Source organism: Hyperoodon ampullatus (assembly GCF_949752795.1).
Source record: "Hyperoodon ampullatus genome assembly, chromosome: 3".
Taxonomy (NCBI): domain Eukaryota; kingdom Metazoa; phylum Chordata; class Mammalia; order Artiodactyla; family Ziphiidae; genus Hyperoodon; species Hyperoodon ampullatus.
This window is the reverse complement of record NC_136916.1, coordinates 105,596,485-105,668,352: the sequence shown is the minus strand read 5'-3', so window position 1 is coordinate 105,668,352 and position 71,868 is coordinate 105,596,485. Positions and strand designations below refer to the sequence as shown.

The 71,868-nt window shown below is 45.6% G+C and overlaps 1 protein-coding gene across 1 annotated transcript; it reads left to right on the top strand.

Moving 5' to 3' along the window:
• Nucleotides 1-16,112: 16,112 nt before the first annotated feature.
• On the top strand, nt 16,113-71,277 carry SLC7A8 (solute carrier family 7 member 8; the record flags this gene model as incomplete). The annotated part of the gene is made up of 11 exons (XM_079700022.1): nt 16,113-16,278; nt 36,944-37,148; nt 38,220-38,371; nt 58,226-58,351; nt 59,834-59,987; nt 60,600-60,723; nt 63,092-63,195; nt 67,007-67,103; nt 68,804-68,953; nt 70,452-70,629; nt 71,135-71,277. The coding sequence occupies exons 1-11, from the start codon at nt 16,128-16,130 to the stop codon at nt 71,275-71,277; spliced, it is 1,584 nt and encodes a 527-aa protein (XP_079556148.1). The 5' UTR covers nt 16,113-16,127.
• Between the last annotated feature and the right edge of the window lie 591 nt (nt 71,278-71,868).

Below are 71,868 nucleotides of genomic sequence, written 5' to 3'. Positions count from 1 at the left end.
AACGGGAGAGGCCACAACAGTGAGAGGCCCACGTACCACACACACAAAAAAGTGATAGCTCTTGTGTATATCTTTCCACAGATCATTTATATATTTACAAATATATGCATATATAGATTCCATTTTCCTCCACACACAAATTATAGCATACTTTATATTCTGTTCTATACTTTTCTAAAAAACATTTAATTTTATAATTTCAGGGGCTTCCCTGGTGGCACAGTGGTTAAGAATCCACCTGCCAGTGCCGGGGACGTGGGCCACATCACTGGTCAGGGAAGATCCCACATGCCGCGGAGCAAGTGCGCCACAACTACTAAAGCCAGCACACCTAGAGCCGTGCTCCACAACAAGAGAAGCCAGTGCAATGAGAAGCCCGCACGCCACAAAGAAGAGTAGCCCCCGCTCGTCGCAACCAGAGAAAGCCCGCGTGCAGCCAAAAATTAAATATATATATATATATATATATAATTTCAGACTTACAAAAAAGTGAAAATATAGAAGAATTCCTGTTTACTTTAATCCAGGTTCCCCAAATGTTAACATTTTACCACATTTGCTTTGTTATTCTATTATTTTTTCTGTTCCGTTTGAGAATCCGTTGCAGACATAAGGCCCCATTACTCCTAAATATTTCACTGTGAATTTCCCATAAACAAGGACATTCTCTCCCATAAAGTCAGTACCATTATCAAAATCAAAGAATTAACATTGATATGGTACTATTATCTAATCTAGAAACCTTATTCAAATTTCACCAATTCTTCCACAAATGTCCTTTATAGAAAGAGAAGAAATGTTTTTTTCTATCCAGGCTCACATGTTGCATTTAGTTTTAAAAAAAATGAAAACACAAGTTTATAAATTGGAAAATGAAAACTCATCACCCTTGACCCTATTCCGCAAAAACAAACATGGTTGACAGCCTTTATGTAAATCCTTCCAGAATTTCTTTCAATGCATATACCAACACACAATACACATATGTTATACACATTTAAATAAAAATGTGATATTATACACATAAGATCAATCTACGATTTGTTTTCAGTTAATATTTTTATTTTTATACATCATTCTTTTATTGTTTTTATTGGAGTATAAGTGCTTTACAATGTTGTGTTAGTTTCTTCTGTACAATGAAGTGAATCAGCTATATGTATACCTATATCCCCTCCCTCTTGGACCTCCCTCCCACCCCCTATCCCACCCACCTAGGTCGTCACAGAACATGGAGCTGAGCTTCCTGTGCTTTATAGCATGTTCCCGATAGCTATCTACTTTACGCATGGTAGTGTATATATGTCAATCCTAATCTCCCATTTCATCCCACCCTCCCCCTCCTCCCGTGTCCACACATCCATTCTCTACATCTGTGTCTCTAGTCCTACCCTGCAAATAGGTTCATCTGTACCATTTTTCTAGATTCCACATATATGCATTAATATACAATATTTGTTTTTTCTTTCTGGCTTACTTCACTTTGTATGACAGACTCTAGGTCCAGCCACATCTCTACAAATGACCCAGTTTCTACATCATTCTTTTTAAAGTTTGCATGCTTTGATTAGTAATAATTTAATTAATCTCATATTGATGGACATACAGTGTTTCCAATTTTTAATTATTGTTAAAACATGATGTAATAAACATCTTTATATTCATTTATCTTTAAGCACCCATGCAATTATTTCTGTAAGTAATTTTCTAGACATACAAGCGTTCATTGAGTATATATTTTATAAATATACCTTGAATCCATCATCTTTCTATTTTCATCACTCTTGCTTTGTTTCTCTTTATTCCTTATTTTGATTACTCTAATCACCTCCTAACTGCTCTCTGCCTATAGATTTGCCCAATCCATTCCATCCTACCAAGCTGCCAGATCCAATCACTGTTCTGCTTAAAACTGCCCAACACTTTCAAGACAATTTACTGAGTATGGCACTAAAGCTCTTCATGATCTGCATTTTTTTTTTTTTTTTTTGCATCTCTCAATGTTTGATCAAGAGCACGGTGCACTTCAGTCACACTGAATTTATTTATTTGTTTGTTTGTTTGTTTGTATTTTTGGCTGTGTTGGGTCTTCGTTGCTGCACGCGGGCTTTCTCTAGTTGCGGCGAGCAGGGGCTACTCTTCGTTGAGGTGCTCAGGCTTCTCATTGCAGTGGCTTCTCTTGTTGAGGAGCATGGGCTCTAGGCGTGCGGGCTTCAGTAGTTGTGGCACGTGGGCTCAGTAGTTGTGGCTCGCAGGCTGTAGAGCACAGGCTCAGTAGTTGTGGTGCACGGGCTTAGCTGCTCTGTGGCATGTGGGATCTTCCCAGACCAGGGCTCGAACCCGTGTCCCCTGCATTGGTAGGTGGATTCTTAACCACTGCGCCACCAGGGAAGTCTTAGTCACACTGCATTTAAGTCACATTCTCCTACTGGTGTGCCTTTTGGGCAAGCTGTTTCCTTTGCTTGGCATATTCTCCAGGCTAACTTCTACTCGTCCTTCCAGACTCAGCTCAGAAATCACTTTCTCCAGATGCCTATTCTGGCCTGCCCACTGAAGGGTGCTCCCAGAGCAGCCTTTGCATGTCACTATCATGACCCTCATCCCATTGTGTTCACTTCCCTCTTTAACCAGACTGGGTCTATATTTTTACTTTGGGCTTACCAGTCCTTCCACAGTGTCTGATATGTGGTAGGTGCTCAGTAAATATTTGATAAACAATGGAATAGGAAAGGAACTTATCAGGGAGAATTTTACCTTGCTTCAAGACACACTTTAGCACACTCAAACAAGAAATACATCTCAATGGGAGAAGAGGAATTTAGGAATAAATTGAAGATTAGTGGTTAGTACCACCAGGAACTATGGGAGAAGGATCTATCTGGTAATTATAATCATTCAGGCAGCAAATATTTCCTAAGCAAATGCCAGGGACCAAGCACTACTCTAGCCCCTGGGGATATGGCAAGGGAGAAGACAAAGTCATGGCTCCCTTGGAATCTGCATTCTCCTGGGATACTCATGGGGCAATTTTTTTTTTTTTTTTTTTTTGCAGTACGCGGGCCTCTCACTGCCGTGGCCTCTCCCGTTGTGGAGCACAGGCTCTGGACGCGCAGGCTCAGTGGCCATGGCTCACGGGCCCAGCAGCTCCGCGGCATGTGGGATCCTCCTGGACCGGGGCACGAATCCGAGTCCCCTGCATCGGCAGGCGGACTCTCAACCACCACGCCACCAGGGAAGCCCCCCATGGGGCAATTTTATCTAAGCTTCCACTCTATCCCAGGCAGAGATCTAGGTGGGGATAGGGGTATGGTACAAAGACATAAGAAATTGTATCTGTCTCTTCAAAAAGCCTATGGCTGAATAAGGAATCCAAATATATATAGATATAATTACACACACTACAAAACAGAATATGTGATCATTTCAAAACCATTAATTAACTCAGTCAACAAATGTTATTGAGCATCTATATTATGTACCCTCTGTACATGGAAACAGATATGGCTCTTGCCTTCAAGTCACTTCCAGTATAGTAGGAGAGGAAGACATTTTCTTTAATCTCAATAATAGGTATATAACTATTAAGTACTTTAAGTACTGTCATATGAGACAAAACACCAGTAACTATGGGAGCATACCGTCTGGGAAGGCTTCCCTGGGGAAGTAGGGAATGCTATGAGAACACAGAAAAAAAGAGAGATAAGGTCAATTTGGGCAGGTTTCCTAGAGGAACAGGCATTTGAATGAGCCTTAAAAAATGGGAAAGTTTTATCCTGCAGGTGGAGAGGAGGGGAAAAGCATCAGTAAACACATTAGTATGGGAAAGTACAGTCTGGTCCAGTGTGGCTAAAGGGAAGAGTGAATGGGACACCAAAAGGATGATGAGGATAAGAAGATATTATGGGGAAGAAGCTAGAGAGATGGATTGATGCCTCCATCCAAGAGTTTAGACTTTATTTGTTAAGCTAGTGGTTCCCCCAACCAATGGGCAGATCCATCTTAATTAGAATCTCAGAGGGAATTTTGTGGGTAAAATGAAAGTCAGCCATTGCATGGAGTTGCCACCAGAGGGTACCATAGGAGAAGGTCTACCTGAGCACTTCCCTGTGGCCAGTATATTTTTTAATTTTAAAAGCTCCTTGGGTGATTTTGATGCTCACTCAGCCAGCCTTGGGGACCACTGCTTTATACAACAGAGAACCATCAGAGGCTTTTAAGCAGGATAGAAACATGATCAACCCCGTGTTTTATGAAACATAACTCTGGGGACAGAATGAAGGGATGGCAGGTCACAGATGGGGGATTAAGTGGTAGGCTATTGCAGTGGGGCTGGATGAATAGTTCTGGAATAGGGCAGCAGCTATGGGATAGTAAGACAGCTGTGAGACAATTTCAGAGGCAGAACCAACAGGACTTGGTGACCAATTGGATATGGGGTTAAAAAGGGAGAGGGAGGGAAAAAGATGAAGGTCTCAGGCCTGGGTGATTGAGGTCATGATACTATGATAACGTGATACTATGGCCATGACAAAATGAGGAACACAGGAGTTTGGTTTTGTCTGGGGAACTGAGAGGAGTTTGATTTTGAACCCAGTAACTGGCATGACCTAATGGGGCTATTACCTGGCCTCAGAACTGGGTCCTATCTTCTCACTCTAATTCCCCTTTCTGAGTATAGTAATTGTAATTTTTTGGAAGTTTTCTTCTGCTTCTTGTATCACCTATGTTTGTTATGGTCATGCTGGAGCTTTCCTCAAATGTCCAGTGATCCTTTGTTGGGGAGTCAAGATGTTGCTGGAAAATGGGGCATGAGAGGCTGGTCAGGTCCCAGGTCTCAGGTGAGTCCCTGGAATGGGCCACCAAGTGAGGGTCCTGGCTTTGCAGAGCAAAAATTCAAGAGCGAGCCACAGTAAAGTGAAAGCAGGTTTATTTAGAGAGGAATACACTGTTCCATAGGCAGAATGCTACCGGTCTCAGAAGGCGAGAGTGGCCCTGGGATGCAGGGGTGGTTAGTTTTTATGGGCTGGGTAATTTCCTGTGCTAAGTGGGAGGAATATTCTAACTGTTTTGGAGAAGGGGCAGCAGTTTCCAGGAATTGGGCCACCGCCCACTTTTTGGCCTAAAATGGTCAGCCTCCGAACTGTCGTCATGGCGCCAGTGGGTGGCTGTCATTTAGCATGCTAATATATTACAATGAGCATACAATGAGGCTCAAGGTCTACTGGAAGTTGAATTTTCTGCCATCTTGGGCCTAGTAGGTTCTAACCAGTTTTTGTTGTATCCTCAAAGGCTATGTCATTCTTTTAAAGGTTGTGTCCTGACCTCTTCCCTCCTGTCTCATAGGAAACTAAGCTGCACCTGGACTTTAGGAGGAAAGAGAAAGATCTAAAGTGTTGGCATCTAAGGTCCTTGTATTAGTCAGGGTTCCCCAAAGAAACAGAACCAGTAGAAGATATATGTGTATATATATATATATATGGGGGGAGGGAGAGAGAGAGATTTATTTATAACAAATTGGCTTACCCAATACGGAAGCTGGGAAGTCCCATGATCTTCTGTCTGCAGGCCAGAGGCTCAGGAAAGGTGGTGGTGTAAGTCAGTCTGGGTCCAGAGGCCAGAGAATCAGGGGAGTCAATGGTTTAAATCCCAATCTGAGGTGTAGAAAAGGTGAGATGAGATGTCCCAACTCCAGCAAGCAGATAGGAAGCAAAAAGGGGTGACTTCCTCCTTCCTTTGTTTTTTCTCCTATTCAGGCCCTCAACAGATTTGATGAAGCTCACTCAAGTGAGGAAGGGCAATTTACTTTAATGGATCCGTCAATTCAAATGCTAATCTCATCCAGAAACACTCTTACAGACACACCCAGAAATAATGTGCACTCTGGGTACCCTGTGGCTAGTCAAGTTGACACCTAGAATCAATCATCACAGTCCTTGAGGTTCTTGAAGGCAGATGGTCTTTGTTCACCACTATATTCCCTGTATCTAGCACAGTAAACAGTTGATCAATATTGGCTGAATATGCAAGTGAAATTAATTGAGCACATCCCTGTATATGTAATCACATTTCTATTAGAATTTATTTCTCTATTAATCTGATTAATTGTGTAGTATTGAAGATTTCCTAAAAGATCACATTCTCTTACTATAGATTGTACGTTCTACATCAGTGATCTCCACACTATAGCCTTTTATTTTTTCTTTTGGCTGCATTGGGTCTTCATTGCTGCACGCGGGCTTTTCTCTAGTTGTGGCGAGCGGGGGCTACTCTTCGTTGCAGTGCACGGGCTTCTCATTGCGGTGGCTTCTCTTGTTGTGGAGCACGGACTCCAGGAGTGCAGGCTTCAGTAGTTGTGCTTCACAGGCTCTAGTTGCTCCGCAGCATGTGGGATCTTCCTGGAACAGGGCTCGCACCCGTGTCCCCTGCATTGGCAGGCAGATTCTTAACCACTGTACCGCCAGGGAAGTCCACCATAGCCTTTTAGATTTTTGTATTTTCTTCCCAACTTTGCTTCACAATTTTAGTAGTATAGGAGATGACAGTTAATTATCATGATTTGGTGAGAAAGAGGTGAGAAATTAAGCCATATATATATATATATATATATATATATATAGTAAAGATCTTTATTGGAGTATAATTGCTTTACAATGGTGCGTTATTTTCTGCTTTATAACAAAGTGAATTAGTTATACATACACATATGACCCCATATCTTCTCCCCTCTTGCATCTCCCTCCCTCCCACTCTCCCTATCCCACCCCTCCAGGAGGTCACAAAGGACCGAGCTGATCTCCTAGTTAAGCTATATTTTTAAAAATTGCTCTTAAGTTTAGTTTTTGGCATTCCCACAATTAAGACATTCTTGGATGTGAAGCCTGGAAGGGAATACTCTTTATAAAATCTCCTTTGGAACTTAGATTTCAACAATTGGCAGTAAATGATTAACTTTTATCTTGAAAATATACCTTTACTCTCCTGATTCAAAGTGCAATAACTATTAAATAAATATGTATTTATTGAATTCCTTCTATATGTCAAGTACTGCTCTGGACATTAGGGATATGATGATAAAGAAATGAGCAAAGATTGTGTTTGTTTGTTTTTATGGGAAAATGTAAACATATACAAAGCTAGAGAAGATAGTATAATGGACTCCTACCTACCCATCACCCAGCTTAAACAATATCAACTCACAGCCTTCTTTCATTGATAAACTACCTCTCCATCACTTCCCCTTATATTATTTTGAAGCAAATCCAAGACATCAAATTATTTCATCCATAAATATATTGGCATATATACCTAAAAGATAGGGAATTCCCTGGTTGCGCAGTGGTTAGGAATCCTCCTGCTAACGCAGGGGACACGGGCTCCATCCCTGGTCTGGGAGGATCCCACATGTCACGGAGCAACTAAGCCCATGCTCCACAACTATCGAGCCTGCGCTCTATAGCCTGTGAACCACAACTACTGAGCCCTCATGCCACAACTACTGGAGCCCACATGCCTAGAGCCCGTGCTCCACAACAAGCCACCTCAATTAGAAGACCGCAACGAAGAGTAGCCCCCGCTCGCCACAACTAGAGAAAGCTCATGTGCAGCAGCGAAGACCCAATGCAGCCATAAATAAATAAATAAACAAGCAAATAAATAAATAAATAAAAGAAGACACCCTAAAAAAAAAAAAGATAAAGATTCTTTACTTATAACTATAATATTATTTCCCTACTTACATTTTAACAGAGGAAACAAGGAACAAACAAGCAAACGAATAATGTTAGGTAATAATGACAAAAAATAAGGTTCAGGTGATGGAATAAAGACTGATTTTCTATTGGGTGATCAGAGAAATCCTCTGCAAGGTGACTTTTTTTTTTTTTTTTTTTTTTTGCCATACGCGGGCCTCTCACTGTTGTAGCCTCTCCCATTGCGGAGCACAGGCTCCAGACACGCAGGCTCAGCAGCCATGGCTCACGGGCCCAGCCGCTCCGCGGCATGTGGGATCTTCCTGGACCGGGGCACGAACCCGTGTCCCCTGCATCGGTAGGCGGACTCTCAACCACTGCGCCACCAGGGAAGCCCTGCAAGGTGACATTTGATGAGAGACAAGCCTAACACGAGGTAGCAGAGCACGTGACTGTCTAGAGGAAGAGTGTTCCTCACAGAAGCTCCAGCTAGTGTAAAAGCCTGAAGCGGAGCTCAGTGTTCAAAGCATAGGAAGGAGGCCTAAGAGTCTGGAAGGACTAAGTAGAAGGAAGATTATACGGATATGATTTTGGAGTGGTCACCAGAGGCCATGAGAAAGACGACTTCAGATTTGATTCTAATTAGGTGTGATGAGCAGCTGCTGGAGGATTTTGAGCAAGGGAGAGATATGACCTGATTTACGATTTTTTAAAAATATTTATTTATTTATTTGGTTGCACTGGGTCTTAGCTGTGGCTCGCCGGCCCCTTAGTTGTGGCAGGCGGGCTCCTTAGTTACGGCATGCATGTGAGATCTAGTTCTCTGACCAGGGCTCGAACCCAGGCCCTCTGCAATGGGAGCTTGGAGTCTCGTTCACTACGCCACCAGGGAAGTTCTTGATTTATGATTTTAAAGGATTATTCTGGTTGCTCTGTTGAGAATGATGTATAGGAGGACGTTTTAGGACAACAGGTGTCGAAACAGGGAGCCCAGTGGAATAGTCCAGGTGAGAGCTGGTGAGGAGGTGGCAATGAACCAGGGTAGTAGCAGCGAAGATGGTAAGAAGTGAGTCATTTCTAGATAAGTTTAAATTAACAGCTAACAGGATTGGCTGATAAACCAAATGCTGAATAAAGGATAAGAGAAAAAGGTAAGTCAAGGTTAACTCCAAGATATTTGGCCTGACCAAGGAGTGCCATTTACTCAAGTGGGGAATACTGGAGGAAGAGCAGGTTTGGAGGGGCACGCAGGCACTGGGCTTTTTAAGTTTCAGGTACCTATTAACCATCCAACAGAGACATCATGTAGACAGATAGCTAGTTCTAGAATTTCTGGGAGAGATGAGGGCTGGATTTATAAATTTGGGAAATATCAGTGTGTAGATGCCACTGAAAGTCGTAGGGCTGGATAAGATCACCCAGGTAGCGAGGGAGGATAGAGGAGAGGTTGGGAAGAGAAAAGGATCCAGCTGAGGAGCCTAAGAGGCCAGTGAGGTAGGGGAAAGCCAGAAGAGTGGATCCCAGGAGCCAGGGCTGCTGTGAGATCAGTAAGCCGAAGACTGAGAAACGCTTGCTAGATTGGGCCCTGCGGTGGCTATTGGTGACCTTGACAGGAATGGCTTCATCATGGGGATAGGGACAAAAGCTTAAGACTAGTGGATTCAAGCATGAATGGAGGTGAAGAAGTGAAAACAGGGGAGCAGAGAAGTTGGGTGGCAGCTGAATAGGGAAGTAAAGTCAAGGGAAGTTCTATTAGTTTTGTTTTTTTAAACAGAAGCTATTACAGCATATTTGCATGCTGATAGGAATAATCCAGGAGAGAGTAAAAAACTGATAATGCAGGAGAGAGAGGAGTAATTGCAGGAGCAAAGTTCATGAGTAGGTAAGAAAGGACAGGGAATCTAGTGCACAAGTCAGGGAGATAGATACACAGGAGCATGGACACCACATCTGTTTCTATGGGAGGGGAGGTCGAGTATGTGGGGAAAGATGTACAGATTTAGTGGTAGGAGGATGTGGATGTTTTGTTTGTTTGTTTTTTTGTTTTGTTTTTTTCTTAATTTTTTTTTTAGATGTTGGGGGTAGGAGTTTATTAATTTACTTATTTATTTTTGCTGTGTTGGGTCTTCGTTTCTGTGCGAGGGCTTTCTCTAGTTGTGGCAAGTGGGGGCCACTCTTCATCACAGTGCGCGGGCCTCTCACTATCGCAGCCTCTCTTGTTGCAGAGCACAGGCTCCAGACCCGCAGGCTCAGTAGTTGTGGCTCACGGGCCCAGTTGCTCCGCGGCATGTGGGATCCTCCCAGACCAGGGCTCGAACCCGTGTCCCCTGCATTAGCAGGCAGATTCTCAACCACTGCGCCACCAGGGAAGCCCCAGGATGTGGATGTTTTTTTCCGCTTATTTCTATTTTCTCACCATGAAACAATAAGCAAGGATGTCAACTGAAAGTGAGGATTTGGGGGATGGTGTTGGTTTGCAGAGAGGAGGAGATAAGTGGAAGAGGCAATGACCAAAGGAATGTGGTAGGATCGCTGGGCAGTGTTGAGGGCCTGCTTGAGATCTGTGCTCTATAAGAAATGATCTTTAAGTCAAACCCTGGATGGTGTTTTTCCCCTCTTTCCACATTCCAGTCCCTCTCCAGGCACTGAGGACTACATCTTGCTACAATTAGTCGGCACATCAGTCCATCAGTAATTATGTAATTTATGTATTTATTATGCATTAATGCACATCACCATTTATTCATTCATTCATTCAATTATATATATTTTTTAATTTATTTATTTTATTATTTATTTTATTTTTGGTTGCATTGGGTCTTTGTTGCTGTGCGCGGGCTCTTCTCTGGTTGCGAGGAGCGGGGGCTACTCTTCATTGTGGAGCACGGGATCTAGGCATGCGGCCTTCAGTAGTTGTGACACGCAGGCTCAGTAGTTGTGGCTTGCGGGCTCTAGAGCGCAGGCTCAGGAGTTGGGGGGCACAGGCTTAACTGCTCTGCAGTATGTGGAATCTTCCCGGACCAGAGCTTGAACCTGTGTCTCCTGCACTGGCAGGCAGATTCTTAACCACTGCGCCACCAGGGAAGCCCCATTCAATTATATTGATTGAGTGCCAGGTACCACTTTAGGTACTGGGGTTGCAGCAATGAACAAAACAAATCTCTGACCTCAGGGAACTTCTCTTCCACATCTTAAAAGACAGGAACTCTCAGGACTTCCCTGGTGGCACAGTGGTTAAGAATCTGCCTGCCGATGCAGGGGACACAGGTTTGAGCCCTGGTCCGGGAAGATCCCACATGCCGTAGAGCAACTAAGCCCATGCACCACAACTACTGAGCTTGTGCTCTACAGCCAGCAAGCCACAACTACTGAGCCCGCGTGCCACAACTACTGAAGCCCACCCACCTAGAGTCCGTGCTCCACAACAAGAGAAGCCACCGCAATAAGAAGCCTGCACACCACAACGAAGAGTAGCCCCTGCTCCCCACAACTAGAGAAAGCCTGCGCACAGCAATGAAGACCCAATGCAGCCATAAATAAATAATTTATTTTAAAAAAAAAAAGACAGGGGCTCTCATCTTTGGTAAACACAAATCTTCAGTGAAAACCAATGAAGAGGTGGAAGTTTCCATATTTAAGTACTCAGAACTGAAGTCACCTAAATCCTTAAAAAGAATACCAAGTCGCCATGACAGATGGGCCCAGTGAAGGAGTGAAGGACGTGCAGCCTGCCTCAGGGAATGCATCTTTACTTCTTTCCCACTGGTGCTGGGTTGGCCAAGTGCAGCAGACAGAACAGTAATCTGCTGGAATTTTTGTCTCTAGTGTCAGAGCAAGAATTCATCATTATCTCCAGAAGAGCATGAACTAATGGACCATCATAACAGAACAGGGTCTGCTCCATCCAGATTCTCAGGACTACATAAACCCTAGAAGATACAACTTCCTTTGAATTTAGGAATATGTCCGAAAGGCAAACAGAGCATACCCTAAAAAGGGCTTATTAACTGAGAGTATCTCCTCATTTCATCTTCCTTTTTTTCTTACCTGTTTTGGCCTTTTCTTTCTTACTTCCTTCTTCTTTGCTCACTAATTTTCATCTGCTTTCCTTTTTTTTTTTTTTTTTTTTTGCGGTACGCGGGCCTCTCACTGTTGTGGCCTCTCCCATTGCAGAGCACAGGCTCCGGATGCGCAGGCTCAGCGGCCATGGCTCACAGGCCCAGCCGCTCTGCGGCATGTGGGATCCTCCCGGACCGGGGCACAAACCCATGTCCCCTGCATCGGCAGGCGGACTCTCAACCACTGCGCCACCAGGGAAGCCCTGCTTTCCATTTTTAATGAAATAAAGTCTCTTAGAACCACTAGCTCAGGAAGCCACTGTTTGACTATAGGCAGTGGTCGCTGGAATTCTAAGAAGAAAGCTGGCTTTCATTGAAATCAGGGTTTCCTTCTGACTCTGGGCAGGTAGGTGCGAGAAGAAGAGTAGAGTGGGAACATGGACTGTGAGTTCCCTCCCAGAAGAGATTTGGGTCTTTTCTTAGTGACCTCAGACCTTTTAGGTCTGCTACAAAGAACAAGAATAAAGTGCTTGTCTATTGGGTCCAGAAAAAAAAAAGTCAAGGGAATTCCCTGGCAGTCCAGTGGTTAGGACTCAGCAAGTTCATTGCCGGGGCCTGGGTTCGAAGCCTGGCTGGGGAACTAAGATCCAGCAAGCCGTGCGGTGTGGCAGGAAAAAAAATAAAAGTCAAGAATGGAGTGAATGTGCTTTGTGCATTAACTCTACCCCTTTGCATTAACAGATACTTCTTACCTGTTGTTTCAAAAAGGGAATATTGAAACATGACAGCGTTTTTGTTCAGCTTCCATACAAGCAGCATGCCCCCATGCCATATCCCTCTTTGTGCAGTAGATGTCAGCCTCACACAGCCTTTCTCTTCCTAAGTACAGATTCCTAAGAAAGCGACCCTCTTACCCACACTTTCCCTGGGTAAAAAGATCAATTTCTTCGCATCTTCAGCATGAAAAACAACAGTAAACAGTGACTCAGATATTGGAAACAGAGTTGTACTAAAGTACTTGGAAACTGACCAAACCGAGGACTATGGGAAGGGGTGACAAATGGAGCGGTGGGGGGCAGATTAAGACCTGTGAGTCTCACTGAATGGGTGTTAGGTGTGGCATCAAGGCGGGTCTCTAAAAGCACAGTTATGACACCAATTCAAGAAGCGTGGACATGGCCCTGATCAAAGGTCTTCTGTTTCCCTCAGAATAAGCTGAGGCATCAGCAAGTAGCTGTAGTGTCCTGGGAAGATCTCAGTGTAAACCACTGATATCCCACTTGTCCAAAGGTGTCTTATCTTTGTCCTCAGGTAAGACATTCTCTGAGCTTCAGCTTCCTAATCTTTAAAATAAGGAAAAATTACAGCCTTGTCTCCCCAAAGTATTTAATGAGGGGGAAAAAAATCAAGATATTGTGCAGAAAACAGTTTGTAGATAATGTACTATTTAAATGTAGACAACAGATTTTAAATTATAAAGGCAAATGTAGAATCGAGTTATGAATAAAAAAGAACTCAGTGTTAAAAATTTAATAACCTGCAGTTAATTATTTCTATAGATTTTTCTCAACATATCTCGCGAAGACTTTTCTCTCCTGCGTTCAATGTGAACCATGTGGAATTTTGACACACTTAGGATTTATTTCACAAAAAGATCCAAACCTGAAGGAAGCCTTATAATATGAATAACCGGTCCTGTTTATTTAGGGGGTGGGGTGGGGAGATTCCTTTTCCACCTTTTACATTGTACCATTAATAGATAATGATAAGCCACTTGTAAGCTCCAAGTGCTAAAGAAATAGAAATATTAAATTTCAAAAACCCTTTCTTTCCAATTGGGTGTGCTTAATACCATTGCATCCCAAAGTTGTATTTTATCCCACTCTCCCTTTAGCTTCTTAGTTCATACGTTGAGGTGGCTAAAGCTTACCATATTGTGATCAGTTTGCACCAGTTTTGGCAAGAGACCTCAAATTCATCACATTCATGTTTTATCTCATATTATATCTACACCACTTGAATTGAAACATTACTGAAGGAATTCATGTTTGAGAGCAGAAAGATTATTTGTTTTATAACTTGACATTGAAATTTGAGCAGAAGTCTTCAAACCAGATGGTTGATGCTTTCTGATATTGTCAGGAAAGGCCAAAAGCAATTCAAAATTTTTTCATTTCCCATGACTCATCCCCTCCCATGGAGTTTTGTGCTATATATTCCCTGCTTTGTCTGTTCTTTTTGTTAAAAATCCTTTTTACATCACCACCCGCACTTTTTTTTTTTTTTTTTTTTTTTTTTTTTTTTTGCTGATGCTTTCAATTTGCTATATCTTGAACTGCAGAAGGAGAAGCCGTTGAACTCCTAACCTTTGAAACCTCTTAATACTTGCTGAGTGGTCAAGGGGCGAAGTGGAAAAGATTGCCGATTGGACTTTACCCCATGTGGAAAAGCCCTTCCTACAATAGCTCAACTATCCCCATTTTAAGGAATTACTTACTTCCCTGAAAATCCAAAATCTTTTGGAACATTCTACAAAGAGTGAGGCCAATTTCTGTACTTAGTGGTCAGCTTGGGGAACTTTATTTTTTAGACCCACTTTCAAATCAAGTGCTTTTGCATAATGTATGTAATACAGATTCAAAATAATTTCATTTTAGACTTACAGTGTTGTCTGCTATATTGCTTCTTGCTGTTTTTTTCAGAGTACTTTGCAATTATAAATAAGTGTCATTGCTCTCACATAAGGCAGTAGTTTCTGGGTAAAATTCTTCACAGAAGCCAATATACAGTATCAGTATGGAAATAAGTAATCTCTTAACATAAACAATCTGCTTCATGATCAGAGAGGTGCTTATAACTCCCCACCCCCTCTCCAGTCTGCCTTTCTAATAATTTATAGATGCAAAAGTATTAGAAGCTGTGAAAGGCCCCATTCCACCAGATTTTGTGTCATTCTTTCCTGGGACCAGAGTGGGGGTCTTTTCTTTTTTCCCCCCCTGTTTCAGATAACACTAAATAAGAGCTGCGAACGCTGAGGCTGCCACCTCTTCCGGGTAATTTTGTTTCCACGCTACTCCTCACAGCTGCTCACAATTATACTAAATGAACCTCTTTTCCATTATTCTTACTTCTTTCCATTCCCCTCTCCCACCCTGAATTTCCTCCTATTTTCAGATACTTGAAGATAATGTCCCTACAGCCTTCTCTCCTGTATCCTCAAATCTGCCAGACATAAATATTTTAATACATTCGCCAGTGTATTTCTGATGGTACTAAAGTGTCTGCACAACCGGTGCCTTATTTATAAAGCCCACATCTGCTGAAAGACCTGTAATGCTATACCAGCTCATGAACTCTGCCGGAACGGTCGACATGGGAGGATTTTTAATACTTCCACTACTTACAAAGAGAAAGATGGAGAAAAGAGAGCCGATCGATTACAAAGGGAAGTCTTTTAATCCATCTTCTCGGTGATCTTTGGCGGCTGTGTGATGCTATTTACATTGAACAGAAAGGAGGAGACAGAGGATGGATAGGAACGGAGGAGGTGGGGGCGGAGCTAGCTCAGCACATAAAACCCCTCGCTAAAAGGGGAACACGTTCGTTTGTGCCAGAGCCACTCTCCTGTAACCACGGGAGATGGGGCAGTCTGTGCCGTGAGGACGCAGATCGGAAGAAGGCAAACAGGGACAAGAAAACAAGCGAGACCGAAGAGGACATCTGGAGAAAGCGGAAGGCAGGAGACGGGGAGGGGAAAGCAACACACGCCAGGTGGAAATAGGACCTAGAGCAAACCGGTCGGGTCCACAGTTGTTGTTTCTGGGAGAGAAGAGAGTACCGGAGGATTGCCTTTTTTCCTGTCAGTTAATTAAAACTACTTTTATCCTCATCATAAAAGAAAAGGGTAAGGGGAGGTAAAGATAATCTATTTTCTTAGGGGAAGAGCTGAGGAAAATCCGGACTACCTCCGAAGCATCTGAAATAAGCCACTGCCTGGTACACATTGCAGAAAGGTCCTGGTTTCTGAAGAGCTACATCCTTTTTCAGGAGAATTCCAGCCGGAGTAGCTGGTACAGTTCTATTTTTATATTTAAATATCTATGTCTCCCCCCTGCCGCCCCCAGCAACACTTTCCTTGTTTGTAAGCACGAGTGACAAGAAAGTGTGAAGGCAGAGTAGAAATATTTTCATTTTTCTCTTTTATCTGCCTGGGTCTTTTTTTTTTTTTTTTTTTTTTTTTTTTTGAAGAGGGTAGGAGTGGTCCTTATCACATCACGGAAAAGGACATCTCCATTTGAAAGGCTTTCTCTCTAAATATATTTACACCCATATGCATTAGAAAGAGAGATACCTTTTGGAGGTTGAAATCCTACTGAGAAACATGGAAAAAGGAGCCAGGCACCGAAACAACACTGGAAAGAACCACCCAGGTGGGAGCGAGTCGGAGGCCAGCCCCGAGACTGGTTCTGGAGGGGGCGGAGTAGCCCTGAAGAAAGAGATTGGATTGGTCAGTGCTTGTGGTATCATTGTAGGTGAGTCCAATTCCTTTCCCCACCGACCACTCCTCCCCGTCTGGTGGTCCTCTTGTAGAACCTTAACCCCTCATTCCCCCAACCCCCGTAAAGCACTATTGCTACTTCCTGCTCCCTTAGAAAAGAGTTGTCATTCACCTGTGCTGTAACCTATTCCCGCTGGTCAAGTTTGAGAGGTATAGGAAGTGCTGTATGTCATACATCTCTTCCTCCAAACCCGGCTGAGAAGTTCTGTCCAGTGTTCACGGAATGGAGCAAATAGGGGCACACATCTGGCTGATGGTCATTGTTGCCTGGGAGCTTGTTGAAAATATAGGTCTCCGGGCTCCACACTTGAGGGTTCTGATTCAGTTGACTTAAGGTAGGGCTGGGGAACCTAGATTTTTAACAGGCTTTCCTCCAGCCATCTCCTTAGCAGGCTGTGGACTGGCTTTTGAGACATACTTAGTCGCTGTTTTAGTCGCTGTTTCATTGTTTACATTATATGAGACTATGGGCCTAGGGGGTGTGTAATAATAAATATAGCTACAAACAGCAGTATAAGAATGCTTTGCCTTTCTATAGCTTTTACACCTTATACAGCACTTTCTCTTGGCGAAATACATGTGATAGGGCTGTTATTCCCATTTCAGAGATGAGGAAATAAATTATGGGAGAAAAGAAGAGACCGATTTTGCTTTTCTGTAAATGTGTAGTTGGCAGTTTCTCTCGTTGCTTAATGGAGTCCATGTAACATCCACGTCTCTTAACATCCACGGAAGACCCTGTGAGGTCCTCAAAGGGAAATGGGAATAACTAGAATGGGGAGTCCGGCGGGAGGCTTTGAAACTGGGGGAGCCTGAGTGTCCCCGAGAGTGCCAGTGCAGGCCACTCCAACCCCCTAACTGTACTGTACCGGGCAGGGGGTCCCAAATATGGCTCCATCTCGAGACAACACATATTCCTCTTTCCAGAGAGGCCCTAGAGGTCGATGGGCAATGGGTCATTACTGTCCTCACTCCAGAGGGTGAGAGTTTCTTCTGCTGTCTTTGGTAGAGGGCTTTACCTTTCTCCCAGAGAAAGGGGCATGGGACAGTCAGGCCAGATAGGTTTCTGTGCAGACTTCCTTTTGAAGGCATGTGGTATCCTGGTGCCCACAGCACTTGGATAACCCCATGGTCCTCATGGTAGCACAGAGGCATTTTGGCACCTGAGCAATGGTGGGACTGGAGAACACCCTTGAAATCAAATAAAATCAGTACAATATTCAGATAGTCCTCTTCACCTCTACACCCAGCCTTCATACATCATGGTATCTCCACTCTGCTTTCAAAGTGGAATCCCACTTTATCCAATTCTCTGACTCTGGGAGGTTTTCCAGGCATCTACAGTTTAAGAAAGGTAATGTTATTTTAAACAATTATAGTCATGATTTGAATCTCTCATTACCTTTTCTGTCTCTCCTTTATTTCAATTGCTGTAAAAAATGAGATCAGCAAAGTACTCAATATGTATAGCACATGCCAATTTAAGGTCTATAAATAGCCCAGAGCCTGTTACCTCTTTCACCAGTTTGACTGAGAGGATTAAGAATTTTCCCCCTTTGGGAAGGTTCTGTTATATCCACAGAGTGCACACCCACATACACACAAGCACAATCAGACCTCCTTCCTGCCTCAGCCTTGCTCACCCACCCCTACATATGTGCAGGTATTCAAAGGTAGAGAATATTCTCCTATATACTGAGCTTGTTTTTGTCTCTTTCTTTATCGTTTGTCTAAGACTATGAAGAAATGGGAGTGTCCAGGTATAAGAGGTATAGTTTTAGTTGGGTGAATGCTACTACAGATTTGTCCACAGCCTCATGGATAGCACTTCACAGTAAGAATAGTCCCAATGCTCCCATTGGTATTATAGCAACCAGAATAGTAACTCTGGTAGTCTATGGTGAAAAGAGATCCCAAATATGTGATTTCAGAGAAATCAGGATATTTTTCCAAAGTGCAAGAGTCCTTGTACAGTTAATAGTCACGATTGTATCTCCATTTAAGCTGAGACACACATTTCCCCGTTAGGGTGTTGTGGAGACGAAATCCTTTCCATTTCCCCTCCTGTGTGGCTGTTGATTTACAAATGTGCTGAGTAGCTGCCCTGTCCTCTAGAGGGGTTTCCGAGTGGATGACAGTGATTCAAGTTTTTTCAAGACCAAATGCAAAAATAGAAATGGCATTTTTCACATGGAATTCAGTGATCTGGTGTGCACTGTCAACACTGAGGAAGGAAGAGAATTTGAAGGCAAAAAGAGAAAGGAAATTTCCTAAGTGAATCAGGTCATGAGGTATGGGAAAGTAGCAACTGCCTCAAATCTGTCTCATATCCAATTGACTTAGAGGGATAAGTTAAACTATGTTTCATAAAACCTCATAAAATTTCACTCACAATCATCATTGATGATTTAAAATAGGAATAGCAAAATGGCAGGTGTTACAAGAATATAAAATGAACTAATAGAAGACTCATGCCCTAGAATTATTTATAATCTGACTGGGGAGATGAGATTTATATACATTAGACAGAGAACATTGAAAATTTATGATATGGTTGAGCTGTGTAAGGAGGACAAAGTTAGGTGAATGGTGAGAAGCACAAAGAGAGAGGAGTTCTCACCCAGAACTAGATTAAGAAGCATCCTGAAGGACATGGAGAAAGATGAAGTAGAGAAGATAATTCTGGGAGTAGACGGAAAATGACTAAACTGTTATTTCCTTGAGCAAAAAAATGTGTCACATACGTCTCTGAATCTTTAGTGCTCAGCAGAGTCCCTGACATGAAACAGTTACTCAAATGATTGTTGAATTTAATTGAGCCTTGGACAAAGATCTGAAGACAGTAGTAATGAAAAGTATTTATCTGAAGGGCTCTTGGGAACCTGGCTTGAAAATCTTTAAGCCAGGGATAATTTCATCAACTTGGAAATGAGGTTGACCTGTTTTTAATTTTTTAACATCACCTCTGCCCTAATCTAACCAGGCTATTGCTCTCCACATACTTGGCCAAGGAAACCTGTTGGCAACAGGTGAACTTAGATTTCTCCATGAATGTGGAGTCACCCCCAAATCTAAGGAGCGTATGAAGGAGCAGCAAAATTCATTAATTGATGCTATCAAAGCTACTGTTAATAGCTGTCATTATTAAACACTTATTATGTGCCAGACACTGTCCAGTTACCAAACATACATTGTCTTATTTATCCCTCACAATAATCCCGTGTGGTAGGCACTTCTTCGCCCTTCATCCAGATAAGAAAATAGAGGCTCAGAGGGACAAGCAACTTGCTGAAGGTCACACAGCTGAAGAGTATTGAAGACTCAAACCTAGAGCTTGTCTGAATCCTGAATCAAGCTTGTAAGCATTGTTCTCTACTCTTTTAATTTTCATGTCCTAAAAGAGGTGTTTTCATTTAGATCCTGGGCAGAGGTCCTTATTTGTTTTTATAGATGAAGCAGTTAGTGTTGCGTTCCAGATGAGGAAGTGTCCCAGTATAATGAGAACTGAGCAATCGGCTGGGAGTGGAAGAAGGTATCGTTCTGGTACAGCTGCAGGAACACTTGTGGGGGAGCCTGAGGTGCGCTGGCTCAGCTACTGCAGGATGTGATCAGCACAGACCACGCTCCCATTAACTCTCCCACATGCACACCTTTCCTCTCAGGACCAGCATTCTTTGTAGCCATGGTAGAGGCGCCCACAGAGTTCCTGGCTGTTTAGGTCACTTTATATCAGTTATGTATTTAGGTATGTACCCAGAATCTAGGTCTGAAGGCACTAGTTCAGCTACAGAGCCTACAGAAAAGATTCATGATTTGTTAGACCATTTTGGTTTTAGCACAATGTATGTTTATGGGTTACCTTGGTATATTTGCTGCAGAGCAATATTGGATGCAGGTCTAGCTATTAGACCACTCTCTTTCAGCTAACAAGATGTTTAAAATATAGTATTTATTGAGCTCTTACTAAATGCCAGTTCCTGTGCTATAAACTCTTTACATATATTACCTTATTTAATCCTGACTACAGTCCTATGGAAATAGGTATTATAACTATTTTATTTTTTAATTAATTTTATTTATTTATTTATTTATTTATGGCTGCATTGAGTCTTCGTCGCTGCACGCGGGCTTTCTCTAGTTGAGGCAAGTGGGGCCTACTCTTCATTGCGGTGTGCGGGCTTCTCATTGCAGTGGCTTCTCTTGTTGCGGAGCACGGGCTCTAGGCGCACGGGCTTCACTAGTTGTGGCACGCAGGCTATAGAGTGCAGGCTCAGTAGTTGTGGCGCATGGGCTCAGTAGTTGTGTCTCGCGGGCTCTAGAGCGCAGGCTCAGTAGTTGTGGCACACGGGCTTAGTTGCTCCGCAGCACGTGGGATCCTCCCGGACCAGGGCTCGAACCCGCGTCCCCTGCATTGGCAGGTGGATTCTTAACCACTGTGCCACCAGGGAAGTCTCTATAACTCTATTTTAAACATGGGGAAATTGAGTCACAGAGCTGGGAAGTAATTTGCCTGGGATCACACAACTGACTGCTGAGATGGTCTGACTCCACAGCCAAAGCTTTTAGCCATTCCCCGTTTCTAATTGGTAACCAAGAGAGGCAGGAGGGAGGCTGGTGTGTATTGTGTGGTGGGGCAGTGGGACATGCAGGACCATAACCCTGACATTGGAGTCTGGAAAGACCGTGGATGTCTGATGCTGGAAAAATTGGGGGAAAACTTCTTTTAAAGGCTATTTGTCAACAAAGAAGTGTGGCTATAGGTATAACCATACTGAAATGGCACTGGACTGATTTGGAAATATTTCAGGTCCAAAAGATTTTCAGACCTGTGTGTTTTTACACCACTTTAGAAAATTTTACATTTTAGTCTCTAATTTGATGTATTAGCTTTCTAATCCCCAAAATGTCAATTGGATGTTAACCAGAGGCTGGAGTGTGAAAATTGCTTCTCGAGTTTGAACTTCAATTTTTTTTTTTAAACATGGAAGGATTAGCATTTGGTTCATTCATGATGAAAACATGTTTAAAACTGTCATTGTTCTCAAAGAAAACTCTGAGACAGAAGCCAGCTACGACACTTGTCAAAATAAACACATCTTAGTGAATAGAGAAACGCTATACCCAGCGGTGTAGTAATAATAATAATAATAATAATATAAGTAGCTACCATTTCCTGAGCACTACTACGCACCCAATTCGTAGTACCTGATCAGTGCTTTATGAATATTCTCATCTAATCCCATGAAATAAGTACTGTGATAGAAAGGATGGGATTGAATGAATAAGTAACTGAACAGTGGCAGAGCCAGGATTCCCATCCAGGTCATTGAACTCTGAAGCCACTGGGCTTAATCAAAATGCTCCACAGCATGGAGCTCAGGGTGGCTGGAACCAGGGATCTTGTTGCTTCGTGCCAGGAACCAGGGAGCTCAAGGAGCAAGCTGGTTGAGCCTGCTACCGGCAGGGCTGCAATGTGTTCTCTCAAAGAGCAGAGTTATGCAGAATAAGTGAGTAGCAGGAGACACTTAGGTTAGGGAAAGAAAATAGAAACCCAGCAGGTAAAAAACTATGTTCCAAGAAACAGAACCAAACAGCCCATTCTGTTTAGAAAAGCAGCAACAACAAAAACACCCTGTACCCAGATCAGATGACCTTCTCAGAGAGGCCAGCACCATATATATCACTTTTTCTGAATGAAATCGGCTTACTGAAGTGGCATGGAGGTATGGGGCATACTGGGTGAGGCTTTCAAGTTGCCCAGCTATCAAGGTTTTCTGCTTTCCTCTGAGGGTTAATCCAGCAGCACAGCTGCCTGCAAAGAAATGCTTCAGGAATGTCTGTTGTTGCTCTTGTTGTTTGGTTGTTATTTTTTTTTTTGGGGGGGGGGTGAGGGGTTATCAAAAAAGCAGGCATGAGCAAATAATCCCAAGAATATATTCTGAACCACCCCAAACAACAGAAAGTTAGGAGTCCATCCCTTCTAATTTTTAACTCCCAGCTGAACGTACAGAGCGAGAAGGATCATGCCTTGTTCCCCTCCCAGAACCTGCCTGCAAAAGAGCCCTCCCCACCCTCACCCCCCCACCCCCCCACCAGCTCTTCTCCCTGGACATCTGGAATGGCAAAGTGCAGACAGCTCCCTGGCTCAGGGGTAGGGGCTGCTGGTCATAGGATCCGGATCGGCCCATATTTAACATTTCGCAAACACTCATTCAGCATTATGTGCTAGGCCCTGTGCTAAGCACCGGTAAATTTTACTTCTGAGAAGCCAAATTATCTCTCAAGTCTATTTTAAGCTGTTTTATTTATAGAATGAATGAAGTCTGAGCTGAGAAGCTTTATCGATTGCATCTCATCCCTCATCCTTCGACACTGTCATGAGTCTTCCCGTTGGTTTGCTCCCTGCTGTAAATATCTTCAGCATTACCAGTGACGTCACTCCTGGGGAGAGGATTTCACATTATGCCTTAAGATGCTCTGGGCAGCCTCACACTGAGCAGCATATTGTGAAGGTCGACAACCCAGAGGGTGTTCCATTGCTGCAAAATTGCTAGTGTACTTTTCTCAGTATATATAGATTTTCAAGGTGTCTGTTTGTACATCTGTGAGATGCGTAAATGCTTTAGCTGCCTCTTTCTGCATAGGGTGTTTACTCAGCAGCTGATACAGCCAGGTTAGGTTGCCTTAGGGATAAGGAGGCATTTGTTAAGTGGGCCCTGATGCTGGAAGTAGGAAGCATAGAATGAATTTTTCCATGATTTGTGTCAGCATGTTTTGGAAAGGGAGGAACCATTGATGATATCACAGAACAGGAAGAGCTTTGGAGATAGTCCTGGATTTTTAAACTACTTCCCTATTTACAAGCTTGGTAACCTGGAACAAGTTAATTATCAGTAAAATAGAAATTTCTTGTTGAGTATTAAAATAAGGCTGGTAGGGTTTCCCTGGTGGCGCAGTGGTTGAGAGTCTGCCTGCCAATGCAGGGGACACGGGTTCGTGCCCCGGTCTGGGAAGATCCCACATGCCGCGGAGCAGCTGGGCCCGTGAGCCATGGCCGCTGAGCCTGCGCGTCCGGAGCCTGTGGTCCGCAACGGGAGAGGCCACAACAGTGAGAGGACCGCGTACCGCAAAAATAAATAAATAAATAAATTAAATTAAATAAGGCTGGTATCCTATGGTATATGTTCAGTAAATATTAGTTTCGTTCTCTCCTTTAAGCTCATCGTCCACCACCTCCTCTTCCCCCAATCCCCACTCCCACCCCACCTCCACACTCACTAATTCTGGTTTAGAAATGTAGATTAGATTAGGTTGATTGGGTGGTGAGAAGAACTTGCAAATTCAGCCCAAGTCTGACCTGTTTATCGAGCAGCCAATGCTTTTCCTTTTCTCTCTGTTGACTTGAGTCTACTTACTCATCAGCTTCTTGTGCTTCCCTGTTCCAGGAAGCTTTCTTTGAACAGCCTCCTCCGGTGACCTTTTCCATCCCTAACATCTTGTCATGAGTCACAATTGCGCTCATGCAACTTCTGCTCTCCCTGGTGGTGTCAGTTCTGTGTCCACATGCATCATGTTCACTTCTCCGCACGATTCCCTGAGGGCAGGGACTGAGTCTTTCTCATTTTCACGTCCCCATGTATTCAGCCTGGCACAGGGTAAGTGCTTAGAAAGTATTCGTTGGAAAATAGCAGTCAGTCTAAGCCAGATCATACATTAGAGACCTGTCTGCCAGCAATGTGAATATGCTTTATTTTTTTGGCTGCATTCGGGATCTTAGTTCCCTGACCAGGGATCGAACCTGCGCCCTCTGCAGTGGAAGCATGGACTCTTAAACACTGGACCGCCAGGGAAGTCCCTGAATATGCTTAACAATACCGTACACTTAAAAATGGTTAAGGTGGTAAATTTAATGTTGTGTGTTGAAAAAATATTTTTTTAGCTTAAAAATGAGTTATTCCCATAAACAATAAATTTTTGCACTTAGCAAAAAACAAACAAAACACCAAGCACCCAAATCTCATCTAAGTTCAGATTTGAAAAGGACTTTAGGAATTAACCAGATGATGACAGGCTTATCTCAACCTTGGCACTATTACCTTTTGGGCCAGATACTTGGTTGTTTTGGGGGGCTGTCCCGTGCAGCATCCCTGGCCTCTACCCATTAGATGCCAGTAGCACCGCCTCCCCAGTTGTGACAGCCAAAAATGTCTCCAGACACTACCAATTGTCCCCTGAGGGTAGGGAGATGGTGCAGAATTGCCGCTGGATGAGAACCACTGAGGTAGACAAAGCCTCTCACTGCTGGTGCCTGGTTTCCCAACCAGACAAGGAGATGCTGGAAGCCTGATATGAATCCTTAATGGTCATTTTTGAGGGCTCAGCACTCTTAGCCCCTCAGGCCAGGATGCCTGTCTTTCAATGGCTGGTGGGTGGTGGTTGGCTCCATCTATTATGTTAAAAGTCCATGTGTGAACAAGTACTTCCCAATTACCTTTCGAAGCAAGCATGTACAGAGTGGGTGCTCAATAAATACTTCTTGAAATGTAATTACCTGTTGGCCACCCACCTGTGGCATCTAAAAATTGTACCCAGACAATGCTTCATGGTCCTGGTTCTGCAGTGCTATTTCAGAGCCAAACTTCCAAAACAAGACCATTATTGGTGTCTTCTAGAGATTATCTCTATCCCTACTGCTATAAATCCTAGTAGCTTCTTATATTTGCTGGCATTAAACAGATTATAAAGTGTTTCCATGCATGTGTGATCACCTTTCATCCCCACAACAACCCTGTGAGGTAGGCAAGGAGGGAGCAAGTATTCCCATTTAACAAATGAAGCAGAGGCTCTCAGAAAAATTCAGGTCACAGGGCTTATGAGTGGCAAAGCAAGAACTCAATGGCTCCTCCGACTCTAAGTCTAGCACCCATTTCACTCTTTAGCGTGGAATCCAAACCAGCAGGGTCCTAGAGCGCCTTCCACATCTCTGTTCGGCAGGAGATGGCAACACCACAGGGTGTGTGTCGGAGTCTTGACCAGCCGTCACCCTGAGGTAGCTGTTTGTACAATCCTGATGGGAAGTGGACACAGGGTGAGAAGCATGGTGAGATTCCAGGCCTGCCATGAGGATCAAAGCCTGGCCTCGATATGCTGACACTGCTTCCATGCTGTTCCCCTAGTCCTGAAAAGCCTGAGACCCTCCCAGCCACTTTGTGGGAGAAGCACAAAGAAGGTTCACCTTGGCTTTCTCTGGATATCATAGAAAAGGACAGAACCTCCAAGGGCCAGGAGAAGCTCTGGCTGGACTCCAAGACGAGCATGAGTCAGTAGGGAAGGCCAAAGCCTTTTGGATTTGAGGGTCTCTTGGGCATTAGAAGTCTGTAATTCCATGCCCTAGGAAATTCTTTGATGACTACAGCCTTCTAGCATGGACAGGCCTGGAAGTGAGTAAGGCCTTAATAGGAATCACATAAGTATTTGCCCACAGGTGAAGTCATCAGTTATTCATGGCAAATGTGGATTTTCTCAATTCCAGCAGTTTTTCTAGTGACAACTTGCCCACTGATACAACTTGGCCCCTTTTTAATGGAGTGGTTCACTTGGCTTTTCTTTGCCAGAACAAGCCAAGCTGGACCTCATTGTCCAGGCACTCTAGGACTGATTTTTCACTAAAGAAGATCTATGTGATGAGATGGTTATTTTCCCAATTGGGGTGGATGAAAGAGAGGATTGAAACCCTGACCTCCAGTACCTTGGCTCTACCAGACAGTTGGGCATCTCATTCTTGAATGGCTTTGTAGCTGATGAGTCGAAGAGGAAAACAATGGAGAAAAAAAATCTCTGCCATAATCAACTTTCTTCCAACCTCTCATCAAGAAAGGTTCATAGGGCTTCCCTGGTGGCACAGTGGTTGAGAGTCCGCCTGCCGATGCAGGGGATGCGGGTTCGTGCCCCGGTCTGGGAAGATCCCACATGCCGCGGAGCGGCTAGGCCCGTGAGGCATGGCCGCTGAGCCTGCGCGTCCGGAGCCTGTGCTCCGCAATGGGAGAGGCCACAACAGTGAGAGGCCCGCATACCGCAAAAAAAAAAAAAAAAAAAAAAAGAAAGGTTCATAGCCAAGGTAGAAAAGCCCTTTCCCAGTTCTCCTTTTTCTTTTTCTTTTTTTATAAATTCATTTATTTTATTTATTTATTTCTGGCTGTATTGGGTCTTCGTTGCTGCACGTGGGCTTTCTCTGGTTGTGGCGAGAGGGTCTACTCTTCTTCGCGGTGCGTGTGCTTCTCATTGCGGTGGCTTCTCTTGTTGCAGAGCCTGGGCTCTAGGCGCGCGGGCTTCAGTAGTTGGGGTGCGCGGGCTTCATTGGTTGGGGTGCGCGGGCTTAGTTGCTCCGCAGCACGTGGGAGCTTCCCAGACCAGGGCTCGAACCTGTGTCCTCTGCATTGGCAGGCGGATTCTTAACCACTGCGCCACCAGGGAAGCCCCAGGGAAGCCCCAGGGAAGCCCCCCGTTTTCCTCTTTCAAAGCCACTCCAGATAACCCTCATTTGGACAGTGTAAAGTCTAAAAACCCTGCAGTTAAGGTGTGTGTTGTGTAATTTCTAGAGGAGAGGCAGCTTGGAGTAGGAGGAACCCTTGGGCCAGGAGTCCAAGGTCATGCCTCTGGTTCAGGCCTTGCTACCTATGCAGTATGTGACTTTGATCAAAGCTCTTCGCCTCTCTGAACCTCAGTCTTTGCAAAGGTAAATAGGGATGATAGTGCCTGACCTGTGCACCCAAGAAAGTAGCTGTGAGAATCAAGTAAGGTAATGGACATGAACATTATGTAAATCATCATTGAACGTGGTATTGCAGTAGAAGGAAAGAATCAGATCTGTGTTCCAGTTCTTTAATAAGCATCTTCTGTGAACCATTCTCATTGCCTATAGGGTGGAGCATGTAAAATTGACAATTTTCAGGGAAAAGCTTAAGGCTGTGACAGAAGATTTAGGTTCTAATCCAGTTACTACTAACTTACCCTGTGATTTAGGCAAATAACTACCTCTCTGGGTCTCAGTTTCTTCATCTGTAAAATACGGATAATAATACCTCCCTCATTTTCTCCATTTGGAAAAATGAGAATAATAGTTGCCCCACTTTCTTTCCCCATAAATTGGAGATGGTAATAGTAGCCAGTCTACTCAGCAGTGAAATGAGTAGGTTGCTTTACTCATTTGTCTACAGTACACACTTGACATATTTCAAAGCTTTTGGAGGCTCCATATAAACAGGTATATTAAATTGCTCTGTGGAGATCATTTCTAGATTGACATCAGACATCATTTACTTGGTAAATATTTATAGAGTGTTTACTATGTGACATTTCACAGGTAAGCAATACAGTTTCTGCTTTCACAAAGCTTGCAGTCTTAGTGGGGGAGATATATATTAATCAAATAATTACACTAAAGATTGTATATAATAGGCATCACTTTTTAAATTTTTATTTTTTATTAATTTAATTTTATTTTTTATACAGCAGGTTCTTATTAGTTATCTATTTTATACATATTAGTATATATATGTCAACTCCAATCTCCCAATTCATCCCACCACTCCACCCACCGCCCCACCACCACTTTCCCCGCTTGGTGTCCATACATTTGTTCTCTACATCTGCGTCTCTATTTCTGCCCTGCAAACTGGTTCATCTGTACCATTTTTCTAGGTTCCACATATATGCATTAATATACGATATTTGTTTTTCTCTTTCTGACTTACTTCACTCTGTATGACAGTCTCTAGATCCATTCACGTCTCAACAAATGACCCAATTTCGTTCCTTTTTATGGCTAATATTCCATTGTATATATATACCACATCTTCTTTATCCATTCGTCTGTCGATGGGCATTTAGGTTGCTTCCATGACCTGGCTATGGTAAATAGTGCTGCAATGAACATTGGGGTGCATGTGTCTTTTTTTTTTTTTTGCATTTGCCTGCAATTTGGTCAAATAATATATATATTTTTAACATCTTTATTGGAGTATAATTGCTTTACAATGGTGTGTTTGTTTCTGCTTTATAACAAAGTGAGTCAGTTATACATATACATATGTTCCCATATCTCTTCCCTCTTGCGTCTCCCTCCCTCCCACCCTCCCTATCCCACCCCTCTAGGTGGTCACAAACCACCGAGCTGATCTCCCTGTGCAATGCGGCTGCTTCCCACTAGCTATCTATTTTACGTTTGGTAGTGTGTATATGTCCATGCCACTCTCTCACTTTGTCACAGCTTACCCTTCCCCCTCCCCATATCCTCAAGTCCATTCTCTAATAGGTCTGTGTCTTTATTCCCGTTTTACCCCTAGGTTCTTCATGACGCGTGTGTCTTTTTGAATTATGGTTTTCTCTGGGTATATGCCCAGTAGTGGGATTGCTGGGTCATATGGTAATTCTATTTTTAGTTTTTTAAGGAACCTCCATACTGTTCTCCATAGTGGCTGTATCAATTTACATTCCCACCAACAGTGCAAGAGGGTTCCCTTTTCTCCACACCCTCTCCAGCATTTGTTGTTTGTAGATTTTCTGATGATGCCCATTCTAACTGGTGTGAGATGATACCTCATTGTAGTTTTGATTTGCATTTCTCTAATCATTAGTGATGTTGAGCAGCTTTTCATGTGCTTCTTGGCCATCTGTATGTCTTCTTTGGAGAATGTCTATTTAGGTATTCTGCCCATTTTTGGATTGGGTTGTTCGTTTTTTTGATATTGAGCTGCATGAGCTGTTTATATATTTTGGAGATTAATCCTTTGTCTGTTGATTCTTTTGCAAATATTTTCTCCCATTCTGAGTGTTGTCATTTTGTCTTGTTTGTAGTTTTCTTTGCTTTGCAAAAGTTTTTAAGTTTCATTAGGTCCCATTTGTTTATTTTTGTTTTTATTTCCATTACTCTAGAAGGTGGATCAAAAAAAATCTTGCTGTGATTTATGTCAAAGAGTGTTCTTCCTATGTTTTCCTCTAAGAGTTTTGTAGTGTCTGGTCTTACATTTAGGTCTCTAATCCATTTTGAGTTTATTTTTGTGTATGGTGTTAGGGAGTGTTCTAATTTCATTCTTTTACATGTAGCTGTCCAGTTTTCCCAGCACGACTTATTGAAGAGACTGTCTTTTCTCCATTGTATATCCTTGCCTCCTTTCTCATAGATTAGTTGACTGTAGGTGCATGGGTTTATCTCTGGGCTTTCTATTCCGTTCCATTGATCTATATTTCTGTTTTTGTGCCAGTACCATATCGTCTTGATTACTGTAGCTTTGTAGTATAGTCTAAAGTCAGGGAGTCTGGTTCCTCCAACTCTGTTTTTATCTCTCAAGACTGCTTTTGTTATTCGGGGTCTTTTGTGTCTCCATACAAATTTTAAGATTTTTTGTTCTTGTTCTGTAAAAAATGCCACTGGTAATTTGATAGGGATTGCATTGAATCTGCAGATTGCTTTGGGTAGTATAGTCATTTCCACAATATTGATTCTTCCAGTCCAAGAACATGGTATATTTCTCCATCTGTTTGTGTCATCTTTCATTTCTTTCATCAGTGTCTTATAGTTTCCTGAGTACAGGTCTCTTACCTCCTTAGGGAGGTTTATTCCTAGGTTTTTTGTTGCAATGGTGAATGGGATTGTTTCTTTAATTTCTCTTTATGATCTTTTGTTGTTAGTGTATAGGAATACAAGAGATTTCTGTGCATTAATTTTGTATCCTGCAACTTTACCAAATTCATTGATTAGCTCTGGTAGTTTTCTGGTGGCATCTTTAGGATTCTCTATGTGTAGTATCATGTCATCTGCAAACAGTGACAGTTTTACTTCTTCTTTTCCAATTTGTATTCCCTTTTATTTCTTTTTCTTCTCTGATTGCCATGGCTAGGACTTCCAAAACTGTGTTGAATAATACTGGCGAGAGTGGACATACTTGTCGTGTTCCTGATGTTAGAGGAAATGCTTTCAGTTTTTCACCATTGAGAACAATGTTTGCTGTGGGTTTGTCATACATGGCCTTTATTATGTTGAGGTAGGTTCCCTCTATGCCCACTTTCTGGAGAGTTTTTGTCATAAATGGGTGTTGAATTTTTCAAACACTTTTTCTGCATCTGTTGAGATGATCATATGGTTTTTATTCTTCAATTTATTAATATGATGTATCACAGTGATTGATTTGAGTATATTGAAGAATCCTTGCATCCCTGGGATAAATCCTACTTGATCATAGTGTATGATCCTTTAATGTGTTGTTGGATTCTGTTTGCTAGTATTTTGTTGAGGATTTTTGCATCTATATTCATCAGTGATATGGGTCTGTAATTTTCTTTTTTTGTAGTATCTTTGTCTGGTTTTGGTATGAGGGTGATGGTGGCCTCATAGAATGAGTTTGGGAGTGTTCCTTCCTCTGCAATTTTTTTTTTTTTTAATTTGGCTGCATTGGGTCTTCATTGCTGCATGTGCGCTTTCTCTAGTTATGGTGAGCAGGGGCTATTCTTCGTTGTGGTGAGGTGGCTTCTCTTGTTGCAGCGCACGGGCTCTGGGCACGCGGGCTACAGTACTTGTGGCTCGCAGGCTCTAGAGTGCAGGCTTGGCAGTTGTGGCACACGGGCTTAGTTGCTCCATGGCATGTGGGATCTTCCCGGACCAAGGCTCGAACCCGTGTCCCCTGCATTGGCAGGCAGATTTTTAACCACTGTGCCACCAGGGAAGTCCCCTTTGCAATTTTTTGGAAGAGTTTGAGAAGGATGGGTGTTAGCTCTTCTCTAAATGTTTGAGAGAATTCCCCTGTGAAGCCATAATTTCCTGGACTTTTGTTTGTTGGAAGATTTTTAATTACAGTTTCAATTTCATTACTTGTGATTAGTCTGTTCATATTTTCTATTTCTTCCTGGTTCAGTCTTGGAAGGTTATACCTTTCTAAGAATTTATCCATTTCTTCCAAGTTGTCCATTTTATTGGCATAGGGTTGCTTGTAGTAGTCTCTCAGGATGCTTTGTATTTCTGCAGTGTCTGTTGTAACTTCTCCTTTTTCATTTCTAATTTTATTGATTTGTGTCCTCTCCCTCTTTTTCTTGATGAGTCTGGCTAAAGGTTTATCAATTTTATTTATCTTCTCAAAGAACCAGCTTTTAGTTTTATTGATCTTTGCTATTGTTTTCTTTGTTTCATTTATTTCTGCTCTGATCTGTATGATTTCTTTCCTTCTGCTAACTTTGGGCTTTGTTTGTTCTTCTTTCTCTACTTCCTTTAGGTGTAAGGTTAGATTGTTTATCTGAGATTTTTATTGTTTCTTGAGGTAGGCTTGTATTTCTATAAACTTCCCTCTTAGAACTGCTTTTGCTGCATCCCATAGGTTTTGGATCATCATGTTTTCATTGTCATTTGTCTCTATGTCTTTTTTGATTTCCTTTTTGATTTCTTCAGTGATCTCTCGGTTATTTAGTAACGTATTATTTAGCCTCCATGTGTTTGTGTTTTTTACGTTTTTTTCCCTGTAATTGATTTCTAATCTCATAGTGTTGTGGTCAGGAAAGATGCTTGATATGATTTCAGTTTTCTTAAATTTACCGAGGCTTGATTTGTGACCCCAGATGTGATCTATCCTGGGGAATGTTCCGTGTGCACTTGAGAAGAAAGTGTAATCTGCTGTTTTTGGATGGAATGTCCTATAAATATCAATTAAATCTATCTGGTCTATTGTGTCATTTAAAGCTTGTGTTTCCTTATTAATTTTCTGTCTGGATGATCTGTCCATTGGTGTAAGTGAGGTGTTAAAGTCCCCCACTATTATTGTGTTACTGTCAATTTCCTCTTTTATAGCTGTTAGCATTTGCCTTATGTATTGACGTGCTCCTATGTTGGGTACATATATATTTATAATTGTTATATCTTCTTCTTGGATTGATCCCTTGATCATTATGTAGTGTTCTTCATTGCCTCTTGTAACATTCTTTATTTTAAAGTCTATTTTAGCTGATATGAGTATTGCTACTCCAGCTTTCTTTTGACTTCCATTTGCGTGAAATATCTTTTTCCATCCCCTCACTTTCAGTCTGTATGTGTCCCTAGGTCTGAAGTGGGTCTCATGTAGACAGCATATATATGGGTCTTGTTTTTGTATCCATTCAGCAAGCCTGTGTCTTTTGGTTGGAGCATTTAATCCATTCACGTTTTAGGTAATTATCGATATGTATGTTCCTATTACCATTTTCTTAATTGTTATGGGTTTGTTTTTGTAGGTCCTTTTCTTCTCTTGTGTTTCCCACTTAGAGAAGTTCCTTTAGCATTTGTTATAGAGCTGGTCTGGCAGTGCTGAATTCTCTTAGCTTTTGCTTGTCTGTAAAGCTTTTGATTTCTCCGTCGAATCTGAAAGAGATCCTTGCTGGGTAGAGTAATCTTGGTTGTAGGTTCTTCCCTTTCATCACTTTAAATATATCGTGCCACTCCCTTCTTGCTTATAGAGTTGCTGCTGAGAAATCAGCTGTTAGCCTCATGGGAGTTCCCTTGTATGTTATTTGTCGTTTTTCCCTTGTTGCTTTCAGTAATTTTTCTTTGTCTTTAATTTTTGTCAATTTGATTACTATGTGTCTCGGCGTGTTTCTCCTTGGGTTTATCCTGCCTGGGATTCTCTGCACTTCCTGGACTTGGGTGGCTATTTCCCTTCCCATGTTAGGGAAGTTTTCGACTATGATCTCTTCAAATATTTTCTTGGGTCCTTTCTCTCTCTCTTCTCCTTCTGGGACTCCTATAATGCGAATGCTGTTGCATTTAATGTTGTCCCAGAGGTCTCTTAAGCTATCTTCATTTCTTTTCATTCTTTTTTCTTTATTCTGTTCCACGGCAGTGAATTCCACCATTCTGTCTTCCAGGTCACTTATCCGTTCTTCTGCCTCAGTTATTCTGCTATTGATTTCTTCTAGTATATTTTTCATTTCAGTTATTGTATTGTTCATCTCTGTTTGTTTGTTCTTTAATTCTTCTAGGTGTTTGTTCTTTAATTCTTCTAGGTCTTTGTTAAGCATATCTTGCATCTTCTCGATCTTTGCCTCTGTTCTTTTTCCGGGGTCCTGGATCATCTTCACTATCATTATTCTGAATTCCTTTTCTGGAAGGTTGCCTAGCTCCACTTCATTTAGTTGTTTTTCTAGGGTTTTATCTTGTTCCTTCATCTGGTACAAAGTCCTCTGCCTTTTCATTTTGTTTGTCTTTCTTTGAATGTGGTTTTCCTTCCACAGGCTGCAGAATTGTAGTCTAATTTATTTATTTATTTGTTTGTTTATTTTTTTATTTTTGGCTGTGTTGGCTCTTTGTTGCTATACATGGGCTTTCCCTAGTTGAGGCGAGCTGGGACTACTCTTTTTTGGGGTGCAGGGGCTTCTCACTGCGGTAGCTTCTCTTATTGCGGAGCATGGGCTCTAGGTGCATGGGCTTCAGTAGTTGTGGCATGGGGGCTCAGTAGTTGTGGCACAGGAGCTTAGTTGCTCCATGGCATGTGGGATCTTCCCGGACCAGGGCTCGATCCCATGTCCCCTGCATTGGCAGGAAGGTTCTTAACCACTGCGCCACCAGGGAAGTCCCAGCATCACTTTTAAGTAAATGTAATGTGAATGTTCTTTGGGCTCCAGTACATAGCTGTGCTCTGAGTGACATTCCTCCCCCTGTAGAAATTCTAGAGGCTGCTAAGGGGGAGGAGACATCTGATTCTGGTTTTCTAGGTAGCGGCTTCCTAGAATCAGGGCAAGGCATTCCTCTCCTTCCCATCCCGTAGCGCTCAGTTTTGGTTAGCATAATTCAATTTTTTTTCCACTTTTATCTTTGTCATTTTAATTGATCAAAATTAAGATTGTTGATGGGGAGAGCTCAAGTTTTATAAAACGAGAACTCTTGTCCCAATGCCAACCCTCACCATCTACTACGGCAGCTGCATGGAAGGACACGTTATCCAAGAATCAGTGGAGACAGGAAGTAGTCAGACCCTCGAAAAGGGCTGTTGGTCTTTCACCTCCCACCCTCCACCTGGGGTGATGGGGAGGGGCACATACTGTGGAAATGTCAGAACGAAAGCAGGAGAACCGAAGTGCTCACTCATCTCCACTGCAGTGTTTTCTAAGAACCTTAGTGGAACTTTGACACTCCTCATTCCTGAGAAGATGGAATCTTTTCAGTACATCCACCGCCCTTTTCCCTGTGGCAGCAGCCATTCCTGGTTCTGAGAACTGCCTAGCTATCTCCCCACCACCCTTTCGGCACCTTAAAGACCAAAGCCAAACCTTGTTTTTCTCCCATATTGATTGTTTTTCTAACCCCTCGAGCTAGTTTTATAACCTTCTATTTCTCTCTTCTTGCCTGGCTTTAAAATGCCCTACAGATGACTCTTCTGATAAATTCCTGCCAGGAAAGGAGTTTACTATTACCTTTCAGCACTATCAGCAATCCCATCTCACGTTTAGTGTGGCAGGTGAAGGGTCAGTTGACAGGGTGACTGTGTCCTGAGTCCTGGGATGCTACCAGGAGACCCTTTTAGTCTCCACTGACCCAACATCCATGCACAGCACACATGGGGACAGGTTGAGGACAGAAGAGGGCAGAAAGGTGTGCTCTCATTCCAAGCCTAGGACTTTAAATAAAAATACCAAAAAAGGAAAAGCCTTTAAGAACTGGTGGCACCTGGGATCTCATTTTTCTATCTCTCTTTGCCTGATGTTTAGATCACAAACTTGAACATGAGGGATTGTTTCTTTTAGCTTCACTTCTATATGCAGCCCTGTTCTGTTGGGATAGAGTTAGCACTAGGGGAAAGAAGGCCTGTTTGAGACATAAATGTGCCTCCTTCCCATCTGAATCTAGCTGTAGCCCCAGGCCCTCCGATTTTGTATTTCAGTCTCACCACTTGGCTGTTCTTATGCTCCTCCTGGGCCCTTCCCTCTCTCGTTACTCATCTCACACAGCAATTTTTTAGTTTGAAAAGGGGCAGCATATTCTACGTCCCGAAAGAATGAAATATTACTGCTTTTAGGATGTGAATATTCTCTTCTCTTCCCCTTTGACTGAATTTTGGTTTAGAAGTGAAAGTTTCAGGACTGGATTGAGGTTGAGCTGTAGTTGAGATCCGAAAGTCAGTTTTTGAAATTAGAGCATAAAATCGTATACTCTGCGTCTTACTTAGCCCAGAACTTGTTCCAAACCACTGGAGAGAGGGCATTCCTTTTTTTTGGTCGTGCCGTGCAGCATGCAGGATCTTAGTTCCCTGACCAGGGATCGAACCCGAGCCCCCTGCACTGGAAGCTCAGAGTCCTAAGCACTGGACTGCCAGGGAAGTCCCCAAACCACTAAAGAGAGATGGTGGGAATTTGAGGTGTCCTCAGAACACTGTCAAATCCAACTGGCCTCAGCTGGCCGCCAGCTCTATATTTCGACCTGGATCTATTTAGTCTCTGCTTCTTCCCCCAGGCCCTCATTAGTTTGGCGGGGTGGGGCATGAAGAGAGAGCTTTCAAAGCACCTATCCCACAGACCCTGATCCCTGGACTCATAAGAAGTGGACAAAGGAAAGCTTAGGAAGGAACATGTCAGGAGCTGCCTCCACACTTCTGCTCCTCCCCCGCCTGACACACACATCCTAGTAGCCAACATTCAGTCCCTGGGGCCAGCCTCACCTCTCAGCAGCAGACCATCCCCTTGCACACAGATCAAAAGTGGATTAGAAGAAAGAGCCCTTGCATTAAGCATCAGGAGACTGACTTCTAGATCCAGTTTTACCTACCAGTAGCTGTGGAATTTGGAGAAAGCCACTTAACCCCTCTGTGTCTTAGTCTCTGTGTTTGTAAAATAGAGAGAAACGCCTGTACTTCCTCCTCCTCCTGATTCCATGAGGTGGTTGTGAGGGGCACATGAGACAATGGAGGGGAGCGACCTTTGGAAGAATATGGTGCTGAGGCTTTGCACATATTGCACCCCGACAAACCACTTCCAAACTACCAGGGCTGTTCTGATAGGGCTATTTCATGCTCCGCACCAAGGGTGGGGCCGTGTGTCTTGGGTAGAGGCCAGCCTCCAGGAGTGCTGTCCATACTTGTGGGTCTTGAAGACCCCCAGACACAGGGTGTGACCACAATCTGTCCAAAGGCATTAACCTTCAGCTCATTTTTAAAGCTTTCTTACTGGCAGCCGGTCTCAGAACAGCCCATTTTTTCCAGCCCTTCCATTTCCAGCCAGCCTTAAGTAAGGCCTTTGTCACCACCTTGGCTGGACTACGTTCAGCCCAGTTAGTTCAATCTGCACCACCACTTACTACTGTGTGGACTTGGGTGATGCACTTGGTATCTCTGAGACTCAGTTTCCTCCTCTGTAAAATGGGAGAAATGGTATCTGACTCTATAGGCTTGTCCTGAGGATTAAATGATGCATGTAAAGTACCCAACCAAGTTCCTGGTCTCTACGTGTCCAGTGTCTGCTCCTCTTTCCCTTACTTCTAAGGAGAATTATTGCTAGACATACCTGCCTGGAGGGGATTAACACATCCCAAAGGCACTGCATCAGATCAAAGGTGAGAGTACCCCTGCAGGTGCTGGTCCTGCCAACTGTACTGACTGTACCGTCTCCTCTGGTACCCTTGGTGCCTCTTGCAGGGAACATCATTGGCTCCGGAATCTTTGTCTCACCCAAAGGTGTGCTGGAGAACGCCGGCTCTGTGGGCCTCGCTCTCATCGTGTGGATCTTGACAGGCCTCATCACAGCTGTGGGAGCCCTGTGCTATGCTGAGCTCGGGGTCACCATCCCCAAATCTGGAGGTGACTACTCCTACGTCAAGGACATCTTCGGAGGACTGGCTGGGTAAGAGGATGTGCAGGGGACCGAGCGGTCCCAGAAGCCAAGGCCAGGGCTTTCCAGCATGCCGAAGAGCGCTAGAGCTTGGGATTCCTCTTTTGCCTCTAAGTCATGGTTGTCAGTTCAGCCTGTGCCCTCTTGATGCCCTGAGAGTGGCAGAGGAACCAGACTGTAGTTTTAATCTCTGTTTAGGGTTTTTTGTTTTCTGTTTTTCTTTTTTTTTTTGCTGCGCCATGAAGCTTGCGGGATCTTAGTTCCCAGACCAGGGATCGAACCTGGGCCCTTGGCAGTGAAAGCATGGAGTCCTAACCACTGGACCTCCAGGGAATTCCCTTAATCTCTGTTGACCTTAGTGGGCAAGATTCTATGAGTGAGAACAAGTAGAACTAAGTGACAACTCTGATTGGAGATGCACGGGGAAAGCACATCACAAAAACAAAGCCCTTTTATCCTGACAAATGAGAGTGCCCACTAAGGTACGGGGTACTTTTCACGTTACCAAGGATAACGGTATCCCTGATTCCAGACCCTGATCTTGAATATCCTCAGCCCCTGCAGCCCTGTTACTGAAGAGCTCAAACCTCACCAAGGGGCCCAAGGGCGTGGAGGACACTTCCCCCTCAAACCCCCAGCCGATGCCTCCCCTTGGCACTTGCTTAAGTGGCCACACCTTTAGCATGCCCTGGCTGTGAAGATTCTGGGGCTGCAAATTTTCTTTTCCACCAGTGGATGCTGGGGGCCAGAGTGGTAAAGAAGAGATGATGAAATGATGAAAGGAGCAGGGAGAGAGAAAGAACACCAAGACGTGTCAGTACTAGTTGAAACAGCTCTTGATCGTTAAACCAATTTACCGTCATTGCAGAGGGCTAGGTGTCTCGTTTGAGCAGTGCCTGGGTTCCTCAGCATCCCTGAAAACAAAAAGGAACCGCACCCCTTTAACCCATCTGCCTCTCCTAACACTGCCCAGTGACTTGCCCGGGCTTCCCTGATGGCTTCTGAATCCCTGCCCTGCCAGGCGATGGCAGCAGGGGTCTTTATTGGTGTCTTGGCTCAAGTCCTGTCCCATTCCCCCACCAGGTTCCTGAGGCTATGGATTGCTGTGCTGGTGATCTACCCCACCAACCAGGCTGTCATCGCCCTCACCTTCTCCAACTATGTGCTGCAGCCGCTCTTCCCCACCTGCTTCCCCCCAGAGTCTGGCCTTCGCCTCCTGGCTGCCATCTGCTTATGTAAGTGCCAGCTGGGCCTTGCTCTCAGGATGGCGTCTTCTAGCCTTCCTCGTGGTCTACACATCTCTGGTTCTCCTTCCTCTCCCTCTTTCTTTCCTCCCCTCCTTTTTTTTCTTCCTTGTTACTTTTCAGTTTCCGATTTGCATGCTGTGGACACATGGGTTCCACATATAATTATCTGGTTTTTTTTTAAAAAAAAGAAGAAGAAGAGGGCCTCCCTGGTGGCGCAGTGGTTGAGAGTCCGCCTGCCGATGCGGGGGATACGGGTTCGTGCCCCGGTCTGGGAGGATCCCATATGCCGCGGAGCGGCTGGGCCCGTGAGCCATGGCTGCTGAGCCTGCGCGTCCGGAGCCTGTGCTCCGCAACGGGAGAGGCCACAACAGTGAGAGGCCCGCGTACCACAAAAAAAAAAAAAAAAAAAAAAAAAAAAAAAAAAAAAAAAAAGAAGAAGAAGAAACTTAAGTATTGATAGCTGTTCACAGGCACAGTAATTTTCACTGGCAGGGTTCTTTACATCATATAAAGTACTTTCACTTGTATCATCTGACCCAAGCCTCACAACAAATCCATAAGGCAAGCTGGGCCAGTCTTACAATTTTCCTAGAGCAGAAAAGGAAACGGAGCTAAGAAAGTGAATTAGCTAAGGTGATTCCTTCTCTTTCCAGCACACACACCACGCTGGAGACTCCCTGCCTCTCGTGGGAAGACTTTTCTGGCCTCTCAACCTGCCAGCTCACATCTTAAAACTCTCTGGGAGGAGAGTGTAAAGGTGTGAGTTGGGAGAAAACAAATAGCATGTCCATGGTCCCCGCCCTTGATGAGTTTTCTGTCTAACTAGGCAGAAAAGCCATATAGACAGATTCCATGGTTAGGACTCAATTGCAGTAAAAAATCCGAAAAGAGGAAGAGATCTCTGTGAGCTGGAATATGTTAGAGAGGCTTTATGGAGAAGTTTGGCAACCTGTATTTCTAGGAAGTCTCAACACTTAATCTCTGATAATCAGGGATCTCAATGGATTGGGGTATGTTGTACCTTTTAGCTCAAAACTAATTTCTAAAGTAAATATTTGGACTTTTTCAGAGGCTCCACTTCTAGAGTCAGCTCAGTCCCTGCCTTCCCACACCTTCCAACACACATCCACCTAGCTGAAGGCAGTGACCATCCTGGTCACACTCTGTCCCTGGTCTTGACACTTCCTTCTGTCCTGCTGGTGGGAAGGGGAGGGAGGGGTCACTCGCCCACCCAGGAGCTGGGGTGGGACCTGAGGGGTGTGTGCCCTCACTGGCAGTGGTGTGCAGCCCCGGGATAAACCCCATCATCTAGGCAAGTGGCACTGTGGAGCCAACATACTTGTTTGGAGCGTACTCCTTGTGCCAGTTGGGCCTGCTCGTGGATCTGGAGGCAGAGGGGTATGGGCTCCAGAACCGGGTTTCCCAAGCCTGCATCTCCGCACCACTTTCTAAGTGCAGCCAGTGCTTGGCAAGGTCACTGGCCCACCTCCCATGAGATGAAGCTAAGATCTCGCGTGTGCTGTACGTTGCCGTGGCACGGATTGCCCAAGACAAGAGTATTCTTAGCACAGCATCGGGCACCTCGTGATCCTGTCGTGTAGTCACCGAGGGTGGTCAGGAGGATAGTCACTTGGTCCTTGCTTGCTGGCTGGATCTGGAGCTGCAGGAGGTGAGAGGAGGGGGAAGGGGGCATGGGAATGCAGGAGGAGTGGCTGTTTCTGCCATCAGATAGGTTAATGGGGGTGGGAAGGGGGACCACAGAGTGCAGGCCACTGCTGTTTCAGCATCTCGTGCCCACAGACACAGTTTCCTTTTTCCTGCTGATGCTGCTAAAGTATCTCAGACGACAGGCCACCCTTACCCTCCAACTATAAATCAAGAACCCTGAGGCTGTTCAGTCCTCCCCTAGGAGAGAAACCAGGCCACAGGGTAGAGTTCCCCGGGCAACTAGACCCCACGACTTCCTTTGCATTCCCCAAACCTGCCAAGCCTAGGCAGGTGACTCCTTGCGCAAAGACCCTCTAGAGTTTTGGAAAAGATCGGATGAGAAATGATGGTGGGAATGGCCGGATGCGGGTGGAGAGGTAGAAAGAACCTGCTGTAACTGGCTTGCCTTCTCAGAGCCTGAAGGGAGTGAAGTGGGGAGGAGAGCGAGAGAGGAGGAACTGCAGATTTGGCTCCAGCTTATGCAACTGCAGCTGCCACTTTGAGTTATTCTATTATTTAGGTCAAAGCTGATTATTCACCGCTGAGTCAGCAAAACATCCCTAGCCACCAGGCAGTAAAAAAAGAAAGTCTTTTATATTTTAATTAAATGAAAAGCCTTTCTCCCTTCTCCAGAGCAAGTATGTTAGTGGGAGGGGGGAGTTAGAAAGCAGGGGAATGGGAGGGATTAGAACTTGGTTTTGGTACCTTCCTTTTGTGATTTGCTTGGGTATTTCTCTTTTCTTTCTCTCTCCCCCTCCCCCCTCCCCCTCCCCTCCCCCTCCCCTCCCCCTCCCCCTCCCCTCCCCTCCCCCCTCCCCCTCCCCCTCCCCTCCCCTCCCCCTCCCCCTCCCCCTCCCCTCCCCTCCCCCTCCCCCTCCCCCTCCTTCCCTCCCTCCCTCCCTCCCTCCCTTCCTTCCTTTCTCATTTCATAAGTCAGTGACTATGTTCTCTAAGCAAGAGTCAAGTAATATATAAAGAGAGTTGACCAGGAGAGCTTCCTCTTCTCTTTACCCCTCTCCCCTGCCCGGGAGCCCTGGTAACAGTGGACAGGTATCCTAATAATTCTCAGTAAAATGCATCTCTCAGCACACGCATCTGGGTATATAGACATACATTTTGACAAGTTATTACTGCAGCTTGCACTTGTATCCTTTAGCCACATCTTGTGGCTACTACCTGAGTTTCTAGTTATAAACAAAGTGGTCCCAGTGACACAGAAGGAGCGCCAGGTGTTCTGGGGTCCCCCATTCGTATATCCTGCTCCCTAACTATGGGTTTTCCTTCTGTTTGTCCCCCCTCTCTTGGGGACTGGGCCACCTTTCACTCGGGCAGCTCCTGACCTCCTTCTTCTCTTTTGGGGCTGGGGTCACATCCAGCATCTGAATTAGAATCTTTTCTTCTCATTCAAGTCCCCCTCTTCCAGAATGCCTTGTACAAAAGAAGCTCCTTCTCCTTTCCTGCCCTGAGGAGAAAGGAGTACCCTGCATGCATTTCACAAGCAAAAAAAAAAAAAAAAGCTCCTTATCTTGTTTTCTATCTTTCTACTATGATTCTGAAGAGGCTAGTTTTCCAGGGCTTCAGATTTCTCCTCCTTCCTTGAGTGATTTGGAAGGTTAAGGATTTCACTGTAGGTATTACTTTTAACCCTGAGTTGCTTTGCAGTTCCTCTTCAGGAAGTTTCCAGATGCATGATGATTTGGTAGATACCTGTGTGTGTTGTTTTGTAAATCTCTTACAAATTAATCCCTTGACATCAGAGTGTTCAACAGTCCTTCCTAACTTCTAAATCCCTTACTCTCAGTTCATTTTCCTTTGAGGTTTCATATTCTCGAGCCCCAAACATCTCATTCCCATGCACTAAGCATATCACCTCAGGTACCTGGACAGTGTTATCTTCTTGCCCTCCCCTGGTCCCCAAAGAGTGCTGTGCGTGTCTCATCAGCCTTGTATATATTGTTGAGAAGGAAGAAATTTTTCTCTACCCTTCTAGGTTCTTCTGGCTGGTCTAAGAGTTAAATTGACATGAGACAGATTAACAAGAAAAAATGAAACAAAAGTTTAATAACAACTATACTTAGAAGAGACCCAGAAAAACTGAGTAACTGGCCAAAATAGTCAAAACCCTCACCTTAAATACCACCTTCAGCTAAAGACAAAAGAGAATGTTGGGGTAGAGGTTTAGGACTTTAAAGGGAGGAGGGTAATTGACATGAAAATGAAAAGCAAATGTTTGGTAAAAACTGTTTGCTTAGCCATGTGGAGACAATGGGACAGAGAGTGGACTCTAATCTTTAATCTCCCCACCGCCCAGCCCACATTTTGCTGATATCTCTGGTGATAGCACTACTCCAGGAACAGGTCCTCTATCTAAATTCTTTTTAGGCAGTTGCGGGGAAGGGCAAAATTTCTTCCTGAGTCTTTTGGGCCTTGATTGTTTTCAGCTTGAACTAATCTGCATGCCAGAGACATTTTGGGGTAGCACATTTTGGTCCCCTACAGTCTCGCCTTCGAAACTTCTAGAATTGTCACAGTCCAAAAGTTGAGTTGATAGATTGCTTTATATCTCTTCGAACCGAGTCTCTTAGTCCTGACAATAGGTCAGGACTTCAGTTACTCATTTCAGGAGGTGGTGATGCAGGTGGGCACTCAAAGTTAGGCCTACAGGGTATAACCAACCAGGTATTTAATAAGAGGCGTTTCTGTGGAGACAAAGAAAAATAGAGGTTAGTGGTTGAAGCAAATTATAAACCCAGTGTCTGAGTCCTGAGAGTTGCCAGCTGAGATTTCTAGACGTTAGGCTCAAAGCATCTTTTGTAGTTTGAAATCTCTTGTGATGTCATCTGGTGTTCAGGTAAACTTCCTGAGTGGCTTACAAAGCAATAGGCACAAAGATTGTCTAAATGTGGGTTATTGTGGTGATCTTGCTTAAGTTTATATCAGGTTGTTCAGTTACAGTTTTTAGGGCTTCAAGAAAAGGAGAGTTTTAGTTCTCAATAATTTCAAGTCAAAAGTGAGAGAAAAATTGAAAATGTAAGCTTGGAGAGTTGTAGCCAAATATTTGAGGAAACTAGAAGAATTCAGGATCCAGTCCAGTTTACAGGTAGAAAAACAAAACCTCAAAGATGATTAACAGAATTAGAATCTAATATCCATAAGCATGTATTATAGTTTCTATTGAAACATAATTTTTTCTCTCTCTCTAAAATCACCTTCATCTTTACCAAAGATGGCCAAATTAAGACTCATTTGTTTGTAAAATAAATTTAATTTTATTAAACTTGACCTGATTATTTACATAAGTCCAGGCCTTTTAAAATATGCTTTGCTGGAACTGTTCATAAGGAATTGCCAGATTGAACTTTTAATTGCCTCTCGAGGCCAGGAAGCCACACCGAGGACATGACATTAGATTCACCTGTAATACCTATGAATTTGGGTGAATTTTTCTCTCCTTGAGGTTCCCAAAATTATCTTGAGGTTCTTGTCCCTGCAAGGAAGGAACTCTCCTTACCTGGTAAAGCTGCTGGGAACCCTGAAGGCAAGGTACCAGGTGGTTTTTCCAAGGGGCTTTATGGCTCCATGAAGTCAACCTTAGTTCTTTAAAGCTGTCTGGTCACATTTAATTCTATGTATGTCTCTCTCAAATATGACAATCCAGTCAAAGCCCTGGTAATATAACCAATATTTCTTTTTTTAAAAAAATTATTTATTTATTTATTTTGGCTTTGCTGGGTCTTAGTTGCAGCACGTGGGATCTTTGTTGCGGCATGTGGACTTCTTAGTTACAGCATGTGGACTCTTAGTTGTGGCATGCATGTGGGGTCTAGTTCCCTAACCAGGAATCAAACTCAGGCCCCCTGTGTTGGGAGCTCGGAGTCTTACACACTGGACCACCAGGGAAGTCCCATAACCAATATTTCTAATTGTATCATGTTATAAGGAGAACAGATTCTTACTGAACTTATACAAATAACTATATTGCCATGAAAATAAGAATACTCACTGAGTTTCCAAATTTTAGAGACATCAGGTAGGGAGAAAAAAAGATAATTGTGTCATCTTTGTTAAGCAGTTGTAAACTGTCATACCAGTGTTTTTTTGATTGGCAAACTTATGAATGCATATCATAATTTCTAAACCATACATTTCCTCATAACATAATGCTTTTTTCAATGTGGTACAAGACATTTTGTTTGTTTGTTTGTTTTAATAAATTTATTTATTTATTTTTGCTTTCGTTGGGCCTTTGTTACTGCATGCGGGCTTTCTCTAGCTGTGGCGAGTGGGGGTTACTCTTCATTGCAGTGTGTGGGCTTCTCATTGGGTGGCTTCTCTTGTTGTTGAGCGCAGGCTCTAGGCACGCGGGCTTCAGTAGTTGTGGCTCACGAGCTCTAGAGCGCAGGCTCAGTAGTTGTGGATCATGGGCTTTGTTGCTCTGCGGCATGTGGGATCTTCCCCGACCAGGGCTCGAACCCGTGTCCCCTGCGTTGGCAGGCGGACTCTTAACCACTGCGCCACCAGGGAAGCCCCACAAGACATGTTTTTAATAAATGTAAACTTCTTTAGTTTTTCTGTAATAAGACAGAAGTAGGTAAACTTAGACTTCTTTAGCAGTTAATGTTTCAGTATTTTATCTTATTTGGAAGTGATCTAGTCATTCAGTGAATCCCCATCATTTAACTTAGCAAAACTCCAAAGTTTTAAATTACTAAAAGATTTTGAGAAACCATTTTTAAGTGGACATACCATAAAACATAATAATTATTAAAGAATTCACCTAAAAACTGTTATCCCATTTACATTTATTTAATTTACTTGTTTCCAACAATTAATGTTTAGATTACCCATGAAAACTTCCTGAGACATTAGACAAAGTCAACCATAATGCCAAGATATTTTTCTTTTCTTTTCTTTTCTTTTAATTAATTAATTTATTTATTTTTGGCTGCATTGGGTCTTCACTGCTGCGCACAGGCTTTCTCTAGTTGTGGCGAGCGGGGGCTACTCTTTGTTGCGGTGTGCGGGCTTCTCATTGTGGTGGCTTCCCTTGTTGCAGAGCTCAGCTCCTAGGCGTGTGGGCTTCAGTAGTTGCAGCACATGGGCTCAGTAGATGTGGCACACAGGCCCTAGAGTGCATGGGCTTCAGTAGTTGTGGCATGTGGGCTCAGTAGTTGTGGCGCACGGGCTCTAGGGCGCGCAGGCTTCAGTAGTTGTGGCTCGTGGGCTCTAGAGGGCAGGCTTAGTAGTTGTGGCGCACGGGCTTAGTTGCTCCACAGCATGTGGGATCTTCCCAGATGAGAGATCAAACCCGTGTCCCCTGCATTGGCAGGCAGATTCTTAACCACTGCGCCACCAGAGAAGTCCCTCTGCTTAATTTTCTTTAAGCCAATTAAATGGAGCTCTTTTACAAGTTAATTTTGGCAATACCGCTTGGAGGTAGAAAATACCACACATCTATAACACATGTATATAGACATATACAAACACGCAAACAGACACAGAGACCCCATAGTCCCATTTCAAAATTTCAGCCATGAATTGGGTACAGTTATATAAAATCCACTCAATTGGGTTTCTGGCAGATGGAACAAATCAGGGTCACCCGTTTAAATGGATTTCCAAGGAAAAAAGAAACTGCAAATCCATCAGTTAATTACCATACTGAGCTCCTACATTGAGTGGAGGTGAGGCATTATTTATACAGAGTCTTGGAAGAGATTAAAGGCTAGTGAAAAGATGGGTGTACAAACAAATAATTACAATATAATGTGATGACAAAAGAATGTACCACACAGAGAAAGGTGCTTCAGAGTTGGGACAGGAGTGCTAGGGAAGGTTCCCAGATTGAGCTGAGTCTGGAAAGGTAAGTAGGCAGTCTCCAGGTAGGCATACGATAGAAGAGCCAGGTAGCGGGAAGAGCATAGGCAAGACTTGGAGTCAAGAAAGAAATGACTTGGAGAAAAGCAAGTACTTTTGTGTGGGTGAGGCCTAGGAGAGAGACGGGAGATAAGGCAGAAGAGGTGAGTACGAGCCAGATCCTAAAAGATTCTACATATCATGCAGAGAAGAGCAGACTTCATCCAAGGAACCATCAAAGGAGTTTGTGCAGAGGAGTAACATGATTAGGTTCACATTTAAGTGAAGAAGACCGTGACACTTGAAGCAGGGAGACGAGTCAGCAGGCTAAGCATTTTTCCAGGCCAAAGAGGTGGTGGCCCAAAATAAAAACGAAGTTACAAGGTGACAAAAACAAGAAAGGATTAGAAGTAGAATCAGCCGGCCGTGTCGACGGATTGACTACTAAGAGAGAGAAATCTAGTTGATCTACAAATCAAAATTAAATAAGTTTCAAATGAAATATGTTTCTACTTAACTGTCTCCAGCATTTGTAATGAGCAGTTAACAATGTTTTCTCTCTCTTTCTGCCTTCCACGTCCTCTCCAAATCCCTGAGATGCTGAGCAGGTCTTTGGTTGGAAGTCTTCCTCAGGGTGGTTACCCCAGGATGCTGCTCAAAAGCCTGCTCTGGAACAGAAGGGGATTGGGACCCTGGGGAAGCCTTATATAAATGAGAATCACAGCACTTTGTTCATTCAGCAAACATTTATCAAGGGCCATGATGTGCTCGATACTGTTCTTGGCCCTGAGAACTGGGGCATGAGATAGCTGGAATTTTTTAGGCCTGGGCTGGAAAAGTAATGAGTAGGAACTAAAGGGGGCTCCCCCAGGTAGCACAGCATGCTGTATCCTGTCTCCCCTGCTTTCCCTGTGTCTTCCGTTTTTCTCTTCTCCCCCACCCCAGCTCAGGAGCCATGTTTAGCTAATGCTGAAGAATTACTCAGCTCTTGGAAATTGCTGAGCTGGGTGTTCGGGCTTCTTGGCTAAACTAAGTACTGGATGGTGATTCAGCAGAAACTTCAGGTCCAACAACTGGCAGGGAGGGATGAGGATAAGAAGGAAGGGTAAGAGGGAGCCAGGAAGGGAAGGGAAGGGGGTGGGGCAGCACGGGCAGGCGCTTAGCTGTAAATGTCCGGGTCGAGAAGCTCCAGAGCATCTGTGCACCCCTCTTCCGCTGCTTGTTTGTCCTTGGAGGAGAGAGGCCCTTCCAAAGGTTCAGCACATCTCTGCTTAGAGGGGCTTCTTAGATTTCTAAAACATTGCCAGTGCTTCAAGATGAAAAGGGCCGGAGAAGGGAAAACTTGCTGTAGTGTGGTAGGGTAAGATCTGTTTCAGAGCCCCACTGTGCACCTTACAGGAGCTGGAATCAGGGCTTAGTTTATAGGGAAGAGCTACTTCGACTTTGTTGTTGTTGTTGCTTTGTTTTGATGTTTTTGTCTTTCACCAGTCAAGTTATTTACTCATGCAATAATACCAGCCTTTGTTGTGGGTAGGCAGAGACTTGAGACTTTATAACTCGGCTCCTGGTCCCATGTGAAAAATGTCTTGGCCCTGAGTGAGCCCAGAAAGGTTCTAGAGAGCTGGCTCTGTGTCTCTACTCCTACCTCAATTTCTTCCCAGGCTCTCTGAGGTCTATGAGGAGGAAAGATAGCTCAGGCTGGCCTGTGTGGGCAGAACTGGAACCTTATCCAAGTCTCAGGATTGTGTGCCTTAGAACTCAGATAGGGCTCCGGTGTTTTCTTTGCCTATCAGTGCCTTCTGGCAGCCGGCAATGGTTACCTCCTAGATCTGGAACCGGCTGAGGTTAGGCAGGCTAAGGGAAGCAGCTTTTCCACAATTAGAAACACGTGCCCAGTTCCTTCTATAGAGCCGGCTCCAGCCTATCACAGAGCCAAGTGCTGCCACACCTGCCGAGGCAGGCAGGCAAGCTCACCCACTGCTGGGTGCAGGCACCACCCTGAGGACTGGTCGTCGGAGGGGCATCACCCCGCCCCTTTTGCTCCAGGTCCAGAGGGAGAGAGTCAGGGGGAGCTGGCCAGAGCATGGCAGAAGGCGGAGACGTGCATGCCCCAGCAAAAAGGGAGACTAATAAACCAGCGCTTCTGGCTGGCCCATGACCTGGGTGAAATTTATGGCTGCTTCAGAGGGCTGGGGAACTCCATCCCGGAAAGGTGCTTATTTTGAAGCTCTGGAGGGAAACAGGGTGTTCTGATTTCTACCAAGTGGCGTCACTAGCTTCCCTTTCAGCAGCTATCTGCTTTAATACATTCCATCTTTCTTTTTTCTGTCCTGGCCTTCTCTCTCTATTATGCTCCTCTCAAGCTCGCTCTCTCTCACTCGTAATGGTGTGTATTGTTCCTCCTTTTCCTTCCTCCCCCGTGTTGTCTCTCATGCTCACTCTTTTCCTCTCTTCTTCACCATCTGTCTTTATGGACTTTGGCAAGTCTGGGCATTTTTACTGCCTGTTTTCTCTTATCTGAAAAGACAAAGCCCCGGTTCTGGAAATGCTAAAGGAAAACAAGCCTTTCCAAGCTGCCTCCAGTTTACTCCTAGGAATGAGCCAGCAATACCAAGAAATCCAAATGGAGTTCCTGGAGTTGGAGGGAAATCTGATGGTGACATTGATAAGGGACCAGAGGAGGGGACACAAGGCAGAAAAACAAGTCTGCCTGTGGGAAATAATTTTCCAAAACCCTGGGGGCAATGAACACAACGCTCCTGGATCCTGAGGGGCAGCCATCCTAGCCTTCCCCTTTTTCACACTGGCATCTTACTTCCTGCTGCCCAGAAAGCAGTCTGGCCAGCATCTTCAGATGACAGACTCAGAGCCCCTAGTGGCACTGTCAGCAGTGACCATAGGTACCACTGACAGGAGCAAGGGAGAGAGAGGATGTGGGAATGGGAGAAGGGAAAGAAGGGTGATGTGCATATGCTACAAGAAAGGCTGGTGTAGAGGCAGAATAAGCAACTGGGAATTGGTGGGGGGCGCCAAGGGGGGCAGTCCTGTCTTTGGCACTAATAGCAGGGGTCTTACTTCACTCACATATAAGATGAGGTTCTGGGTCTCTCTGACTGCCCATGAGGCTGGAAATGTGCCTCTGGGTAGTAGGGTGCAGACCTCTCCCTCCAGTACCAAGAGCTGTCTGCAAATGAGCCCCAACCAGGTCATTCTAATCAGCACTGTTCTTATAACAATCAATCCACTCCCCTGGGCTTCCCTGGTGGCGCAGTGGTTAAAAATCCGCCTGCCAATGCAGGGGACACGGGTTCGATCCCTGGTCCGGGAAGATCCCACATGCCGCAGAGCAACTAAGCCCATGCGCCACAACTACTGAGCCTGCGCTCTAGAGCCCGCGAGCCACAACGTCTGAGCCTGCATGCCACAACTACTGAAGCCTGCACACCTGGAGCCCCATGCTCCACAGCGAGAAGCCACCACAATGAGAAGCCCGCACACCACAACAAAGAGTAGCCCCTGCTCGCTGCAACTAGAGAAAGCCCATGCACAGCAACAAAGACCCAACAAAACCAAAAATAAATAAATAAAAATCCAGCCCCCTGTCCAAATGATCCCTTCCTGGCTTTCACCCATCAGACCAGACCAGTGTGGTTCATGGAGCAGAAGCTGGCTTGGCAAAAAAATGAGTTTGGTTTGGGGACCCATGTGGGAAAGTGTTCATTGGCCCTCTGATGAAGACACAAAATGACCCTTTGCCAGCCCAACTTATCAAGAAGCCAAAGTCTTGTGTCCAGAAGCAAGGGAAGACCTGAAGACGGTCATCCAGTGGTCACTGAGGGATGGCCTGTGCTTTGTGAGCTTTCTCGGGGGAAGGAGAAGGAGCCATGATATGTACCCTGCCCCCAACTCTGTCTAGCATCGCCGGTACTTACCCTCCCTGCTTCATGGGGCTGTCCCACAATGTAAAAACCCTGATATTTACTCCCTAGGGAAGAACAATGGCTCCTGTGCACACTTGGTATTTTCTGACTAGATTTGTTCATCTATCCATCCTCTATTCAGTAAGCGTTAGCACCTACTGTGTGCCAGGCAGATACAGGACCTCAAGATCACCCTTGCCAGCAGAGTGTTGTTAATGGCTGTGTGCACTATTGCCTGCAGAAGAATAGGGAAGTTTCATTCTTCTCTGGGCCTGATGGGTAGAGCAGACGCAGCAACAACAGCATTCCTTGCTTTCTGTAGGGCATTCCGTCCTGCAGAATGGGTGGTGCAACTTTCTTGTGGAGACCAAGGCACAGAGACAAGCTTGAACATCTGGGCTCCTGGTTCAGTGGCTCAGCCTTATGCTTACCAGCCCCATAGTCCCCTAATCCACCTTTGTGCCCACACTTTCAGACAGCTTGGGTTGAAGGACCCCAGAGCAGGTAATTTGTGGATGAGTATCCTCCTGAGAAAAAGGCTGAAACAGATGAGAAATTGAAGCAAAGGGTCAGGGATGGAGGAGGAAGCAAGAAGGGAGAAGCAATGCAACAGTGCAAGATAGGTCCTGATGTGTGATACGGCGTCTCCGAGGCCCTCCAAACCGTCCCCTTTGCCATCCACTCTGCTTTGCTGCCAGTCGTCAGCATTATCCTGAGCAAGTCGTGGCCTCTTTTCGAGTTCTACTTTCTTAGCGTATGAACAATAAAAATAACCACTTAACATTTTATACGGCAGTACACAGGTTACAGAGCATCCTCGTGGGATTAAAATGGACCACACTTCCATTTTACAGAGAGGGAAGGGAGGTTCAAAGAGTTTGACTGGCTTGTCCAGAGAGTAAGTGACCATGCCGGGAAGGGCATCATGGCCATTGGGTTCTTCAAGTTCTAAGTTGTCTGATTCTTAGTCCACCCAGGCTGCCAGGTCCCTCCGAGGGAGCCATCTCTGCCTCCATCCCTCCGATCTGCTCAACCCCACCTGCACCGTTACCACTTCACTCCGTATACAAGCTGCTCTGAGCTCTACTTGCTTGCTGTGCACTTGAAAAAGACACCAGAAACCCACGTGGTCCTCCACCCGCCAGGTGTTGCTGGGTAGAGATGAGGGAAAGAGTGATAAAGTCACAGCCCTGGTTCTGTGAAGGTTGTAGGGACTTAAGACCAGCCCCACAATCCCCTAATCCATCCTTAAAATTTTCTGAAGGAGGATTTATTTATTTATGCTAATGACTCACTGATGTTCTGTTTCAAAATGGACTAGAGAGACTGATTTTCAATTGCCTCTTTTACCGATAGTCTTTAATGTACTAATTTAAGGTAAAATTTCCCCTCAAATGTCGTTCCTATTCTTCCCTTCCAATATTCGTAATCCTTGGAGCTCGTGTGCCTCACCTCTCCCACTCCGTGGGGTGAACTCCACCTGGGGAAGCCGCAGAGCGCTGGGCGTCATCCACGACAAGATTGCACACAGTGGGGCCACTCTTTACCCTCTGCTGGGAGGAATGAACTCAGACTCTGGACTCCTGAGTTCTTTCATCTCTTGGCTTTCCATCATGATATCTTTTTATGACCTTTGATTGTAGCCTCTGGTCTGTAAAGTTAGGAGACCAACAAAAGTCTGGGGGCAGAGAACAAAGGACTCGTGTCTGTGAACATTGCGGCACTCCACCTGCCTCGCGAGAGGTTTGTAACTCTTGGGCCTGTGGGTGTCTGTGCATCTGGGTTGCATACATGGGCCTGAAGTTGTATGGACTATGGAGGAGACAGGAGGAGAAGCTGGGATTAGATGAAGGAGGGGTATGGGGAGTCTTTTGCCCTGAGTTTTTCTGAGAGGAAAAGCACAGGTAGAGTTACCCTAGGGCGTGCCTGTTTACTACTGTATTGAGTTACCGAGGGGAGGAAGAGGAGGCAGTGACTCTCTAGCCATAGGATCTGGGTGTGTGGAAGAGCTGGGATGCTGTCATGGGGTGCATGTGATGTGGAAATTCGCCAACCAGGTCAGCACATTGATGACCTCACTTTCGCTGCCTGCTCTTAGAGCTCCTCCCTCCTTCCCTCCACTTGGTGTCCTGCAAGGCCTCTGACACACACTCCTTTGGGGTCCTGGTGTGTGCTGCCTGGTTGCCTGGTTTTTTTAAAAAATAAATTTACTTTATTTATTTACTTATTTTTGGCTGCATTGGGTCTTTGTTGCTGCACGCGGGCTTTCTCTAGTTGCGGCGAGCGGGGGCTACTCTTCCTTGTGGTGCGCAGACTTCTCATTGCGGTGGCTTCTCTTGTTGCGGAGCACGGGCTCTAGGCGTGTGGGCTTCAGTAGTTGCGGCACGTGGACTCAGTGGTTGTGGCGCACAGGCTTAGTTGCTTTGTGGCATGTGGGATCTTCCCGGACCAGGGCTCACACCCGTGTCGCCTGCATTGGCAGGCGGATTCTCAACCACTGTGCCACCAGGGAAGTCCCTGCCTGGTTGCTTTTAAAAAGCTTTCCTCTTGAAGGGTATGCCCCCTGCTTTCTGGTCTTTCTGTGTGGTGTCTGGCCCTGTATTCATTTCCTATTTCGGCTGTAACAAATTACCATAAACTTAATGGCTTAAAACTACACAAATTGGGACTTCCCCAGTGGCCCAGTGGTTAAGAATCTGCCTGCCAATGCAGGGCACATGGGTTCGATCCCTGGTCCAGGAAGATCCCACATGCCACGGAACAACTAAGCCTGTGAGCCACAACTACTGAGCCTGCGCTCTAGAGCCCACGAGCCACAACTACTGAGACCGCGTGCCACAACTACTGAAGCCCGCGTGTCTAGAGCCCGTGCTCTGCAACGAGAGAAGCCACCACAATGAGAAGGCTGTGCACCGCCGCATCGAAGAGTAGCCCCAGCTCGCCACAACTAGAGAAAGCCCATGCTCAACAACGAAGACCCAATGCAGCCAAAAATAAATAAATAAATGGATAAATTTATTTAAAAAAAACAAAAACTACACAGATTTATCACCTTACACTTCTGGAGGTCAGAAGTCCTAAACTCAAAGTGTCAGCAAGGCTGTGTCCCTTCTGGAGGCTCTCCTTTGCTTGTTTCCTTGCCTTTCCCAGCTTCTAGAGGCCCTCTATATTCTTAGGCTCATGGCCCCTGTTTCCATCTTCAAAGCCAGCAGCATAGCATCTTCAAATCTCTCCCTCTCTCTCTCTCTCTTTTTTAATTGAAGTATAGTTAATTTACAGTGTTGTGTTAGTTTCTGGTGTATAGCAAAGTGATTCAGTTATATGGATACTTTTTCTGATTCTTTTCCATTATAGTTTATTACAAGATATTGAAAAAAAGATATTGAATACAGTTCCCTGTGCTATACAGTAGGACCTTACTGTTTATTTTATATATAGTAGTGTGTATATGTTAATCCCAAACTTCTAATTTATCCGTCTTCCTCCCCTTCCCCTGTGGTAACCATAAATTTGTTTTCTGTAAACATATGGAACGCTTCACGAATTTGCGTGTCATCCTTGCGCAGGGGCCATGTTAATCTTCTCTGTATCATTCCAATTTTAGTATATGAGCTGCTGAAGCGAGCATTCAAATCTTTCTCTCTTTCTGACTTCTGTTTTCCATCATCACATTTCCTTTGTAACTCTGACCTTCCTATCTCCCTGTTATAAGGATTCTTGTGATGACATTGGGCCCACTCAGATAATCCAGGATAACCTCCCCACCTGAAGATCCTTAATCACATTTGTGAAATTCCTTTTGTAAGGTAACATTCACAGGATTAGGATGTTGACATTTTGGGGATGGCGATTATTCTGCCTCCACAGGTCCCATGAGTTCCGGCGTCATTGTCAGGGGGAGAAGTGAAGGAGAGGCTTCATGACTCCCCAGGGATCAGAGTCTGAGGATCAGAGCTGACCTGGGGTGAGGGGTGCCCTCTCTTAGAGAGCAGGAGCTTACCCACCCTCTCCACCGTGGACATGTTCCAGGTCAGCCACAAGATCTGCACTGTCATGGCTCTGACAAGGACTCTGCATCTCTGCCAGTTCTGCAGCTTTTCCAGGGCAGAAAGCATTGAGCCCACCTCTTCTACTTGGCAGTTGCTAGGCCCTGGGCTCTGGGCAGGGTACAAGATTTCTGAGTTCTGAGCCCCCTCCTCCTGCCTGCCTCATTTTTTTGTCTCCCTCCCGTCACGTTGACAATAAGCTTTTCAAACTGGGCCGATTAAGTAACCAACCCCTGACTTCAGCATCTTCTTGATGAGAAGATGAGACTTTTCACCACCCACCCCCCAGCTTTTTTTTAAAGCCAGGAAACAGAAAGAAAAAAAAAAAGAGAGAGGAGAAAATGCCCAAGAAATACGCAGAAGGCTGGTATTCCATGGGGCTGTACCACCCCCATGGCCAGATTACAATGGGCAAGAACCAGAGTCTTATGCCTTCTTGTTTATTTTGCCCAGCTAGCCCCAAATTATAAAATCCTCTGTATTGCTAGGGTCTTCCCCACCTAGATCAAGAAGCATCTCTGATTTCCCTGAGCTGGGCTAGGGGCTCCTCACAGATGCCTGTCAGCTTCTGTGAAGAGCTGTACTGTCACCATATTGCTTTGTGATCATCTTTTAGCTCATCCATCTCCGCTCTTACAGTGTCAACTTCCTGAGAACAGGAAGGGACTTGTGTCTTATTTGTAACTCCCCGCACCAGAGTATCTAGCACTTGTAGGCTCTTCATAGATGGTGGTTGGATGGATGGATGGTTGGATGAAAACCCTCACATCTCAAGCTGCAGTGGCCACTGATCCCCATCTACATGTGGCTTCCCTGAGGTCACTGTATCTCAAGCATGCAGAACTCAAGATCTGGCTGGGAAGAGGGTGGGGACATAGCCCTCAGCAACAGAAGGGGCGCTGGGTACAGACAGACAGAGGCAGGACGCCTGAGCAGGGCAGGGGCTTGGCAAGTGTTGCCTTCACTCACTGACCTTTCCTCTCCGGATGGAGGCTCGGGTTTCAGCCTGCTGTGAGGGACGCTATCCTGTGGTACCAGGAGACTGAAAGTACCCTCTTTCCCCTCGGTCACATGCTGTGATCGCCCAACTGCAGGGCAAAGGGTCAGACAGGGCCTGCAGCCGTTGTCCAAGGAGATAAGTGTCACAGGCAGCCTGTCTCCTCCACCCTAGTCTCAGAATATCTTTTTTATGTCTGAAAGATCCCTGAAAACGCTGAAGGTCAAAGATTAATCAAGGGCTGGGTTCTTGTATGTATAGGCTCAGGCAGGACAGAAGACACCCACAGTAAGTTAATTTGACAAATTGTCCCTTCCTCGAACATCTCGATCCCCCCAGGAACACTGTGGAGAAGTCTTTCTGGCTGCCTGGATAAGGTCCCTTTGTGTTTTCCATGCCAGCCACATTCCTCCTCCCCGCCCTTGCCCTCTCCTCCCCTTGGTGAGGATGGTCTTCTTCTCTGCATGATGAGATCATGACCTGGGTCTTTATTCTGTAATCCTTACCTATCCTCGAGCCACAGGGGTGTTGTTTCCTAATCTTCCTTTCATAGATCAGTCTCCTGTATCCTTCAGTCATTATTGTTTGTATCTGTTTGAACTTCTGGGTCCCAGGGGCCTGGCCTTGTACCCAGAGGCCCTAGAGAGAAGTTGAGATTACAGGCCCAGTTGCTTGGAGTGATTTAGGTTGAATTGTTACCAGGCATGTGAGCCTGAAATCCTTATTGAATTGAACAAGATAAACCCAATGTGTGTTTATCAGGACATCTCGGTCCCTACAGAACATTTACAAAATGTTCTCCCCGTTCGGGCATATGAAATCCTTCCTCTGACAACATGTTTTGGTTCTCCTTCTATGACACTGTCTTGGATAAAAGCTCCTCCACTAGGAGTCAAGGGTTCCTACCCTTGAAGTTATGCTTCCTGCTGCTCTTTTGACTTTGTGAAACCAACTGAGGAGTTTCCTGGGGAGCTGGGGAGATTGGTATGCGTCGTAGAATGTGTAGACCGAGATGAGATTGGAGGACTGATGAATTGTGGCATTTTCTTTTTCAAGTATTAAGTATTTGTTGAGCACCTACTATTTGCAGGCACTACTGTGATATGCCCTGGGGTTAAAAATATGAAAAAGTCACCGTCCCACCCTCCTAGTCTACAAGGAGACAGAGAAAAAGAGACAGATAATTGTAATACAAAGAAATAAGTGCCAACCTTATTAACAAAGTGGTCTGGGAGTAGAAAGGAGGGGCAAACTTTGTTCCTTGCCTACATCTTACCTGGCAGGCACCTTGTCAGGAATAAATAAAATAATAAAGACTCACGGATCAGGTGACATTTGAGCTGGATCTTGAAAGCTGAGGAGCTTGCCAGGTAGAAACAGCTCAGGGAGGAAGGTTACAGATGGATAATAATGTCAGGTCCTTACCCTGCAGAAATGTTCTCAGAATCAAGTAAGGTTGGAAAGTACTTGAAAAGTAAAAGCACAGTTTCAGGATAAGGTAATGATATAACTTGATCAGCTGTTCAAGTGAAGTCAGAGGCCTGATTAGAGTCTTGAGAAGAGAGTCTCGTGCTTTTACATGTATGGCTTGTACCCTTGGAGGACTAGGGGGCGTCCTGGTCACTGTTTCAGGGGAAAAGGAAGCAAGAGGATTTTAATTTTTTTCCCACATTTTCAAGTACTTCATAACCACCAGGAAGTTGGGTTCCCACAGCCCCTGGTCTCCCATAAGTTGCTTAAGGAGTGTGGCAGTAAAACTGTCCTACAGCTCAGCCTCTGAGCTCTCCGCCAGCCCTTGGAGGTTCCATGTTGTTGGTGTCTCTGTGGGAGCCCTGTGACTCCAAGCCCTCCATGCCACCAAAGAAGATATAGGGATGGTGGCAAATAAGCACATGAAAACATGCTCAACAGCATTATTCTCTAGGGAAATGCAAACCAAAACCTCAGTGAAATACCACTGCACACCCTTTAGAATGGTCACACATTTTTTGTTTAATATTCCATTTTATATATGTACCACATCTTTTATTTATTTATTTATTTATTTATTTTGTCTGTACTGGGTCTTAGTTGTGGCATGTGGGCTTCTTAGTTGCAGCATGCATGTGGGATCTAGTTCCCTGACCAGGGGTTGAACCTGGGCCCCCTGCATTGGGAGCGTGGAGTCTTACCCACTGGACCACCAAGCAAGTCCCTAGAATGGTCAGACTTTTGAAGCCAACAATACCAAATGCTGGCAAGGATGCAGAGCAACAGGACTGTGCACTGCTGGTGGGAATGCAAAATGATATAACCACTTTGGAAAACAGTTTGGCAATTTCCTATAAAGTTGAACACGTTCACCATATGACCCAGGATCCCATTCCTGGGTATTTACTCAAAAGAAATGAAAACTCCCCTCAAAGACATCTATGATCCACTAACAGACTTCTATGCAAGTGTTTATAACAGCTTTATTTATAATAGCCCCAAACTGGGAGCCACCCAGATGTCCATCAGCCGGTGAATAGAAAACTAATATGTTCATATAATGGAGTACAACTTGACAATAAAAAGGAACTATTAATATACATAGCAACATGAATGGATCTCAGAAGTACCATGTTAAGTGAAATAAGCCAGACACAAAAGGCTACATACTGTATGATTCCATTTACGTGACATTCCGGAAAAGGGACAGAAAGCACATTGGTGGTTTCCAGAGGTAAGGGAAAGGGACTGACCTCAAAGGAGTACAATATACAAGAGAACTTTCTGGGGTGTTGGAAATGTTCTATATAGAGGGTGTGGTAGTGATTAAACAATACATTTGTCAAATCTCATCAAACTATCCACTTAGAAAAATGAATTTTACTAAATGTAAATTATAACGTGATCAACCTAAGTAACAAAGGATTCCACTAAACCTTGTTGCCCTAAAATCAGGTTCAGGAAGATGACATCCAGGATCCTACCAGCTGCTCAGGGCTCCTCTTGAACATACAGTATCTTGAAAACAGAGCCCACACTCATGCCCTGATGAGAGGCTTGATTTTTCCCCAAAGCCAGTGCCCGCACTTCCATGCTCACTTCTGGCTTCCAGCCCTGGGCAGGGCATGTTCTGACCAAGCTCTAATTTGTGGCACGTAATCCCCATTTGTAACCCAACCTACTATCCTGGCCAAAGTTTCTGGACACTGGGGCTGAGCTTGCGGCATTTTTGGCTCACCCGTTACAGTCTTATCATCAGGAGCAAGGAGCGTTTCTGCTTCTGTGCAGAGGGGTCCTGTAGCCTCCTTATGGCCCTGAGGGTATGTTTGGGGGTCTGTCATTTCAGTGCTCCTCACATGGGTCAACTGCTCCAGTGTGCGGTGGGCCACCCGGGTTCAAGACGTTTTCACAGCTGGGAAGCTCCTGGCCCTGGGCCTGATCATCGTCATGGGAGTTGTACAGATCTGCAAAGGTGGGTGTCATCAGAACTCGCCACCCCTTGTGTGTACACATACCTCACACTGTCTTTGGATGTGTACACACCCTGAGATGTCCCAGTTCTCTCCTTGAATGACTTTTCTTCTTCACTTGCTTGACAAAGGGGACGAGAAACCATTTTCTCCACGGTGGCCGGGAGCTGGGCACACCCCCCGCCGGTGTGCAGAGTTCAGTCCTCCCATGCTGATCTCATGGCTCCAGCACAGGTAGATGAAGATTCCAGATTTCTGGAATACTACTGCCCTTTTGTCCCAGCTCCAGGGAAGCTCTTTGTATCTTATATTTTATCTTGTCCATATCTTAAAATGGGAGACAGAGGAGCTTTTTATACGTTTTCAAAATTACTCATAATCTCTACAGGAGAGAGCTCTACATTCCTGGGGCCCCTGCCAACATTCCCCATTGGATTTGACCCTTTCCAAGCCCGAGCCTGTATTTGGTTTCCATGGGACCTGTGGCAGCACTAGACTCTGCCCAGTGTCACTGGCTCCTGGAGAAAGTCAGATGACAAACAGGGAGAACTCCCACCCACCCACAAGCTCTGGAGGCGGTGTGGGGTGCCTGGATTTTGACTCCAGGAAACATAATTAAGCTTCTGCTGTATAACGTGTCTAATTATTTTCATCCATTGGATTAAATTCATTAGCAGGTTGTATTGTTTTCGGGAACTTAGACTTAAAGAAATCACTGGGTTGTCTTTTCGAAGATAAAGACAGCCCAGTCTTTATTGGGACCTCCTAATCTGGTCCCAGTGCTTTCTCCTGATCACTCTCATCTCGTTATTTCCTGTCCAAATCCTTGATTATGGATGAAGATGTAAAGTGTGGTCAGCTACTCAGTATCTTACTACGACCTTAATCAGCAGCCTTTCTTGAGGATCCACTGTGTGCAGGATATTTTGCTGAGGGCTGGGAAGGCCATTGAAAAGCTCCTCGCTGAAGAATCCATGTCATCAGGAGATCTAGTCCATGAAAGGGGAGACCAAACACACACCTTAGGAAGAGACAGGAGGATATTGACAAAGAAAGCAGAACAAGCTTGAGCTAATAATAGCATCATGGAAGCTTATGTTTGAGTGTTTGTTGTTCTTGGTGCTTTCTCCATGAAAATGTACCAACTTAGATATGAGGGAAGGTGATCAGGAGATTGCCAGTGACTCCAATCCTGCATCTCTGAATCCAGGCAAGCCAGTTCCAATTTACCCTGCCCTGCCCAGTAACCTCCCCTGACCTTTCTTTCCAAGGAACTCTGCCTTTTAAAAAAGGAACATTCAGAACTGTGCTTTGAAGCTGAGCTGCCATTTGGACTCATCATTACCATGTCCTGGGGGGTCCTAGACCTCTACTTCTCTGCTCCTTTCGGCCCCGCTTCTCCAATATGTGGCCTTCACTGGAGACTGGGGCCTGCCGAGTTCTGACGTGTCTCTCTGAGCAGCCTCCTGTCCCTGTGTCCACAGGACAGTACTTCTGGCTGGAGCCAAAGAACGCATTTGAGAATTTCCAAGAACCTGACATCGGCCTCATCGCGCTGGCTTTCCTTCAGGGCTCCTTTGCCTATGGGGGCTGGAACTTTCTAAATTACGTGACGGAGGAGCTTGTCGATCCCTACAAGTGAGTTGCAGTAGCCCAGCTCTCCCTCTCCCCCTTCAAAATCCATGGCACCTGCCACTGGAAAGAGGGAGCCACAGGTCCTACTTCTCCCCTCAGTCCCCTTCTGACCATGACCTGGTCTATCCTGAAGAACCAGTTCATCTCCCAGGAACTTAGACCATTTGTCACCCAACCTACCAGGAGAAAAATGATCCAGTGACTATGCCAGAGCAGGTGAAAAGCTGAAAAAAATGGTGCTGAGATAACACCCCTGTCTTAGAGAATGAAATGTGCCCTGAGAGGATTCCAGGCATCTTACTCATCTGTCTCATGACAGGCAGGTCTTTGTATCTTGAGGTGTGTGTTCGGGGAGCGGGGGGAGTGCATGGTGGAGATTCTGGTCAGGAAGAGATCAACAGGTATGGAGCATGTTCCCAACCTAAGCTGTTTCATTTCCTTTCAATTATCCTGCCCATATGGAGACAAAATCCACCCCCCAGGGAGAGGGAGCATCGCAGAAGGCTGCAAGGACCACTTCGTGCAGAAAGACAGAAGGCACTCCCTGGACCCCATGACGAAGCAGGTGGTCCCAGGTGCCAGGCCTTCCCCCTCTCACCTCCTCTCCCTCTACAGGAACCTTCCCAGAGCCATCTTCATCTCCATCCCACTGGTCACATTTGTGTATGTCTTTGCCAATGTCGCTTATGTCACTGCAATGTCCCCCCAGGAGCTGCTGGCATCAAACGCAGTCGCTGTGGTAAGAAATCAAACTCGGGAGGGATAAACTAGGAGGATGGGATTAACAGATATGCACTACTACATATAAAATAGATAAACAATAAGGACCTACTGTATAGCACGGGGAACTATACTCAATATCTTGTAATAACCTATAATGGAAAAGAATCTGAAAAGGAAGATATTTCTATCTTTATATATACAGATTATATATAAATATGTATATAGCTGAATCACTTTGCTGTACACCTGAAACACTGTAAATCAACTATACTTCAATTTTAAAAAAGGAAAGAAAGAAATCAAACTCACATGCCCTCAAACTGGGAATGATGATACAGACTTGCGGGCTTAGCCCCCCTCACTTTCCTCTGATCCATGGCTTTGTGGGACTGGAAGTCTTCTTAGGTCCTCAGGGCAGAAGCCATGTCTTCAGGTGCCCAGAAGCAATCGGATGGCCAGGTTGTGATGGGCAGCTACAGCGGCAGAACTGAGTCATTGTCACAGACTGTATGGCCTACAAAATGGAAATATTTACTATCTGACTCTACAAAAAAAAGTTTGCTAACTCCTGAGCTAGGGCACTTTAAACTTTTATTTATTTATTTGGGCTGCGTTGGGTCTTCGCTGCTGCGCGTGGGCTTCCTCTAGTTGCGGCGAGCAGGGGCTACTCCTCGTTGTGGTGCGCGGGCTTCTCATTGTGGTGGCTTCTCTTGTTGCGGAGCACAGGCTCTAGGCGCGTGGGCTTCAGTAGTTGCGGCACATGGGCTCAGTAGTTGTGGCTCACAGGCTTAGTTGCTCCACGACATGTGGGGTCTTCCCGGACCAGAGCTCGAACCCATGTCCCCTGCATTGGCAGGTGGATTCTTAACCACTGCGCCACCAGGGAAGTCCTTAGGGCAGTTTAAACTTTGAATATGATGATTGTATAAAGGAGATGCGCTCCTCCTCAGAAAGACGTAATCTTGCACAAAACTCGTAGTTTCTCTCCGCCTCCGTATCCTCACCTGGACAACTTGACTCCTTCCCTCATTAGGGAAAAGCATATGCAGTTTGTGCTCTTTGGGGAAAGAGATCTTACAGGTCCAAGGAATTGGGGTCCTTGATATCCGGGAAAGACCTGGGAGCCATGCAGTTCCCTCATGTGGCTTCACCTGGGCCACGGCCCCACCCTGCCACTGTCATCATGTGTCTCATCTCTGAAGACCATAAAAAAAGAGGCCCTCCACTATCCCGTGGCAGCCTGTTCACATGACCACTAACCCTCCCCAGCAGGACAGCTCTTCTAAACAACCCCTTCCTCATAATGTGCTATAAATTATGTATAAATATAAATGTGCTATAAATCAAGTGTGTACTTGGCTCAGAGAATGTAGAAAAAGCTGATTCCCCAACATTTTATATCCTTTCTTTTTTTAAAAAATAAATTTATTTATTTATTTATTTTTGGCTGTGTTGGGTCTTTGTTGCGCACGGGCTTTTCTCTAGTTGCGGCGAGCAGGGGCTACTCCTCGTTGTGGTGCGCGGGCTTCTCACTGCAGTGGCTTCTCTTGTTGCGGAGCATGGCCTCTAGGCGCGCGGGCTTCAGTAGTTGTGGCTCATGGGTTCTAGAGCGCAAGCTCAGTAGTTGTAGCGCACGGGCTTAGTTGCTTCGCGGCATGTGGGATCTTCCTGGACCAGGGATCGAACCCGTGTCCCCTGTGTTGGCAGGCGGATTCCTAATCACTGCGCCACCAGGGAAGTCCCTATATCCTTTCAATACATGAAGACTAGTCTATAGCTTCACCACCTTTTATTTCTTGGCCTACGTAGTGGTTTGTTCTTATCACTTCCCCCACACACAATATCTTTTGTTTCTATGAATTAGGATTTATCTCTGTTTTACAGATGGGAAGACTGAGGCTCAAAGATTAAGAACTTTGCTCAAGGTCTCACAGCTCCTAAATGTTGGGCTAAGATTTGAAACCCAGCCTGCCTGAGTCGCTCTAGTATAATGTACGCGAGGCCTGGACTCACATAGCTGGTTTCCGGTCCTGGCCCTCCACTTCCTGGGTGTGTGATCTTAGGCAAACTGTTTAATTGCTTTGTGCCTCAATTTCATTATCCATAAAACAAGGACAGCAAATGTTAGTTGTTTATTGTTATTATCACCACCATACACAGTCTCATTCATTAGTTAGTCAGTCCCAAACATTACTGAATCCCCACTGTGTAGTCATCACCAAGGGAAGTAGGGGTGCAGGAGGGGCTGGGGCAGGGAAGCTGTGGTCCCTCCTCTCAAGGACTTCAGCAGGGGTGGGTTTGGGAGGGAACATTCCCAGCAGTGACATGCAGGTGGGAGGCTGTGACCTCTCCTTTTATGCTCACCCCCTTGTTTTCTCTCCCAGACTTTTGGAGAGAAGCTCCTAGGGGTCATGGCCTGGATCATGCCCATCTCCGTCGCCCTGTCCACATTTGGAGGAGTCAATGGGTCCCTCTTCACCTCCTCCCGGTGAGTGCCGTCCAGGCCCTTCCTGGGCCAGAGGCCACTCTGCTGTGCATATTGCTCTGTGTATATGTGGGAGGCTTGTCTCCGTCAGCGGGGTTCTGTATGGCCATCTGGGTGGTGACCTTGCAGGGGGTGACTGCTCACACGAAGGCGTGTGCGTGTGTCTGTGTGGACACGGAGGAGCCTGTGCTGCTCGTGTGGTGACGCACGACGTGTGTGGCTTTAGCTGCGGTGGCAAGAAGCGCCATCCCACCTCATGTCCAGGGGAGCAGAGCTGAGGAGTCCCCAGGCTGTGTGCTTGGCAACAGAACAGTGCCTTGCCTGCAGCCTCAGAGCCCCTTTCCCACTTGCCTGGAAGCAGGCTGTGCTGGCTGGAAAGGAACCCCACTCTGAAAGGGACCAGGGAGGGACCCGTGCCTGGGGCCTCTGGCTGGCCTCTCATGAAACTTCTGGGCCCCGATTGCAGATGGAATGGGCTCATCTCTGAGTGCCCTGAGGGTGCAGGCTCCTCCCTGTTAAACTGACAGGTGGCTGTAGGAGGCCCTAGTGTGGCCACCCATGAGACGCGGATAGGGGTGTGAAGTGAGATGGGTGGGGAAGAACGGAAGGAAAGCATTTGTCCAAAGCCACGTCCCCTACCCCAAACACTCAGGAAAGCCCGAAGCATGAATGGGCCCAGGAGTCCCTAGCCCCCGCCCGCACACATCCGGACGTCTGCCCCCTTCTTAACGTCCCTTTTTGCTGTCTCCAGAATGGGCGGTTGAGGCTGGCAGATGCTGGATGATTTCCATTGATGTGGTCCAAAGGGTCCTCCCAGGGTTCTTAGAAAGCCCCCCTCCTCCAAGGGCACAGTCCTACTCAAAAGATACAGCAAAAGCAGTAAGCCCCCGAATTCAGCTGCTTCCAAAGCCAACGTCACATCAGAGAGGAGTTCCTGTGACATGACAAGGGAGTGTCATGTTTTCAGGACCCAGGGCAAGAAAGAGGGAGTGTGGGCATCCCCCGTACCCCAGGACCCTCCGACACTCACCCACGGCAACCTCGTGTGCGTGTTACACAGGAGCAGTGACCACCTGGAGGCCCCAGCCGAGGGCAAGCGGTGGAAGAGCAGTGACCCATGAGGCTCTCTGGGATCTATTGAAGGAGAGTGACTGGCTCCAGTCACTTTAGAGTGGGGTTTGTCCCTCGGGTAGGCCGAGCAGCGGTCTGCGTGCATGTGGTCCAGCTATGTGTGCATGAGGGAGGCGGCAGCCCGGTGCGCTCGGCCTCGGATTCAGAGGCACAGCTCACCCGGTAGGCCTCCTCAACTCATCTTTCCAGTTCCTTCCATCCTTCCTTTCTTCCTCCCTCCCTTCCCCCCTCCCTCCCTCCCTCCCTCTGGCCCTTCCTTCCTCCCTCCCTCCTTTTCTTCCTTGCTTCATCCCTCCCTCTTTCCCTCCTCTCTTCCTCCCTTCCTCCCTTCCTGCCTCCTTCCCTCCTTCTCTCTCTTACTCTTTTGTGTTTGGGGGTATGGAGAGGATGATCCTTCCTGAGAAGTAGGAGCGTGTGTGCATGTGTGTCATGCTTAATGTCATGTCTCCTCTGTGGTCGGCTAGCTGGGCAAGGATTGTCTCTTGTGAGCTTGACTTGCCAATGCTGTTGGACCTGCCAACTCCACTTGGTCCTGGCTGCATGTGGAGGAGGGATGTGAACTTGGGACCCTGGTTATGTGCATGGTGAGGCCCACAGAGCACCTGGGGCTCCACTGGGTGCATGAGGCTGCACTGCAGAGGGCGATGTCATGTGGCTGCATGAAACTAGTGACACAGGACGAGGTAGTTGATGATGGCAACTGGTGGTGTACATATGGGTACTTGGGACCATAATCGACTCCCATGCTTCTGAGGAGCCGCTGCTGTTAGCTCCACTCTCCCCCATACACAAATCACAAAGTGACAGTTCTCTTCAGACCACCCAGTGTGCTGATTCTGTTCCTTTCTGTCCCCATCACACCATCCCCTTCCTCTCAATGCTTAGGTGCTCCTTTCCCTACAAAATCCTAGAAAAAAGGAAAAGTGGCCTAATTTCCAATGAAAAGTGGCCTAATTATTTCCTAACAGCTTACAGTATTCTCTCTTTTTCTTAGGAGAGGAAAGAAGAAGAAGGCTGCTCTTTATGTTAAAATTTCTCTTTTTAAAAATAATTTGTAAACATCAATATCCTGGTCGTGATATTGCAGTATAGTTTTGCAATATGTTACCAATGGGAGAACTGGGTGAAGGATACATAGGGTTGCTCTGCATTATTTCTTACAACTGCATAGGAATCTATGATTATCTCAAAATAAAATTTTATTTTTTTAACTTAAAAAATAATTTTTGGGGGGCTTCCCTGGTGGCGCAGTGGTTGGGAGTCCGCCTGCCGATGCAGGGGACGCGGGTTCGTGCCCCGGTCCGGGAGGATCCCATGTGCCGCGGAGCGGCTGGGCCCGTGAGCCATGGCCGCTGGGCCTGTGCGTCCAGAGCCTGTGCTCCACAGCGGGAGAGGCCACAACGGTGAGAGGCCCGCGTACTGCCAAAAAATAATAATAATAATAATAATTTTGGGGGAATTCCCTGGCAGACCAGTGGTTAGGACTCTGTGCTTTCACTGCTGAGGGCCCGGGTTCGACCCCTGGTTGGGGAACTAAGATCCTACAAGCTGCCATGCAGTGCAGCCAAAAACAAAAAAGAAAAAAAAATTTATTCTAATTATAAGTTTCCTATTTTTCAATTTTTTTAATTTATAAAATCTAAAAAAGAAAATTTAAGTTACTCATAATTCTACCACCCAGAGGTAACTGGTTGATATTTTAATGTTTTTACATGCCTGTAAATAATATCTTAGTTAATAGGAATCATACTGCATGGAATCGTACAGTTTTCTACCTTGCTTTTTTCATTTAATGCTATATTGTGAGCATATTCTCACACAATCAATTTTTTTTCAAAAGCATTATGTCTGCATAATATTCCATTTTATAGATATACCATAATTTATGTAATCATCTACTTTATGGCATTTAGGGTATTTCCAATCTTTTTTATCATCACAATATCTGTACACCTTTCACTAACTCTATTCATTTCTTCAGGATTTTTGGGGAGAATAGAATAAGTAGCTTAAGGATATAAATGTTCAGGTATAATTTACGTACAATAAAATACACAGATCGTAAGTGTTCAGGTTGATGAGTTTTGACGATTGTAGACAATCATGTAACTACCACTCAGAACAAGATATAGAACATTTCCACATATCCCCCAGGTTCTCACGTGTCCCTTCCTGGTCTACCACCGATTCCCCACCCCACAAAGGCAGCTACTTCCTGAGTAGGATAGGCATCTTTTTAAGGCTTTCCATGTACAGTTTAGTCCCCATGTCTCAAAGAAACTATATCCCTTGAGGAGGAAGGAGGCACATTTTTAAAGGGATTAAGGCTTTAGGCAAAGGAGAGAGGCTACTCCTACAGCGCTCCAGGTTTTGTGAGAGACCCACAGAGTGACAGCACAGTCATCAGTAACCCCAAGCCACCCAGACCACACTCAGGGTCTCCACACTCCAGAATCCATCCACTTATCCACTGACTGCCACTGGTTTGCCTGCACCTGCCTTGTAAACATGGGTCATTTGGCTAGTGGGCTGGAAGGTGTGCACGAGAAGGCAGGTACCTGGCTGGAGGGGGGATGCTCCTGTGTGGGCAGAGGTGGGCATGGACGAGGGAGCTGGACTAGGGAGGAAGCATCCTTGGATGTCCATGGGCCATCGCAGGCTGACCTGCTTTTCTCTCTGCCAGGCTGTTCTTTGCTGGAGCCAGGGAGGGCCACCTTCCCAGTGTGTTGGCCATGATCCACGTGAAGCGCTGCACCCCAATCCCAGCCTTGCTTTTCACAGTAAGGTTCCCTCCCTCTGCCAGCCCTACACACACCCTTCCTCTTTGTGCTGCTTTGAGCTGGGAGTTCACAGTTCCCACACATGCCCCTGTCACCCCTGTGCTCCTGGGTTTCTCTGGGCCTTAAATAATCTGGCAAGTGGTATACATGGGCCTGATTAACATCAAGAGATATAGCAAGGAAAAACCCTGAGTCCTGAAATACCTTAAGGTTCCCAGGCTGACTCATTCCGTTCTCCCATACTTTTGGGTCAGACTGAAGTGGCTGCTTCAAGATTTTACAGCCTCACAAAGAAACTTCTTTCTTGGCTCCCCCTGCACCTGTTACCCACAGGGTAGCAGCTTTGGGCCTCTGCTCCTGGCTGATCACTGCGCACTCCCAGCCCTCCCCATCAACCTTCCTGCTTCAGGAGGCTCTGCCAGTCTCTTGGGAAACATCACTGAAACAAATTTGGTCTCAGGGTACACCAAATAAGAAAAATCATAAAGGAAGACTGGTAAACTGGTGAACCGAAAATGGAGAAAAGGAAGCTCAGGATGGGAGGGGTAAATGGTAAATGGTGGTAAATGGAGGTGGAATTACCCCGGAGTAGAAGCATTTAGAGGGAGCAAACAGAAGGAGCAAAGACTTGTTCCTGATGAGTCTTTGGGATTATTTTTTTTTCTTTCTGGATCCTGACTAAAATATCAAAAATGACTTTGGTTCACCAGGGAAGCAGTTAGACCAGGGTAGTAGAGCTCTCAGGGGTGAAGGGCATTCGCTGTACAACATGAGGGGGAATTTCAGAATGTTCAGATACAGGAGGAAGGTCATCCTGGTTGGTTAGTGGTGAAAGGCAACTGGAGAAGACTCAATGCTCCCGGTGAGCCACAAACTTTTTTCAGTTTAAGCCAATGGTGCAGGCCTATGACTGCAAGGCAAGTACAGTAAGAATCTGGCTTTTTCCTCTCTTAAAATCTTCCCGATTATTTCCACCATTGGATCTTACAGGAGAACCGAGCCTTCTGTTGGCCTGAAACAAATTAGCAGAGGGAAAGAACATGGTTCCGAGAGAGCCACTCAGATGATTTTGAAATTAGAAAGTGAATTCTATCAAGAAAACGTCACAGGGATGTTATGAGGGTTACATGAGTTAATATTTGTAGAATGCTAAAGAAAGAACCTGACACTTAAGAAGTGCTATATAACTGTTGATGATTTTTAAAAAAAAAGAAAAGGAAGGAAGAAAAATAAATTAGATGACTCAACCAGGAAAAGAGGATGAGGGCAAGAATAAAGCCTTAATCTGCAGTTAACAACCTTCCCTAAGGGATAAAAACAACAAAATTAGCTTGAGCTTCAACCAAGGAAGAAATATAAATGAGACCAGGGTGGCATAGGGCCGGCTGCCACCAGTGTGGCCAGTCCAGTTGTTTACAGCCAATATCTGTTCTGATTGGTTAGTGCCCATGCTGTACCTGCTGTATCTGTGGTTCAATGTTTTGATTATCACCCATGTGGTGAGAAAGAACTTCCTGGTGATGAAAGTGTTAGCAATGACCTGGGTTTCTAGGAGAGGTTGTAAAGTCTCCATTTTGAGAGATCCGCTATAAAATGGCATCGTCTGCCTAGAGGCAGGGGAACAGCCCCGACCAGTAAACAGCTCCTCCAGTCTCCTCATGCCTTTCTGATCACCGATGAGCTTCTCCCACTTCCCCCAGTGCATCTCCACCCTGCTGATGCTTGTCACCAGTGACATGTACACACTTATCAACTATGTGGGCTTCATCAACTACTTCTTCTACGGCGTCACAATTGCTGGACAGATAGTTCTTCGGTGGAAGAAGCCAGACATCCCCCGCCCCATCAAGGTGCGAAAACCTCCCTTTGGGGCCCCTCCCCCTCCTCCACTGGTTCTAACTAAGCTCAGATTTTTACATCACCTTGTTCTCGCTGCTGACTGCAGCTCATCATCTCCATGAGTGTGGGAGACCCTCTGGGAAGCAAAGGCCATGTGTGAATGGGGCAGCCATTTCCATTCTCCACTGGGGACAGGACCAGAGCAAACTGCAGCTGGAGGAATAGGTTAGATGGAGTGATACTTCCATCCTGTCATTCCTTTGTTTCCTATGGCTCTAAGTCTTTAAAAAGTCAGCTGATTTTTCCTCGACCTTCTAACCTGACCAGTCTCCTACTCGTCCCTCCAGGTAGCTGGGTTCACTCATGCAATCTCTCCGTCTCATCCCGGAATGAGTTTTCTTCTCCCATCTGCCTCTCCAAATTTTAACCATTTTCCACACTCAAGGACCTCTCTTCCTTGAAGCTTCCCAGTCCGCTCCAGCCTTCCGTGATCCTCCCCTTTTAAACTACTATGGCCCTGCACGTAGTAGGGTGCCTGATGAAACTCTCGATTGTACAAGGAATTTGTGATAGGAACAGATGGGAGTGCTCAGAACAACATATGCCAGAGTGCTATGGGTTCTCCTGCAAATTAGAAGACTAGGGTATATCCCTGAGCTATTTGAACAATCCTATTCTGGAAACACAGACTAGATGCTTCTAGAAGATTCTGCCAGCTGAGGAGTCGAGGGCTCTCGAAATCTCTCTGCCACTTTCCTCCCACTCTTAGAAAGCCTGCTAGAGAGAAGAGGAAGTAGAATAACCCCATCTCCCTACCATTCGCATACCCTCTAAGAGGAGAGGACAAGAGGAGAAAGGCAGATGAGTCTAGAGTCTTGAAGACTCTACAGGGGACTCCCACCTGTGGTCACAAGAGGGGGTGGGGCCCACAGACTTTGCTTCTTCCTGAAGTAAATAAGGCCCCGGGCTGCTTTATGCCACACTAGGTTTCCTGATTTCTCTCGTCTTGGCAGAAACTGCTTGAAACAAATTGGGACTGTCCCTGGTGAGAGGGAGGGACATTTGCCACATCCTGCCAGCTGGGGGAGGGGAGCCTGACTGACAGGTCATCTCCTTCTTGCCCCTCACTCATCTCTCCTGCTCTGCTTCTCCCGAGGACCTCAGCAAACATATATCAATATACCAGCAAGCTCATCAACCTACATGGGCTTCTCTGGCTGCTACAGGCACACGGCTGGATGATGAGGCCTTGTCTGATCCCACCTGGGAGGACAATGAGGATTGTCCCCTCCCTAGGCCCCCCATTCCTCTAACTGTCCCACTGCTAACGTTCGCCAACGTCTGTTGACACAGCACTTGGCCCATCAGGGCTCGGGGTGTGGGAGCCACAGAGCTGAGTGAAACCCAGCTTTGCCCTCAAAGCGCTTCCCCGTGGGTGAAGAAGGGGGAAGGTGCCCTGATGCTGGGGGCCATAGGATCCATGCAGGTAACGGTGCCTCTGATCCACAGATCAACCTGCTGTTCCCCATCATCTACTTGCTGTTCTGGGCCTTCCTGCTGGTCTTCAGCCTGTGGTCGGAGCCCGTGGTGTGTGGCATCGGCCTGGCCATCATGCTGACAGGGGTGCCTGTCTATTTCCTGGGTGTTTACTGGCAACACAAGCCCCGGTGTTTCAATAAGTTCATTGGTAAGTTGTTGAAGATTCTGAGTGGCTAGAGGGCCCCCTGGTCTGGAATAGAGTGGTCAGCAGTCTGGCTGGTGAACCCCACCAAGATCAGGAGGCTGGGCCATAGAGCACTGGAGAAAGGGTCGGGACAGGAAAGGGCAGGTGCCTCCCCAGAGACCTCTGAGGAGAGGAGAACAGCGGATATTTCCGCACAGACCTTAGGCCTGCCAGAGTGGCCATCCTATAGCAGCTGTCCTGGGCTGCGTGGAGACCAGGGGACACCCTAGAATTGGCGGTCGGTGGGCATGGAGACTTGAGGAGAAGGAGCGGCCAGCAAACAGGCTGTCCAGAGACGGAGGAGGTAGGTGAGGTGACCGTCTCCTGGAGAGCGAGTCCCCTCTTGGCGCTGGCGGCTCAGCTGAGGCCAAACGCTGCAGCAGGAGTGCGGGGAAGGGCCCTGGTCTGGCGGGCCGAGTTGGTGGGACGCTCAGCGCTGATCTGGTTTCTACGTGGCCTCCTCCTGCAGAGCTGCTGACCCTTGCGAGCCAGAAGATGTGTATGGTTGTGTACCCCAAGGTGGAGGAGGACTCAGGGACAGAGGAGCTACATGAGGACGTGGAGCAGCAGCAGCCCACTGCCCCCAAGGACAAGGATGCAGAGGAGCCCTGAGGACCACCCTCCCCCCTCAGCTGCTTCCCTCCTCCTTCATCCCCCTCTCTGCCCTCCTGCCCTGCCTGGGTCCCCCAAACACACACACACCCCTCTGCCTCTGTCAAGCAGGGGCAGGACCTGGGTGTGGGTGGTGAGAAACTATAAACAAAGATACTGACATTTGGACCCAAAGATCCAGCCTCCTCTCACCCCCAAGGCCTGTGTCTAAAGCAGTGGAGCTTCCAGGGGTGCCCTACACGGCCCTCCCTCCTGGGCCCACACCCTTAGTCGCTTCCTCAGGAACCTGAGTTCAGGACTGCCTTCCCTCCCCATTCCTGAGGCTGAGGGAGGCCTCAGCTCCAAGAGAAGTGGCAGCAACAGTGAGTCACCTGGGGACAGACTCGAGCAAATCTGTCACCATTAAAGGTCAGCTGAAGAGACCCAAATGCCCCTCCCTTCACCAGTGACCTCAGAGGTGATGCTTCCCTCTGCCCCACCCCTCCCCATCCTCCCTCCACACACCCCCACCCCCCAGCCTGGGCCTTCTGTGCAGAGTGAGGTTCCTGTCAGGACAGCATCTCCCCACTGACCTAAGGACCAATGGGCAGG